Source organism: Tribolium castaneum, chromosome 10, assembly GCF_031307605.1.
Source record: "Tribolium castaneum strain GA2 chromosome 10, icTriCast1.1, whole genome shotgun sequence".
In the NCBI taxonomy this organism is placed as follows: Eukaryota; Metazoa; Arthropoda; class Insecta; order Coleoptera; family Tenebrionidae; genus Tribolium; species Tribolium castaneum.
In genome coordinates this window covers 6,876,982-6,935,357 of record NC_087403.1, presented here as the reverse complement: position 1 = coordinate 6,935,357, position 58,376 = coordinate 6,876,982, and the positions used below count along the sequence as shown (strand labels likewise).

Genomic DNA, 58,376 nt, shown 5'->3' with positions numbered 1-58,376 from the left:
CGCGAGATACCAGAGTTTTGAGATACTTACAATAGAAGAGACTTATTTTCGTTTTCATCCTGCATTTTTATGGCTATTCAACCACTTGCCAGTTTGTTTTTCATTTACGTGGGCACGGATTAATCTCAGAATGTCAGAATATGTTCATGTTCAGTTTCTGGGCAATAAGTTATTGTTATCTTTGTGAACTAAGGAGTGTTTGTGCACCCGGCCCGACAGTTTCTTATCTATTTCAAGTAGGTACCTAGTTGAATAAATACAAACAAGACGTTGATTTCTAAAGAGTGTTTCTAATCTGCGCTTATCAGATTCAATCACTCGACTAATTTTTAATAAATCACCTATAAAATATACCCATTAATCCACCTAGACAGTGATTTCTAATTGGTAATCGTTGTTGCATTAACTGTTTTTTTTCTCCAGAAACCAGAAATAATTATATATGATATAAATCAAGAGACGGATTGAAAATCATTTAGATATATCTATTTCCAATCACTATCAAACTGAGAATTATTAATTACTAGATATTAAGGGTCTTACGACCCTTAAATGAATATTTGAAAATTACATATAGTAGTATAAATTTAGTGACATCTCTTAGAAGCATCTAAGACTAAAATAACTTATATTATAAAGAAAACTGTAATGCTATACGTAGAGGCGGGAATTCATCTTTTTTCAACTCAAGTTTTACTTTCGCTTTGTACATATTTATGGTATGACATTTTTATATGAGTGGACGTGTTTTGTCAATAAATTAGTAAACCAAAAAAACAAGTGATTCAAGTTTCTGATATACTGGGGCATTTTGTCGTGAAAGAATAAACTCTGCACGTTTACAAAACAAAAAACCCGTTTTTTTCTATAAAAATTTGACCAGATAAAGTCTTTTTTTTAATAATAATAATAAAATACCAAAAATAATCACTGAAAAAGTCCAAGTTATCCAACTTATTGAAAATAAAGAATTCAATGTTTTTCTTAATTATGGCAAAATTATTGGACAAAGTGGAACTATTTTAGCCTAAACCTATGTAAAATGACCCGGGGAATCGATTGGCATTAAAAAGATCGCCAAATTTTGAATAGTTTTTTAGTTATGAAGCTTTTTTTTAAACTATGAACTGCAGAATAAAGATAGATAAACTTATAGGGTTTTCTCTAACAGTTCCGGAGTTATTTCAACCTAAATGTTCCGAGTACCAAAAATCAACAAAAATCTCGACGAAAATTAGAAAAATCACCGTTTATAATATTGTAAAAAACTAGTATAATTACGTAAAAGGAACGGTAGAGGAACACAATTAAAAAAAAAACAGTCGTGATTATTTCTTGTGTTTATTGCATATCTTTGTTTAAATAAATTACTTCAACAGTACGTTTCAATAATTCAAGTGAGAAATGTTCAATAATTGATTAAATAATTTGTTGTTTCCATGACGATGAGGTAAACAAACCTTCACATCCAGTCTACAGGTGATTGTGTCAAAAATGCGAGCTATGCATGAAGCAAAGCTTCATGGTGCTTTCTGTACTAAATTATGTGGCAATTTTTTCTTTTCTCTTGTTTTTGGCTCTGACGGCCTACGTTTTGGTGAAATATTTAAAGCTTCGCGCCGGTTCTTTGAACCGTCACCGTCTTTACATCAATACACCAGTGGTCTTCACGAGTAGCACGGGAGTATACTTGAGGAAAGTGAAATTCCGGCAAAACACTCGAACTAATGTTATTAAATTACGCCAAAAGAACTTAAAAAACGCTGCGGAGATTTACAGTATGAGTGTCTGTGACGTCCCGCTTCAAACTTACAACATTTTTTGAATATTTGGGGATATTTCTCTCTCACGGGCAGCCGTTTTAGTGACTTGAGTGAAATGTCAAATAAAAGTGTAAAGTAGTGTAGCTTAGACTCAAGTTTTTTCTGTTGTGTGTAATTGTTTACGAATTTTTTTATTTAAATAATGATGATGGTTAAGTGGGTGGTTTTTGCGTTGTCTAGGCTGTTGTAAAAAGGTTTAACGAAAGATCAACCAGGAAAAGGCTAAATGTCATGGGATTTTGCTCAAGAAGATACTTTTTTTTATCAGTTTGTCTCTTACAAATGGTAAGGCTCGTTTCATTGTTCTTTTGATATTGTAATTGGCAAACTTCCATTTAGTTATCAGTTATCGAGAGGCAGGTGTTTGATTTTCTGGGATTTTTGTGGATACCAATTCTTGTGAACTTCTTTGAAATTATTTTCATAATACTGGGATTTTTTGGTGCATATCAATATCGGCCTAAATATATCATATCGGTGAGTATTTGCTGGTTTTCCTTCAACAATTGTACGACTTTGTTTATTTTAGTACATTTTGTGGCACCTTTTCTGGTTGGGTTGGAACGTTTTCATCATTTGTTTATATTTAGATGTAGCCAACTTGGACCATAAGGTATAACAGTCATGCGCCATAACTTTAAAAAATGACTGCAGGAAAGTTAAACAATCACGATTTTTTATTTGCAAAATTTTGGTCAGATTGTGTAATTACATTTTTCGTAATCTAAAATATTTAATAGTGCTTTTAGTCTATAGTCTCTGTTGTAAGAAGTGTTCATTTTCTTTTTACTTTTGTTTCATATTTTCGAGCCAAATTTCCCGTTGTTCGAATGAATTGAAATTTTGCATACTTACGTAATCTAGGTGACAATGCAATTTTATGTAGTTACTTACTCCCTAAAGAGAATAAGTAAAAACTTAAAAGCAAAAAAATAAAAAAATATATAAAATGTTTTTTAACTTTTATTAAAAAAATGCAAAAACGAGTTCTGTTTAAATCCTAATATCTTTGGCAGCAATAAATAAGGAGTGAGGCCTTAAACAGGGTTCACTTTTTTCTAGCCACCCGATACAGTTTTCTAATTTTGTAGACTAATAAAGTGCTCAAATTGGACCCAAAGAGTGAGAGCTGGTGGAGTAACGAGGGACCAGGATGTAAGCGCATTTTGAGTGAATCCTATCAGACTGCTAGTGAGAATTGTCTTGTAAATTACGTACACGTTGAAATATTCCAGGCAGGGTTACAATGTGTGGCTTCTGTATGTTTGTTCTTTACTGTTTGTTACAAACACTGATCTATTGTATTTTTCAGTTAATCGGAATTGTGATTGGAATTTGTTTAAGTCGCATATTTTTAGAGGAAGATGATACTTGTAAGTTGCCCTTGTGCGTGTATTATTTGTAGATTGTAGGTATTTTACTAACTCACATTGTGTATAATAAAGCTTCACTTTTAATTGGCTGGTTATGTCATTATAATCAGCCAATAATTTTATGATTAATCTGCTTGCAGTTGATTTCATTGGTGGATTTGATCCTCAAACTGTGTGGTAAGTGGTAAATGGGATGCAATGGTAAACTCTTCTTAGTGTTTTGTAATTTAAATTATTCTTTCCTGTAGTGTAGTAGTTGCTATTTGATACTCTATTTTCAGTTAATTATGAAGATGGTAAAGGTCCTGAATATTTTTCTTTACATCCGATGTACGTGAGCACCAGTGATGGCCTTAATCAGCATTTTTCCAAACCTAACACTAAATTAAATGTAAAGTCGAACGCTTCTGTTTCACAGACTTGCCCGCAGTGCCGTAAGCATGCGGGCAAAAACAAAAATCCTTTACGTGCTGACACTATAAGATACATACAACGCAGTACTTCCTTTAACGCCTTAAATGCACCAAAACGCAAACGCTCACCTAGGCCCAAGTCAATCGCCGCCAGACCTTATTTCGATTCAGATCTCAACTTTTAAGACTTTGCATTTAATAACAACCCAGCAAACACAACTGCTATTGATTTTCTGGAAGAGCACAATTTATTTTTACATAAGATGGTAGCGTTGTCTCTGCTGGAACGTTTTGTTTCTAGTCATTATTGTTTTTGTTTTGTTTAAATGGTAATAACTGGCGTTAATATATTTGGATTGGATTATGACTAACGAAAAGTTGGCATTAACATGACTGTTTAGCTTGTGGTAGCTAGTGCATGTTTGTTGATTAACAAATAAATTATAATTTTTGTTTTGACGTTGAATTGTATTATTGTGCCTCGGCATTTCTCGAAACTAAGAATCGGCTTTTTTGGCAGCATCACGTAAATCGTCACGAAAAAACACAAAACGAATGTCTCTCTACTCAATCGAATTTAGCTCTCAGCTGGAGAACCGTCATGACAGTGATAACGAGTTCGATAACGAGCATTTGCCGCAACCAGTTTCCCCAAAGCCGATGACACCTCGAAGAGTAAAGCGCCGTAGTGTCATGACAAGGGGTTCCTCCGGCAGACACAGCACCATCAGCAGCAGTAGCAGAAGACATTCGACCGCACGCTCGTCCACAAGAAGCTCCCGTAGGATGACGCAAAACCCAGTTACGCGTTTGTTGGAGCAGCAGCAAAAAACGCATGCTTACGATAGCCCAGCTAGTCCCTCTCCCCCCATTGATTCCCCACTCCCCAACTACTACAACAGTGTGTCTAACAACAACCTGGCGATTCACCAGAATTGGCAACATAATGGCCATTCAAACCCCACATACCAACAATCTTCCACGCAATCACTCAACGATACCGAAGATTTTGACGACTTGTATAACAATAGACCGGCTTCGGTCAGGTCAAGTTACTCGAACTTTCACGGAACGAGGACTATTAACTACAACGCGCCTAAACACTACCACAGTCACGCTACGCCTCAAGTGCCACAAAAGCGCAACAATCCGGGCAGGAATAGTATGAGATCGATGGCCTTTCTCAATAATGGCCCTCCTGCATACACTTCACAACGGCAAGCTTCTATTGATTCAGAGACCACGATTTAGTAGTTTAGTATTTATTTTTGAGACCCCTTGTGATAATTAGTTAAGGTTAATATACAAAAGTACAGATCTTGCCCGCTGTTTTAAAAGACTGCCACAGGGATGTCAATGTAAATATTTTTTAATTTTATGGTGATCAACGTTAGAATTATTTATTGATTCATTTCAGATACAATGTTTTTGTTTCAATTCAGCTTTCGGAATGTACTTAAATTTTGCAATTGTACACACGTCGTAAAGGCAATAATTTCGTGTAATATTTTTGTGTTCATATGTATTGTACATATACTGCTTATAGTAGGCGTATAATTAGCGATGTTTTTTACCAAAGTATTATGTGCATAAACATATTTTTATCATTATACAATTCGTAGGATTTTTTTTAATAATAAAAAATACTTAATGCGTATTTGTTTTATTCACGACCACTTCCTGGTTTAAATTGGGTGGTAATAAAGCCAGTAATCAATCCGATCATGATCAGTATTTAGTTAATTTTAGCACAGTAAAAAACTTGTATCATACGGACTGTTTATAAAATCAGGTGAATTTGCCAAATTTAATTATTTTATTTCTATGAAATTTCCGAAAGGACCACTTTTATATACCTAGGCAACCAGTAAAACAAAATTTTTCATATTCTAACATTGTTTTTTCTGGAAAGAAGCGGCAAACTTTTAATACCTGCTAGACTGTATATTTTGCGTAGTAGAAAATTTAAATGGTAAGTAAAGCACGCACGGTATTTTGTTAATTTGTTCGTATAAAGTGCCCAATAAAAAATCCTATATGCGCATTTATTATTACTTTGCATTTATTTTTTTTACTGTGCATTTATTATTTTACTGTGTATTTAATTTGTACCCGTTTAAATTTGTCAGATTTGCAGTACATATTTGGCGTTTTATTGATATTACAATAAAATCAGTAGCAACAGAAGCAAGAATTGTACACCGAATTACTTTACACACAGTTGGGCCCCAAATGAAACTGCTGATGTATTATTTTAAAAGTTTTACCGTTCTTATTATTATAGCAGAGATAATTAATAGTTTGTGTGAATTTTGAGAGCAGTCAGTGCTGATATCCTGATAGCACATTTCCCGAAAAATGACGCAACGCTCTTGTGAGTTTATAAAGTCATGCGCTTTATTTCAGCGCGGTTTTACTGTTCGACCAGATTGCGACGCCGCATTACGAAATAGTCACATATCGATCACTTACAAAATGAAAAGTTTAATACCAAAATCGTTGCTATTTAATTTAAATAAAAAACTGATCGTAAGCTCGGGCAATGCCCTAATAAAACGGCTCTCAACAGTGAAACAATCAGGAAAAAACGTAAGTAATATTCTAATTTATTCGTCTTGCACTTACCATCTTGAGACAATTTTAGGATCGTGTCCAACAACCGAATTCTGCATCTAAAGTGCATAGGTACTGCTTTTTTATTTATTTTTAGCGCGTTTTTATTTTGTGGTTTATTTTTACAGAAGAAAATTTTCCCTTATCCATGACTTTAATTATATGCGTTAGTAAGTGTTTTTTTTGTTTTATTTTCCGATATTTATATTATTTAGTAAAAAATATGTACATTGTTGTAGTGGTGAGAACAGGAACGAGGATGCGTTATTCGAAATGTTCAAAAGCGAGGAGACGGGGTTACTCTCCATCGGGAAATTTCTTTCAGTAATAATCGATGTTACAATAACTGTAGTTTTAGTCGCATTATTCCAGGCTTTGAGGACTACCGGTTTGCGCAAAAGTGATCCGCGACTGAAAGAAATGATGGAAGCTATAAAGCGCACGCAAAAACAGACCGACACTCAACGACTAAATTTGGAAACTTTTCGGAGGTACACAAATTTAATACTCGGTCAAGGTCTTGACAATTATTGCAACAATCTGTAATAAAACAGTTGTGTATTCTAGTATCGTATCACCTTGTATCGGTCTGATCTCTCGCGCGTTCCGCCACCAGTTCATAATCCCCGAGTTCCAAGACTTTTGCAAAGAACTGGAGGATATCTACTGGAAGTGCAAGGAGAACACGAACGGCAAAGTAATGGATTACGCGATTCATCACTTTGGGACACATTTTTTTAGGTGGCGTCTTATATTCCGCAATTGAAACGGATGAATCCGAACTATTGGGGTGTGAGTGTGTGCACAATCGACGGGCAGCGGTTTTCGATCGGAGACGTCGGTATCCCGTTCACGATCCAATCCTGCAGTAAGCCCCTGACTTACGGGATCGCGCTGGATCTGCTAGGGGAGGAGATGGTTCATAAATACGTGGGACAGGAACCGAGCGGCCGGAATTTCAACGAGCTGGTCTTAGACCACAATAGTAAAATTAGCGCCGGCGTGTGTTAACGTTTATGTATTGTAGTACCTTGCAGAGAAACCCCATAATCCCATGATCAACGCTGGGGCGATTCTGGTCTGTGCTCTCCTCAAAACCGTCGCCGGCCCGGAAATGACCCTCGCGGAGAAGTTTGACTACACGCTGAACTATTTCGTGGTAATGTTGCAATTGCGGTAAAAATCACTCTGTGTCTGGTTCGATTTAGCGATTAGCAGGAGGGGAGGATCTGGGGTTCAATAACGCCGTATTTTTGTCGGAGAGAGAGGCGGCTGATCGGAATTACGCTTTAGGTTTCTACATGAGAGAGCACAAATGTTTTCCCGAGAAAACCAATTTCAAGGAATGCATGGATTTTTACTTTCAGGTGATTATACAAAAAAATTGTACGTGGAACAAACTTTTCTCCTTCAGTGCTGTTCTTTGGAGATGAGCAGCGATACGCTTTCTGTAATGGGGGCCACGTTGGCCAACGGCGGAATTTGCCCGTTAACCGAGGAAAAAGTCCTTAAATCGGAGAGCGTCCGCGACGTGCTATCACTGATGCACAGCTGCGGAATGTACGACTATTCCGGCCAATTTGCATTCAAGGTTGTTAATTGATTTTTTTGTTGATCGTTTCTCTAAAAAATTCGCCGTGTCTGAGTTAAAAAAATTAAAAATTACGTGTTGGCGGTCAACGAAAAAATCCCAATTTCGCATATTAATAGCCCAATTAGCAAATTAGTTTATTAAATGCTATTATTAGGTCGGTCTGCCCGCGAAGTCGGGCGTGAGTGGGGCTTTGCTGGTGGTGATCCCAAATGTCATGGGGATATCCCTGTGGTCCCCACCTCTGGATCCATTAGGTAATAGCTGCCGGGGCGTGCAGTTCTGCGAGGTTTGCGATTAATTACGTAATGGCATCAATTTTACAAAAACTTTACAGGAGTTAGTAAAAAAATTCAATTTCCACCGATACGACAATCTCTTACACTCGACCAACAAATCTGATCCTCGAAAACACAAATTCGAGACGAAAGGCATGAATGTGGTTAATTTGTTGTTTTCGGCGGCTTCTGGCGATTTGCCTGGACTTAGAAGGTAACTAGCTGGGCTTCAAGACCCAAGTTTAGGGGTTTTCTAGGCATAAACTTTCGGGTATGGACATGACGCTGGCCGACTATGACGGCCGCACGGCTCTGCATTTGGCAGCGGCAGAGGGGCATATCCACTGCGTTAATTTCCTCTTGCAACAATGCAACGTACAACATGATATTAGAGATAGATGGGGACGGTCTCCCTTAGATGAAGCACTGACGTTTGGACACACGGCAGTTGCGGAGTTTTTACAAGACTGGGACCAGCGATATCAAAGATCTTCGGAAAATATGATGAAGGCCGGTGGAACTCTTCCGGGGCTTAGCTAAATGATTTAGGAAATTTTAGTCATGTTTTTGTCAGTATTGTATTTTTCTCCTAAGTTTGCAATAATTTTTTAATGTTTGTGTGAGTACGACAATAAACCTTCTATTCGTTGATGTGGCTTTCATTTCTTAAAAAAACCTTGATTTTAAACGAGATATTGCATTCTGGCGTTATTTACGCACGGAAGATCGGTCTGTGTACAAAGACCGCAACGTTTGCACTTTGCACCTCTAAACTATTGATGCAGAAATTAATCCATTCAATTTGTGTGGTCTATCATCTCTAAAAATTTGAATAATTTTTCTCTCACTTGAAAATAAATGAATTAAAAGATTTTTGACATGTTATCAACTGCATATTGGACTTAAAATACTTGTTTAAAAAAATGAAATGGCTTCGGTTCAAGGTTTCAGTAATCTCTTACACAGACTGACTGAATAAAGGTTATACTCCTAGATGATAAAATTTTTAGTTTGAAGTACAGATTTTTAGATAAAATTGTTATTTTATCAATGTAACAAGTCACGATTTATAACAACTAATAATAACGTAAACTCGTTTTAACTAGTCTTAAACTTTTTTCGACAATGTTTAATAACAGCTTTGTTATCACAGCTAAACGAATAGTTAAAAAAATCGACAATGCTCCATAATGTCATTCAAATGTATATCTTTTATAATATGGAAGATATAAATTTGTTAGATTTATTTATTATATAAAAAATTTATTCATATTTTATCTATTTATATTTATAATTGTATTTATTTTAAATTATTTTATAAATTAACAGCGGTTTTGACCAAAATTATTTTCTCAAAACCTCGGACAGACGAAAATTATTCTTAATAAATGTTTAAAATTTAGTTTTGAAATGATTTGTTTTTTGACGATGAGTCTCATAAAAAATATTTTTCACTCTATCCTTAAATAAATAAATAACAATTATTAATCACACAGAAATCAGCGTTTGTTAAAAAACACTTTATTTTTGTCTCTTATTTATTATAATAAATACTAATTAATTGAAAATATTAATAAAATTAAAAAAATATAATGATGTTTTGTAAAAGACCTGTAAAAAAATTGTTGTCAATTGTTAGGTTTATTTAAATATTTAACATTTTTTGGGGCAAATTGATTATTGTAAGGAGAAAAAATCTGAAAAAATTATGATTAAATTAACATTTCCTACATAACTTATTTGTTGTTGTGCTCAGCAGGACTGGTACATTTCGTACCGATACATGCGTCACAGATGAAAATGGAAATTGAAAAGCAAATAGAAAATATTGATTTTATTCATTTAGACAGAGTTACAACAAGAAGGAGTGTGTACATACTGGTCCTAATTAATTGATTTGTATGTTACTCAAAATCGCAAATGTTAATATCATTATTAGCATTAAGCGACTAATGAATGACTCGTATCACAAAAGCTCTGTACCATTTCCGACCTGACACAAGGACGCGAAGATCTCGATTTCTCAGTACCTAGTAATAAACAGTCGGACCCATATTGTAGCAGTAAATTTTGTTTAGTGTCTACCGGGAGATGGATTGCTCGGACAAAATCAATGTGTGATTGGGTATCGAACTAAATTTTAGCTAATTCAAATATCTCAGATAGATGAAACTAATAAAAAAGTAATTTTCTGTTCAACATTAAAAAACCAACATAATGCAAATACTTTGACCGAAGTTACAGCTTTTCCGCGGCAATTGTTTCTGTAATTAATTATAAAATTTAATCGTTATTTTCCCCATTATTACCAACATAAATCAGCTGTCCTCTAACATGTAACCTCGTCATCGCTCGATAAATTTTATTGCAGAATATGTTTGTTATTAATTATTATTAATAAAACCAAATTTTTTCAACAAAACGATTTATTCGACCAATAACATTTCTGTATTTAAAATACAAAAAATAGGCTCTTTATTGTAATTGTCTTGTATCTTACTTTTAACTTACACTTTATAAGTGAATTAAGACTTTGTAACACATGAAATTGAAGCGAAAACAATTGTGAAAGAAGCTATTGTGTTAAAAAAATCGAAACAAAGTGGATATGAAGTGGCATATTAATCTGAATCGAGGTATTTGTGCATGTTTAGGAAATTATTAAATGAAAACGAACCGTAGAAGCGAATAAAATGAATAAGAAGTGATAACGAAAGCGTTGGATCTGAACGTAATTGCTCGACTGAAACCCCAAGCTGGAATTTACTTTTTACCAGTTAATATTATATTGATTAATCGTTTCCGGCATTCCACTGTAATCTCAATTTATTTCCCCACTGGTCTGAAAAACGATTACTTGTTGGACCTAACATAGTTTTCACTACACCTTTCCCTGGTTTTTAGTTTTTGAATGGTCACTTTCCTTGTTCCTTTTGTTTTGTATATTTTTAATTGCTCTCACTCAAAAAATTAAAAAAATAGCAACAATTAAGTGCACTTTTTCACTTTCAGTAAATCCATGACCAAAATTAAGTTTTTTCAAATATTCAATCGTCGCTATAAATATCCGTCGAATTGAAATTTGCAAACAAACTTTGATGTAGTAAAATATACAGCACATTTGCATTCGTTTATTTAACGTGACCTATTTCCGCAACTATAGTCAATCGCCGTCACCGGGAGACACTACGATATTTTACCACCCTTTCGGCACCTTGTAAAATGTTTAGATTCTTGAAGGAACAGTGTCCCTACTGGATATTAACATTGCAAGTGGCATCGCTTCCTGTTTCCGGTTCTTAACATTTTTTACTTTTTGTGGGTGAAAAGAAAAGCCATCAAAAGCTGGTTATTTTTGGTTATTTTGTCGTCTTAACGGCAAGTAATATATAATTTTGTTGACTTCAACAGTAACAATTACTTATATTTAAAATTCTATATTTTATTTAAAATTATTTATCGGACACTAGAACTAAGCAAAGTGTCTGATAAATAAAAATGTAATTTCGTAGCATTTTGTGTACATGTCGTTTGTGTACATTTTTTTGTAAAAGGGATATTGTTTGTATATTCAAATGAATCCTATTGTGAGTGAATATAATCGTTTATTTATATGGCACCAAAATTTATTAGCCATGACGGACATTCCAACTTCCGCTATAAAAGTGAGCAGAGTAGGAGAGAAAAGTGCGCTTCATGTATTTAAACCATGCATTTGTCACAATAACAACATGCAGCTTTGTATAGTGGTTGACATCGTAACTGCCTAACGAATACATGGGAAATTTACTCTGGATAAAAAATAAGAAAACAAAAGCATAAATTAAACAGTAATTGTGTTAATCTCTGTGCCATTTTCCCAACCCGATCTAAAAATTGAATTGATTTCGTCGATAACGAACCACCTTTTACAAATAATGTTCATTAAAATTTTATTTTAGCCGAGAGTCTTACATTAATCAGTTCAACAAACAAAATACGTGCCGTTCGTTATAGCAAATCCAGACTGAAAGAACATGAGTACAAGAGGATAACTTACCTTAATTAAAAATAGTCTCTTATGACGCGGTCCAGTAATCAAGAGAATTACTTATTAGGTGGCTACCGACGTGGTGGTTCAAATTTTATGTAGTTATATGGAGTAGAAAAACTGTTTATGTGGTCTAGTATCATCCTGACACAAGCGCAACGCTGGATAGAAGATCAGACATCCTGAACAGGATGCGCCTTGCTGATGTTTCAGTAGCAACTCGAGCGTCGCGGGTGAAACACATTGTGTGCAGACACTTTAGTACGTGTCCCACGTGGTAAGTTTTCTCCAAGTCTTGTTAAAGGAAATTCGGAAAAATTCCACTTTTCCTGGAGGTCATAGTTTTTGGCTCCCACACGTTTTTCAGTATAAATTAAAATTGGTACGAAAACCTGTTTGGTGGAGCAATAACGATGTTTTCTTTCTGCTAATCGTTGCTTTATTAGGCGTAGTTGCAGTTTAATCAACATTAATATTATCTAGCACTCCGACCTTTGCGCTTTAATTGTCGTTTGTACGGAAAGTGAACGCAAACTAATATACTAATGAATTACATTGGTGTTAATTTAATTCCGCGATATGAGAACAATAACGTACAAAGCACGAGTGGCCTGTACATTGTGAAAAGATTTTTTTGTTTAGAATCGAAAATTGTCTCATATCATACATCAGCCGGCATTACGTTGATGTATGACTGTACCAAATAATATTTCAAGCTTACGATTTCGTATTGCTGACAACACTGCGTTAAAGTCAAATAAACGATATAATACACGAATTGTGATACGAGTGTAGTATAGCGATTCTATGTTTTTGTTTGTCCTGAATACATGATTAAATCTGAGGTGCTCTAGGCTATAAGCTTCTACAACAGTCTAAAGTAATATATTTTTCAGTTGCCGTCTGTGATAAACTATAAAGATTTTGCAATAAACAGTCTTAATTAACTTCGGACTTTTTTATTTTTATATCAGTTTTATGTTGAAAGGGTTGACAATTATCCAATTTTTCAAAATTTCAAACAGAGTTCGGATCGAAATACGTATTGTTGATTGCATTTCACAGGCGCAGGCTTTGTGAAATTCGTGAAACACCTATATTATGACATTAAAATATCACACAACAAACTTTTGTCTGCAACACTAACCGAAAATGGTGGATGCGCCGGGTTAGAAACTGTTCAGCATCAGATAATATTGAATTATCACAACTTAAGTGGGCATAAAACCGACAAAAAATTGACCAAATTTAAAAAACATAGTTTTAGAGTGTAGTATTAAACAATTAATAAATAAAACTATTTTATTAAAATTTGTTGATTTCTGCTTTTTAGATATTAGAATTTAAAGTGGATGTTTATCTGACTTCATAACGATCGATAGCAGAATATATTTCCCTAACTCAAGCACAATTTAAAAGTTTCAAAGTTTTTTATCCTTTTATATGGAATTTGTCAATTTCGACTATTATCAGTAAAAGGAGTTTTAGACACCGCCGTATCAGCGTCGACACTAAGCTTTATTTAATTATTTAATGTGAGCAACTTGCCGTTAATTACGAAATGCGAAACATTATTTAAAAGTTTTCGGTCTAATTTTATCATAATAAAATAATAACGTTCTGATATTTACAAGATAAATGGTCAAATATTAAATTTAGAAGACAGGGCTAATTTAACCAATTATCATGTATTCACTAAAAATGTTTTAACTTAAAACTAAATAAAAAAAGTTCGAACATTTCTAAAATCCATTAGATACGTATATTATGCATATTATGTATACAGTTTTTTTAATTTGTTGTAAAACAATTGTACATTTGGAAAAACGTAGTCATTTGAAACAGTTTTATCCTCGGCGATACAAACAAAACCCACTGACACAGAATTGCCAAACCGTTTTTGTTTCTTGTTTCTGAGAAGATAATAATTAGCAATTTTGTCATAACGACAAAACGTTCAAACCCAGTCGTTTCTTTAATCTAGTGTGGAGCAAGAAAATTTGATGCTAACGCAATTGAGGCTCTAGCTTCGTACGAGCACGAGGCTGACAATTTACTTGAATGACTTTGATAAAACAATCTTAAGTTCTTTCACGAAACAGGGTGATAAAACGATAAAAAACTCTTAATATGCACCGAAACGTTTTGATGTACTAAACTATACCTACGATGCTGCAATTATCTGATAACATTACATTCAATATAAAATAAAAACCGAACAGGACCACAAATACAAATTAATTTCAACTGATCGGTTGTGCGTTTTGGCGTTTCCGTAGATTTGTCGCCTCAAAAACATTCGGACCACCTGTAGTCAATGTTAATTAATTAAAACAGATTCAGATAATTGCACAGGAAGGAAACATTTCATTAGCCGAATTAAGAAAAGTATTCTTAAAAATCAATATTGGGGATTTGTACTTATCATGTATTTCCTCTTGTTCGATGGCTAAAACACTTAAAATAAAGGAAGGGAGTTGTGAAACTTGAGGTCATATATGTGTATTTACAAATTTTTTGAAGAAAATGAAAATAACTTTTGTTGTAACGTTGAAATCTGAGACTAGCGTTTTTTTACGCATTATTTCGTTATTAGCGTCAATTTTTTGTATGTGAGGCTATAACAATAGGGAACGTATACAATAACAACGTATTCTATTTGTGACCACATTGGATCTTCGGACAAAAAACAAATTCTCAAATGCTCAAACACGTCTCTTTGTAATTGTTGCTAGTAATTATAAATTAATTTAAAAAGACTTATATGTCTGAAATAACCTTTTCATTTGTTGATAATATCCCCAGTCTCGTTCTTAAATTAAATGTTACTAAGGTCAGATCAAGCTTAATGTTTTAAGGTTTCTCAGTCCCACTTATCGGGATTCATCGCAATTAATTTTAGCACTTAACGGTTTGTTTGCACTGTAATACGATCTATTTTAATTTTCTCAAAGGGGACGTTATTTATGATTACGACACTAATTACCACTATCGCACTGGCAATATTGGCATACTGAGTTACCAATTAATATAATACTCACACACTTTGCTCAAACGGCGACGGATTTCTCGAGTTCAACGCGATCTACTGAAGGCAGGAGATAATTACGTGACGGACTTTTATCAAGAATCAATAAATAAAATGATTCAGAATAAGAACTACCAGAAATGTTGTACTGTAATTCTAACAATGAGAGAAAAAATATTGTCAAAAGTAAAATGAGACTTTTGATGAGTTCTCGCAGTGGTTGACGAGGAAAACTTTTAAATTCTAATCCTAAATAAAAATTAACAGAGATATTCTACTTTACACACTGGGTTAGAGTGTTGCTTCGAATCTGAAAGTTAAATATGCATGTAGCTCATTTCGGTTGGGTAATTCTGAGCGGTTTACCAGTGATGAAACTGCTTTCAGTTAAAATATCTTCGTAATTAAGAATTAACTTATTTATAAGCAAACTAATTATATCTCTCTAATTTCAAGTTCTGTTCGCTCTCTGTTACTTTAATTTCGTTTTTTGCAACGCAACTAGGTATTTAGTTATATCACTTATTACAATCATTAATAATCCCGAGATGTCTATTACATCCGTGTTGGCAACTGTACCTCATAACGTGTTAAGGATCAAACAGTTCTGGCAATTTGACAAATTCCTTCCCACGACTGTTTGAAGTAAAAATCAAATGCGCTATTAAACCTGCTAGCTACTTCTTTGTTTGCTTTTATTGGCCTGCATGTTTTAAGAAGCCGTATTTTAGAAAATAGTTTTAATTTTTTTTGTAATGTTGTTGGTTGGTCGCGATATTGTAATTCCGTTCGATGCACATAAATAAAGTAAAGACTCGAACATAAAACACGTAAATAACGATGCTTTTCTACTATTGAAGGGTACGCGGACTAGAGTGGGAGGCGAATTAATAGTGACGTCTTTGCTTATCCTTTTTTATTCCGGTCTATACTGATGCACTTCACTTTACTTTGACATTAACGCAGCCTTTATGAACTTCGAAAAATGGAAACTTTTTTATAACTCAGGTTTTTGCTAAAGAAGTCATTACACCACAGAACGTCAAACGAAAATCCGAAAGTAACAAGCATTATATTTGTTTATAAGTAATATCCAGCGACCTTTAAAATTCAAAAGATCGCGCATTCATTAATAGCAGCTCTATTGACAGGGCGATGATTTACAGCTTCAGTTCGACTGCTAACGAATCCATTATTGGAAAATAGTAAGACCGTAATCCTGAATGACGAAGAAGACAACCAAGGGAAAATGAAATGATTGCATGCTACCCTCACTTCACATTGTTTTATAATGGTTATAAGGCTCAATAAAGTATCGCTAACGACCCGCACAATTAAGTTAATTAAAAAATGCTACTTAGTTTTCACTGAGACTTTAATTATTAAAACAAATATTGGCCAATTTAGTGCGCCAGTTTCTAAGACGGACAGCTGTCCTGAAATGGCTTTATTCGAAATGTGTTAGTTATTTTTAAATGTGCCCAGAATAGAGAGCTTTAGCGAACGAATTTGGATGTGTAATGTCAGATAAGCCCGGTAAAGCTTTCTGCTTTAATGAAATTCTGCATGTACATGTTTTAAAACTGCATTCAGTAACTGAGACTGCCTTCGTCTCAGGGCTGATAAAAGGCATACTTTTATGGAGCAGAAACGATATAATTATAAGTTAATGCAATCGGCACGTATTCACAAACAACTACACAATGTGGCATCAAAAAATTTGAGTGGGCTACACTCTTATTAAAACACTTTCGAACAGTCATTCCAGACCAGACGCAAGTGGTTCATAATAAATGTAACGTTGAAATCAATTCTATTAGTTTCCTATTCTGACCTGTACGCCCAAATCAATTTGCAAATTTGGTGGATGCGCCGGGCTAAAAATAACCAACTTATTTTTGCCACTAAATGAATAAAATTAAATGTTTTCTAACGGTTTTGCGTACTTATTTATCGTAAATCTTGTTTATAAAAGTAATTTGATTCTCTTCCACAAGTACGTAGCTATTGTAATATTGAATAATAATAATTTAGAACACGATAAACGTAATGACAGAGTGGTGACGAACGTAACGTCCTGATGTTTAGGTATGTAATAAGTTTGAGGTTGGACGAGATGTTTGATTTTGCGAATAGTTTGAAAGCGGAGGTAGATCGCTGGAATATTGACTATTTAAAGGAGCGTGGTTTGGTCTTATCGCTTGATAATGCCAGCTTTGGTAGATGTATAAGCCGTACATCTATCGTCAAGTTCCATTTTCTTGGTCGGTGGTTTTTTATGCGGACTCGGTTTGTTGTAGACCAACTAAATTATTCGAAAGCATCAATCAATGTCTAGAGATCTGTGCTAATAGGATTCAGACTGTTAGTTGGTTCAACTCTCCATCGATCAAAGAACGTTGTAATTAGTTTATAAACTACTCTCATCTTCTTGATCATACATTGACAAGACTATAAATGCGTCTTATGACGTAATTATTCATAAGGCGATTACAAACGCCTCGAAAGACTCAAGTTTGAGAGAGAGATGAAAAGCGTCGAGAATACTCGCCCCTACAAACACTGTTTGAGGCTGAAAGCAACAAGTGCTGTCTTATTATTATTATATACGAGTAGAAGTGAATATAAGACTCACTAAATCAGTCACTGGAAATGAGCCCAAAGTTTTCTCCAATTTTCCTCAAAATATCCCAATCGCAAAATTAAATCTCATTTGCAGGTTTCGAACGAACTAGCTGAAATTAAAAATCTGGTTATTTCCGCTACAAAAATTTTTAATTTTTCAACATAATTCAATATACATATTGCAGGTTTATCAAATTTCTGCATCACTGCTCTTTGATTTCTCTTTGTACTACACTCGCAAGGATAACAATTTACATCCGCTTTTTCAACTGAACTTTGTTTGCTGTATTTACGCTTCCACCGTCGTTGTTTCTGAGTGCCAATTCCGATTTTCAAAAACAATGCAATTAAAATTAATCTTTCTTTGTGTATTTACATCTCCAATTTTCCCTGTAAAAATATTCGCAATAAAAAATGCAAGCACTATTGGTTCTAATGGTTAACTAATGGTGTTTTTAAACGACTTATTTGTAGCAGAAAGCAACAAACGTTGTAGTTTTCGAATGCTGAAATTAATAGGGGCGGCTAATTACAAAATAGTGCTGCCTATTGTTGAACAACTGGGCGCTTATTTTAAATCAGTCCGACAAAGATGAGTCGCGTTTTTATTGTTGTACATATTTCACTATAAATTTTAAATACATTTTTCTTACTATACGCGACAGCTCGACATTAATATCCCGCGCGCTGCTTTCAACAGACAACAATGTAGCTAACACACTTGACAACATTTAGAGCCATGAAACTGCAGTAATATTTAATATTTAATCCTTAGTTATATTTCCCAATCATAGAGTCCAGACAAATGAAGCATTCGCCGGTCAGATATTAGTTTGTAGAGTTGGAAAACCGCTAAAAACATGTGTAGTATAGCCTGTAGCTAAGAACAGGCCAGGTCGAAGAGAGCCAAATAAATACGAAAAAACTTTAAATTTCGGCCTCATTCTGAGAGTAACTTGACTACTTTACGCCGATCAATCGATACCTTCATCTAATAGAGTGCAAGGAAACAGCTACGTACTACATATATTCGGATGTATTATCCATCCATAGGCGAGTTTTAACATTATATTGAAACGTTCTATATTTAGTCGCAGCTAGAATTGATTAAAAAACTAGGAGTTTTTTAATTGGGCAAAATACGCGTAATAATTCAGAGAATATCATTGATTCAACAGTCTGACCCGCTCCAACATTACCCCGAACTGTATATTAATTGACTGTAGCTCTATGCTGAAAGTTCAATAGTTGAACTAAACTGTAACGGTCCATTTTTTCACCATGATTGCTTGTTTTATCTTCCTGCACAATGCGAGTTAAACGGAAACTTTATTCTGCGAGTATAATGCAACATTTTATTAGATGTTGCCTTTTAAACAACGTTGGATTTTTTTATTTATGCGGATTGCTGATTTATCGCTTAGTATTATTAAAAAGGAACTAAAAGTAGCAACATTTTATTGTTTGATGAAGCTAGCGGTAATGGAATTGTCTCTGGGGCAAGTCGGTGAAAAATACACGCTTTGAATTTTAGTTGATATAAAAGTCCGATAATGAAAAGTAAATACAACAAAATGGATGAATCCTAAACACGAATCAATAGCATAAACGTATGATCAAGTTTTACAGAGACCGTTGACCTGTGTTTATTGGTTTAATAAACGAAAATAAAACACATAATTATAGATGTAAAATGAAATCGAACAAACAACAAAATATTTTATGGTGGCTTCCGCTAAAAGTGAGGAATGAATTTTCTGACCTGAACTCGCACACCGGACAGTTTCCATTCTGAACTGAACCTTTAACAAAGTCCGGTAGAACGGATTAAAATAGATAATGTAATTTACCAGAATCGACAAACTGCGGCTGCTCTCATCCATTTCATTCGCTCCTGTGTAAGTTACACAACAGCCTTCAAAGCGATATTCCTCTAATTGCAATTTTTACATAGCGAAGAACCAACCGGACTGTTGAATGAAGCTTTTAGCTTGATTTCAAAAACTAATTTATTTTGTGCCAAACTCCAAGCTAGGAGAGCTATCAATTTGTTAGTTTTGATAGTAATAGTGTCGTTCAGCTTATTTTGTTTAATTGTTGTAGGGGTTTGAAGTAGAAGTGGAAAAAATTAGGGGTGAGAGGAGGGTATTGATGGGTCTGTTGTTTGCAGGTTCCGGTGATGCTAAAGTGAACGGCGCTAAATGTATGTGCAGATGCTGTTGTTCGTCTTTGCCTTTATTTTGGGTAAGTGCTTCCGTAATCTAGTTCTTTTCTTGCTTATTGGTAATCTCGATATGTATAAGGATTTTGTTGAGCAAATTGGATATCGGAATGTTTTAAAAGCGGCTTTAATTTCTCGACTGAATGCATAATAAGAGGTGATGGCGTTATTGACAGGAAGGCATAAGCGGTGGCAAACGGAGACCACACAGCATCCCGTCTAATAATATTGATGATGAGCCAACAGTAGAAACCATGAATAAAATATTGGCTGATGTCGACTGTTTGCTCTCTGCGCAATGTTCTTCTAGATAAAGAGAACCGAATGAAACTTTTGCAGACTCATCCTTTGCTTCACTTAAATTGGATACCGAACAGCCACCGCGTGGAAATGTGCCGAATCTAAATGCACATTTATAACGTGTTGATTGGAGCACAAAAGAGGCCACCACATCCTTCCATCCCTATTCCGGGCTGTCTTGCGCTGCCCTTTCATTCCAGGCATTCACACTTATCCGTTACTGCATTAATCGACCTTATGCCTTATTATTGGGTCATTATATGCGTTTATGTATGTACCGACACACTCACTGTCTATAGCTCTCTAACTCATCAGTCACTAATTTGCATGTGGTAATCCGGTTAGGTTATGCCTGTGTTACGAAGCGAGAGAGGCTACGCTGGATTAAACATGTTAATATGAAATTTACACGTCGATATGGCAGTTGCAACCCATAATGGACCGACTCAGTTTCCATATCCTGCAGGATGAACACAGGACGTACCATTTCCATATAACAATACCCGACTATATGACGTCCTCCAAGAAACACCTACCTGAGGGGAAATATTTTTATATAATTTTTGCACATTAATCATTTCATTACTAATAATTTTCCGAGCGGCCTCGGTGCTTCATAATTTTTTATGATTTTAAAATCACAAACCTTACTGATGGCATAAAAATCAATAACTGTTGTTTCCATTATTCAAACAGAAACGTCAAAATTCTAAATGCATTTCTGCAGCCGATGCTCAGTTTTTAGACGTAATTAGCAAACAAAAATAGATGGAGAACTAAAAGCTCGAATGAAAAATTAAAAATAAAAGCGTCCTAAATTATCAAAATAAATTTTTCCGTCCGCTTCGATTTTTTAACAAAATATTTTTTTGGTTGTTAGCAACCACCATGTGGAATAAAATTGATCAATTGAATTGTACGTACCTGCATCAAAAACACTTTCAAGGGTAGCAACAACGAGAATAGAGGAAGCAGCAACGATAATAATAATTGACATGTTCGTTAAAATTATATTCATCTAGTGGGTACAGTACAACTGTGAAAAACAAGCTTTGAAAGAAATTAGAAGCAAAACAAGAAGCACACGCAGAGTGAATAATTGAAGGCAAACAAGTTATAACTACTTTGATTTTGAACGCATTGTAGAAAAAAGTAGAAAATTGGACCAACAGTTTGTTTGAGTGGCACTGATGCAGACAACATCAAGCGAATGATATGATGGCTATATGTCTAATTCCTGTATTCTCGCTCCTTTGAAAATATTTGAAAGTGTTAGCCTAATTTAGTTTGCTCTTGCCTACAAGTTGTTTACTTTGTCTTTGTGCCCGAAGTGGAGCGTTATTTATGTTGACGTCTCATCTTTAATACCATAGATTAGGTGGCCAGAGTGGCAACCGCACATTATAAAATGTTATTAGGTAGGAAAGCAACTATGACGCTAGACAATTTCATGAGCTAACAGGGGCGGGATGGTTGTGTCGCCTTGGACGTAACATGACGATAACATGATCCACTCCCCTAATTGCTACCGCCGTGGGGTTTAATATCTCGTAGTACCCTCTTCTCTTTAGACAAATACAGGCCGCAACTTACTCTTTGAAATTACGATTTGTTTGACCAACTATTTATTAGAAAATCGATCAGACCTACAGCTTTAATCGTTTTGTAAATTAGGCATTTGTTTAGCACGGATTTCCAAAGTAGCCAGCTTACATAAGTTGGTTAAGACCTGTTACTTTTGTAGCAATGTGCTCTCCGGCCAACCTTTAATAAAGGATTTGACGGCCGGCCCTAATTACCAGCAGAGAATCCGAAATTAATGAATTTGTGACTGGGAATTGAAGGTGACAGTTGGCCCAAAGTGCTAACCCCACTGTGCTTGTCCAGTGGGTCAATAACCAGGTTTTTCTCTAGTCCGCGTAAAATAATGGGAAACACCGATAAGACTCTTCTATTTTTATTGTTAATTTGCGCATAATGCACAGTTTGCACCTTTGTAATTATTGTTCTCCTCACAGTAACTTTGTGCAGTAATATTCTGCATTTATCTCGTTTAAATTTCGTATCTCGGACACAAGACTATTTTGTATTATGAAACTTTTGTAAACAATGTTACGGAACAACAAAAATAGGACTAGTTTTGCATTAGCTTCGTTAAAAATGCATTGGCGTATTAGATATCAGTAGTTATAAAATTTGCTACATTCAAAAAATATTGTATATTGTAACTTTATACGTGTTAAGCGGAAAATAAAACAGTAAATTGCATTCTAATCATATTAAACAGTGACAGCGAAACCGTTCCTAACCCTCTTATACACTTTTTATTTTTTTAATATATTCAAATGAAATTTTGTAGCGACTACGCATGCATAAAATTACATTATGTCAGACCTAATTTAATTTTACTAAATTGAAGCTTTCTCCTAATCAGCTTTTCTGCATTAAATACCTATCAAATAAAAAATAATGGAGGTAACAGTATACCCCTGTAAATTTGGCTTCCTGGTTGGCTCATTTGAAATTAGATATTTTTAAAACTATTTTTTACAATTCAGTTACAGGCTCAATTACGTGTGTTAATGTTTTAAATATGAGAAAAGAACCAACTGATGTTCCCTGTTGCTGGAAGTCTGCTATAGTAATTCGGTGAAACTTTTTCAAAATAATTTGGTAGAAAATTTGTCTATCGATGTTTCAATTTAATAACGGCATTGTCTGCAATGCACTGCGAGCTGATGACCAAGCACACAGCCGTGATCTACCCAATTCAATAGAATAACAATCGAGAAGATTCGTTTATCAATGACATGGAAAAACTAAATAAAAGAGGAGGGAATCCATACGAAAGCATCGCATCTGAATTTAACGCGGCCGAAGGGAAATCGCATTCCTGACTTCATTTCGCCGGTTTTATGTACCTAAGGCTTTTCTAATCGCCATAAACATGTAATTAATCTAATTTTTATTTCATTGTTCTGTTAATACCAAAGTCCCTTCGAAAAGAGTCAATAGTCTGAAATTTGCATTTTCGATTTCCGTTAATCCCGTGCGTTGTTAAATCACGTACTAGAGAAGTGAAGCAAGCAATCGTGTCTGATGCAAACGAAAGGATCCTTCCTGACTCTATTTGAATGTGCTTGATTCTGTCTCTTCCAGAGAGGACGGAATAAAAAAGTGTCAACTCTGTACACAAAGAAATATTGTTAAAGAATGATCGGTTTGAGATCATGCTTGCTGAAGCTTTCAGCAATGAGGTCAAGTGTGATTTTCTGGACTCCAGAGGGAAGATCTGGCATTGTGCAGGATGTGTTAGGGGATATTTTTGCAGTAGTGGAGTTAATTGTGATTGGTCTGTCGTGCGGATAGAGTTGAATGTTGCTGGCTTAATAAGCGGTGGTTACCAGCCATTGTGATAACTGGATAATAGTGATAACAAATAACAGAGCGCACGCATTTGCGATAGCGATAGAGGGCTTGAAACTATTCATCTTCCGCACACGAGTATCACCATGAATCACGTTTCAAAGATCATTCTGTGTTATTTTTCAATTTCGGGAACTGATTTTTAAAACACACTGAAGGGAATTTTGGCTGCAAACAGGCTAAAAATTCTATGAATTTTAAGCATGACTTAACGGGTAGGCTTATTCCTTTGAAACTGAAGTATAGAAATAAATCACTGATTAGGTGAATAGAGCAGATTGGACGTTTTAAATGCTCTCGAAAAACTCTACACAACACGCATGTGTGTGTGTTTAAGTTAATGAAAGTGCATGATAACGACACATTTGACCAATCGAATTGATTTCAGCACGAATTTAATTTCCTAGCGTAAATATTATTACTTTAAAATTGATTCCAAATGTAACTTAGTTCTCAAACAGATGTTTGTTTCGTGGAATTTTGAATTTAATGTGATTGCAGAACACCGAGCCAATGTTTGTATATAACTCCAGAAGTTAATGAGATTAGCATCAGTTTAATAGAAAAGGATAGAGCAAGATTGAGCTGTGATCATTCCCGGTCGCAAATATTCGTTCAATCTATCGTTTCTCATCTCATCTCCTAAAATTAGTTTTGAATGAATAGGGGAAATGAGCCTACATTTTTCCACGTTTTGTTTTTTCCAAAAATATGAAAAAAATACCTTCCATAAATATTTGAACTTATAGACTGAATACACTCGATAATCGCGGTATTGGCGAAAACATGCACACATTAGGCTTTGCTTTATTATTGATACTAAATTTTTAAACTGAGACAATTTTATGCCAAGTAATAAAACTCAATACTGAACTTTAGAAACAGTAAAATTTTCATTTGTCTGATGTTGGCCTTATTACCAGTTTGTGTATTTGTCGTTAAATTTTATTTTCACAATTTTTTTATTATTTTGGCAAATAAAGCAATGGCTTATTACATTTTTTGTGAGTTATTTTTAAGTGCAGGCATAAACTTTACAAAAATCCGTGGCTATTCGCACATTAACATACAATTTTACATGTGCCAGTTTAATTTGGAAGATTCGAGGCCTAGAAATGTAGCATGGAAAAAATATATGTTTGTTGACGGAACTTTTGTGATAGGCACTTTCTTGAGCGAGAAAAGGGGTGCGAAAATGTGTCAGATATTCGATAGTTGCAAAAATTAAAACGTCTGAACGTTGAGCTGACTGAAGTATAGTGTGGACCCCACTTTATCATTGAGTAGATCACGTACTAAATGAGATAAAACTGTTATCGATTTCCTGTTCGTTACAATACATTGCAAGAGAGTTCCCAATATTCGCTGGAGGTGATAAACCGCCGGAAGCGTGCGGCCTCACCTTCCACATTCATTGACTTGCGCAAGCAGATATCTTTTCTTCAAGTTGGAGCCTGCAACGAGAATTTAACCGTCAACTTTTTCTCACTTATCCAGTCAACACTTAAGCACACCTTTAAAGTTTAAATTAAATGGGGATGTAAACTGAGGATGTCGTTAAATTCGTCGCTCCTGCAACCCCGTTTCTCGTTCGCACCGGACACACGTAATAATATCTAGATACAAAGATGTTTGTTCAATACATTTGAAAGGCTTCCGTCCGCACTTGACGTCTCGATATGTTTGCTCCACTCACCTCCACACTCCAAACTCTCTCTCCCACCTCACACAAAATTTGTTTAAATAAATAAGCCAACATTATTTAAGGGACTTTTGAAAGCATTAAAGGATTAAAAACTGCATAAGGCTAGATTTGATGTTTTAGTTTTCAAAAGAATCAAATCAAATCAAACAGCCCAAAGAATGTGATTCTGTAAAGTCAGGGTTTTATGAAATGTGCAAACAGAAATATTTGGAAAGATACGTTTATATTCTCTTGGGTGTAAACTACGAGAATAACAAGTGAAAAAATCAAATAAATAAATCCGGAATTCATACAGTGTGTCTGTTCAAATCCCACCTAAAGACAATAAATAAAAATAAACACACCGTAAATAAATTTCAGGCTTTCGGAAGAATTTCAACTGTGGGAGTTTCTATTTTGCGGAGCCAGTAACAGTTTGCAGAATAGCTACAGACTGGGGCCTTAAAGTATGCATATTTTCAAAGATTAGAAGTTCAGACACTGATAATGATGAGAAACTAAAAACAAAAACTAAAAACTATTGAGACTGAAATTCTGGAAGAAGTAAGAAACTCAAATAACTGAGAAACTGGAAAAACTAAAGAAGCATAAAATTAAAGTTCTGTAGATCGAAGTGATTAAAAAAGTGATAATAAAAAAACTATGAAACTGCAAAGTAAGAATACATTAATAAGATAGTATAGTAAAACCACAAAAAAAACGAATTGAGGAAATGAATAATATGAAATACTATGGGGAGGAAAATTAAGAAATTAAAAAGGTAAAGTATTGAAAGCCTGAGAAACAAAAAATCTGTAGATGTAAAATAAAAAAAATTAAAAAACATTCTATTTTAAATTAGGAAGAGTAAACACAACTGTTGGATGTTTAAAACTTTATTTAGAAATTCGGGAAAAATAAAAAAGGTGTCAAATAATCCAATTTTAACCGCTAAAAATTGCGTTTAAGGAAAATTTTCAAAATGTGGTTTTTACAGCTGTAATACCAAATGATTTGCTAATTTTGGCGGCTGTGGCGTTGGTGCGAGGTGACGAGAGAATGATGTGCAATCGTGCAACATTTTCGTATGAAATATGGCTTATGATATATTGCGATCACGTTTCAGAGGCTGTATGCGAAAGCCACGGGCCGGTCTTCTTACTGGAGCCTCCTGCTCACCTCACCTTTTCAAATACCACAGGCTCGCAGGTGAGTTGTTCCGCACATGGGTCCCCAACACCCCAGGTGGACTGGTTGCTACAGGATGGCCAAACTGTCACCGCTGTGCCTGGGCTTAGGTAAGTCACTCCTTCCAGCAGTATATTTAAAGAGGTGCCCTTGCAATGGAAACTATGCACGTGTAATTTTCACGCCACTGTTTAGGAAGATGTGATAAATAAATTTCTATTTGAGACAATGCGTAATTGATGAAGGTGAACGCGTCGACAGTGTACAACTTTAGTCGAGCGAAAAGGGTGTCCCAAGCCCCAAGAGGCCTGGAAGTAAATCGAGCCTTGCTAGAATATCCAAGTTGGGAGGCCGCCTCATCGCCTTAGCGAATTAAGGTTTTATGTTAATTGGTGTCGAAGGGTAAAGAGACTAGGTTCTTAGTTTTCAGCGGCTATCATGTCACTCTTCATGTTGTATAATCAGTTCGTGTCTTGCAAAAGGGATTTGTATCGTGTCACACCATATCTTTATTATCCATTGCTGGATTCATTCGTTATTCTATTTTCTAAATAAAAAAGGCTCATCCAACGGCGAAAATGTGATTAAAGCTGTAGGATCGCAAACAAGACATAATTAACACAAATTCCAGCCACATCCAACTAAAATTCTTTAAAAATTTTACACTCGACGTCTCGTCATTGCATCCTCATTGAGGAGATCATTAGGGTGAAAACAGCGTCTTTGAAAGAATTTCTATTTTCCGCCGTCAACTCCCATAATTCATGTTATTAGACGGTGTAACTAAATTAGTGTATGTATAGCGTATATGAAGTGGGTCAGCTGTATCAACCCTTCAGTTACTTGAACCAGCCACTACGAATTTGCGTGACCTGCCTGAATGCAAATGTCAACTCTGTGGGTGAATTCGTTTCTATCTTTGCAATGATCGATATTGGGATACATGTGACACAACGAGCCGTATAAATAATGGACTCTGGCAGGTCTATTATAAATGTATGGGACCGACCCGGAAACCGGAATAAGCTCCAGTAGACAGATCGAGAATTCAAAGATTGATGCTGCTAACGGATCCACTAAAACTAGTTTTATTTACTTTTTTCGTTAACTTAAACAAACTTATTCAGTTACACATAAATTAGATCTTCTCAAACAGAGGAAAATTGTATTTTGTTCGTCAACTTGTACTGCTCATACATAATATATTATAAAAAGGCGGTACACTGATAATTGGCTCATTATCCAAAACTATGGTGTATGGAAATGATGAACAAAAACACGGTTTTAGTCCAACACACCAAACCACAAAGTGGTTAAACACAGGTGAAAATATATCAAGTTTGTACAGTGGAACTCGGTTATAACGAATCCGGCTTCGGATATAACGAAGAGAAGTGAAAGTTATATTATAATAAGAAATAGGTTTAGTGCACTTTTGTTAGGTTCTAGGAACATTCATTTCGGATTCACTGCAGCAAGATTCACACAAAGTCATCAGGAATCTTTTTTAGCCACAAAAGTAAAAAATATTGAATTGTTGGAAAACTGTTAAACATAGGCATACTTAAATGTATCATTCTTAATAAATTATATTAATACTTTATTTTGTGTATTTATTCGAAGCTTTAGAGTCCTTTAATTGAAAAATTACTCTATACAGAGGAGTTCCACTGTATTTATGGCAACTCCAATATTATGCATAATAACAATTATTGAACAGCGTGCTCAAAAACTGGCGCACCAACTCAATGGTGTGTGGTAGAGAACTGGTTACACATAAAAATAGTAAAAAAATTCTTTGTATTAAAATTATTGATAAATAACGTATTTTAGATAAATGATATGTGGCAACGTTGTTTAACAGTCATGATCGCAATAGAATTTGAGCAACAATAAAAATAAATTATTTTTGAAACGGTTTCCTAGGAAATTCCCTGTGTTGTCACATCTACACATTGTGATTTTTTGGATGAATTTTAATTTTTTAAATTAAAAAAACTGTTAAAGTCTGAGAGTAAATTTAAAAATAATTATTCATCGTTTTGTTACGGAACGATTACCAGGTATGAAACATAAAAAAATAATGAAAACTAAAGAAGTTAACACAATAAGTTTGTAACTCCAGATTTTTTTAAATATGACTTTAGGAATTTTTTCAACATTTTTCCCGTAATTGCTTTTGCTTCTCAATAACGTATGTAATGTACCACTGAGTTGGTGCGCCAGTTTTTGAGCACCCTGTATTAAAAAATCATTAGGTCATCCTTTAGAATGGCCAAACACTTTCGTTAAGCGAATTAAAAATTATTCGAAAATATATCAACCATCAGTTTGCCCCGCGACATAAATATTTATGTTATTTATGTGTCTACTGTTGGACGTGTGAGTGACATTCGCCACTCCCAGATACACGTATTAGTCTGCCCGATCATGCATTTATACCATAGAATAGAATATAGATAGAAAAGGACACATTGTAACTGGATCGATTCTTTGTTCCTCTGTGATAATTCGATTTTCCCAATTTTATCTGTTTTCGGTACTGTCACATACGAGTATATATAGTGTCATTTGTTACTTATGGCATGCGGGTTAGTTTGATAATATTAATTTAATGTTGTTTCAAGAAATTATTTCAGGTGATAAACTAGCATACTAATGGAAACTAAGTCAAATATTAATTTATAAGACGAAATAGGCTATTATTGAGGTATGTGGCATCAATTACATGCCAACAATGCTTCTATTTCCGCCTCCCATAAATTCTAAATAAAAAAGAACCCATAGATCAATGTCGGATCTGTTAACTCGGTCTAGACTGAAAAGAACGTTTTCCGTTCCGTTATTCAAATTGGTTTGCAAACGACCACTATGTTAGGCTATGCGAGCTGCAAAATGAATGCAGAAGCTTATCATCAGGGTGATCCTGATTCCACGTCTATTGTGTCTCCACATATAATATATCATCGTTATCAAATTACTGAACCTCTTTATGCATCAAGTCTAAAAAGCGATCGTGCAAGTACATATGTATACTTACGTTGCGTTCACCTTTGATCAAACTTTATTCGTTAAAAATAGTAGTTTTAGTATTTTGTAAAAATTGTGAAGGGTAAATCCATTTTACTAAGTTCCGAGTCGTGACGGCTGATGAGTGCTTTAAGGTTTATGCATGTTTTTATTTTTCAGACAATCACTGGGTAATGGAACTTTATACTTTCCACCTTTTAGAGCCGAAGATTATCGAAAGGACGTCCACTCCACCGTTTACCGTTGCAGAGCATCTAATTTAGCTGGCACTATCCTCAGCAGAGACGTCAATGTAAGAGCCGGTAAGAGCACCTTATTTTGATGCCACGGCAGCTGTTCATAACTTTCGCCAAATACTTAATCTTAGCCAATAAAATATTTCTCGGTTTTGGAGAAAATGAGCATGATTTTTCAAAAAATGCGAAATGTGAGCCGACAGCATTCTCTAATTATTCCGACACGTGGACGGCAACCTTTCGATCGGCGTAGGTCGTAGCTCGCATCCTCCATTTCTGCTGAATAATAGAACGTGTGGCGGTTGTGATTTCCCTAGACGGTAGTACATAGCACGAGACACATTTATGAGGAAATAAAACGGAAACATCGAAGCTTAATAACTAACTATTCAAAGTGTTGTTAAGTGTTAAGCGCCGTTATTAAATATGCCGGTTTTGTATTTGTTGTAATTACATCACGCAAATTGTTGTTTATCTAGCATCTGAAATTGTACGATGCAAATTGACACACGAAACATGTTTTGACGGTTTACGTAAACATTTTCCTTCCGATCGCTGCGCTAGTTTCTGCTTTAAACCAATCTCGGCATCTACAAAGTGCGTTTGCACGTTATTATAGCCACCTCGGTTTCAAGTCAAGCCGTGTGGACAGTCTTACAATCATTTGACTTTAATTTCAACTTTCAGCTCCGGTGCACATCTTTGCCCAATTTGATAATCGGGGTGAAAAACATTCAACCTCATCACTACTCATCAGTGACATTCGTAAACAATGCTCGTTTCTAAATACGTTTTACCCCAAATCCCAACCAAACACATTTTTTAATTAAATTAAAACTTGCTCCAAAATACCACCGGCAGCACACGATTTTTACTGATAATAATGATAATGGTTCCGAACCATCTAGTTCGGAGAGGAGTAAAAACAAAAAAACATTTTTTATGTTGATTTAGTTCACTATACAATAATGCATAATCGAGAAATTCTAAATTAACTCAAGAGTGATCCTGCGACAGTTTACAGTCTGAATGACTTACTAGTTGCTGATTGATTACTTTATTGTTAAAAATGTGTTAGCGTTTTGGCGGCTGTTTGGAACAGAAAAATTAAACTGTTCCTTGACAATAACAAGTGACTCTTTGAAATTGGCTTATAAACCGATTCTTGGCATTGGTTTGCCGACATGCAGGAGTTAATGAATATTAAAATGATGAGCGTTTAGATCAATCAGGAAGAATCTCAACTGGTGTTATTATGGAGTGAAAGGCGTCTTTGAATGCCCAACAATTTTTCATTCTCTCAGCTTTTTAAGTGTGCATTCAAGCATTTATCCACACTATCCAGACACACACCCTTCGCTCGTTCGCTGTTTACGTAATGCAAATTTAAATAGCAAACAAATTCTTAAATCTACCCCTACAGCTTAATATTTGAATATTCTCTGTGGAAATTCGATGCAGCCAATATAAACGTAACGTTCGATTGCATATCAAATTGTCGCAATTCTGTTAAAACTCAATTTAGCTAGTTTTCAAGCATCCCCCAATTGATGTTTAATAGTTTGCATGATTACGAAGTGTCCCTCGGGGTGCGTTCTATATACGATTTTCAGAAAACGTTATCGAAAATTCCATTTAAATAACGCCGTGTCACATTTCCGAACTCTTCTTCATAAATCTTTAATGGAAGCAGTAACTTATAGATCACCCCGTGAGACCTTGGACTCGGGTATAAGTTTAATACTACTATATATTAAAGATATACGACGAAGACAGTATTCTTTGGAATTAAGGCGATTTCTATCCTCTTACCGTGTGAGAGCTTTCGTATAGTTTTGTATGATCCAGAGGACCACGTTACAGGCATTCGGAATAGCTTCGAGAAGCGCTTTGAATAACGACATCACAGGTATTTTTTTCCCGTCCGATAGACAAAGTTTCCTCTCTGAAGTCACGGAAATTGAATTTTTGAATCACAGGACAAATACAAAAATGTCCATTCAACTATTGTGAAATGTGAACCATTGCCACGACCACTATGAACAATAAACTAATTTTTATGGCTTTCACCTCCGTACATATTTTAGCCACGACGTCATCATAGTATTTTTCATTTTTTCAAGAATAATCAAATTTAGATTACTTGCTTAGTAACTCGTTTAGCATAATAATTGTGAATTAGAATGCAAACGAGTTAAAACTTGACTTTTAACTCATTTTTGCTAATAGTGCTGGAAGAAATGCTACACTAACTAGGTGAAATTCATTAACAAGAAAAGATAAATGCATTGAAAGAAAAGTGAAAAAAATATTTGCTCAAGTCTAAAATCCGATGATAATGCTCTTTTAAGAAGAATTCATAAGTTGGGAGTGAACACTGAACAGTGAGCTTATCTATAACAAACTTGAACGCGCACACAGAAAAAGGCGATAATATTGATTAAACTAGAAAGTTGCGAATACTCAACGCAAGCACAGATCAAGATTTTTCACTCTAAATCAAACATTTTATTTTTTAATTTTGTGGTTAAATATTTAAGACAGTGACACATTCTCTCCACACGTAGAACTTCCACAGTTTGTTCTCACAAAGTTCGTGTAGAAAACATCTAAAGTTACGAAACCTGTAAAACTGTAAACAAATTCAGTGGACATATGCATACGGTAACAGAATTAACTGAATAATGCAGGTGTGTTTTGTGTAAAAATAAAAATAATTTGGTGAATTAACGCTTTTCCATCTGTGGCACCTGACTGAACTATTATTACTTATAAATAATAGGATCGCACATTCTGAGCTTGATCAAGAATTTTTGTTCTTTCTCAACGTTTTAGGTCACTGATTGATAGAAACCAGATTTTAGGAAACTTTTCTTAAAACTTGAATATTTTTTTAATGGAGATATTTGACACCGTTTTATTTTTTCTATCTCCAGGATTTCAGAATTTTAGTTTCTCAATTTTCCCATAGTATTTTATATTATTCATTGTCGCATTTGTTCGTGGTTTTATTAGTGTTCTTCTTTGTAGTTTCACAGTTTTCAATCACTTAAATCTACAGAATTTTAATATTATTGTAGCTTTTCGTCAAAAAAAACCAAATTATTTTAAAAACTAAGCAGAATCGATCATTTTAATAATAATAATAATAATAATAATAATAATAATAATAATAATAATTTATTCGTCAAAAATGTTACATAAGATCTTACAGACACGTCAGTATAACAAAAAACATACGTACACAAGTCAACAGCTCAACATACAAAGTTGTAAATAATAAGACAATACAGACAATATTTAAATGTTAAAAACAGCGACCTACAATTTAAATTTTAACAAATATATCTACTGGTTTCAATGAATACTTAGTTATATAGTAATATTTGACGTAAGAAATTCAGTGATGGAATAAAATACATTATCTTTAAGGTAGTTTTTGACTGTTTGCTTAAATTGTTTGTGTTGCAAGAGTTTGGTCTCGCGTTTGAGTTTATTAAATATATTTAGATTTAAACAATTTTTATCTGTTGTTACATGGTTGTGTTTCGTCGTAACCAAGAGATGAGCTCCTCTTGTATTGTAACCATGCAGTTCACCATGAGTTTGAAATTTATTTGAATGATGGGTTTCAATTAAAGTAGAATAAATAAACATTGAGGGTAACGACATTATTTGAAATTTGTGAAACCAAGGTCTACAGCTTTCGCGTTGTGTTATCCCAGCTAAAATTTTCACTGCTTTTTTCTGAAGTTTAAATACTCTTATTGAGTGACATGAATTTCCCCAAAGAAGGATTCCGTAACTGAGAATACTGTCTGTGTATTAGTGAAAAATAGGTGGTAACTAGATTGTTAAAGTTGAGTATCTTTTTAAGTTGTCGAAGTACAAACAGTTGGCTCGAGATCTTTCTGCACAAATAGTCAATATGATAATTCCATTTTAAACCATCATCAACTATTAAACCTAAAAGTTTCACTTGGACAGCCCTTATATGATTGTTGTTAAACGAAAAGATAATTTTTTGAGTTTTATCTTTGTTCAATTTAAGACAATTATTGTTGAACCACTGTTCTACTTTACGCAATCCATCTTCAAATTGAAGATTGATTTCATTACGATTTGTTGAAGCAAAGAGTAGCGTTGCGTCATCAGCATAGAAAATATTTTTAATAGGTGATAAGTGAGCAGACAAATTATTTATATAAATGATAAACAATAGCGGTCTAAGTACGGATCCTTGGGGTACGCCATGTTCAATTTTCCCTATATTGGAGTATTTGTTGTTTGAGAGTACCATTTGTTTTCGATTCTGAAGATAAGATTCAAAGAATTTTAATGGCGTACCCCTTATACCGTAATGCTCTAGCTTTTGTAAAAGAATAGAGTGAGACACGCAGTCAAAAGTCCTACTAAGGTCACACAAAACTGCACCTATTGCATGTCCCCCATCCAAACATTCAACTACGTGTTCCACCATATCTCGAAGAGCAGTGATTGTGCAACGGCCTTTTCTGAAACCGAATTGACTGTTACTTAGTAGATTATATTTTTCAAAAAATCGAATTAATCTTTCTTTCACTAAGATTTCAATAATTTTGCCTAAAATGGGAATGATTGCAATGGGCCTATAGTTTTCAACGTTCATTTTATTACCTTTTTTAAAAATTGGGATGATTTTGCTACATTTTAGTTTATTGGGAAAAACTCCTGAAACAAAACATTTGTTTATAAGCTTCGTTAAAAAGGGAGTTACTATAAACTCGGAAGATTTAAGTATTGAGGAATCTAGGTCATATATATCACAGCATTTCGAATTATTTAGTTTATTAATAACATTGCTGACTTCCTTTTGTGACACCGGTTCTAAAAAAAAATGATTGTGTATTTATAGTACGATTGAAGGATTGACTAGTATTTGGAAATGAATTTGGTTGTATTGAGTTTACAATTTTTTCTGCTATAGAACAAAAAAATTATTCGCATCTAAAGCGAGACCCCGTTCTGTGAGCCCTTAAACCGGTTCACTAGTGTATCATTTGTCCGAGGAATGAGTAATTGACCAATAAAAATATAAAAATCACCTCCTACTTGTTTATCTGGTACACAAAAAATTGCAAGACGACTGAAGCGTTTATCATTGGATATGGGAGGGATATCGCACTCCCAACTGTAAAGCAGACCAATCATAAGGCGATTAAAAGTGAGCAAAAAACTGGTGTTGGATTATTTTGAAATGTCGGCGAAACCACCTGGAATTCCGCTGTTTTTGAAAAAAATTCAAGTTTTCTGTTACACTGGGGTTCAAAAATCGTGAATAAATAAACATTTAGGTTCAACAGTTGATAAACTTCTTTATCTTCTCTACTGTACGAACTGGACGTGTTTGAAGTAATGTTTATAAAAATATTTTGGTCAAAATCTTTGCCTATAGTAATACAAAACAATGAATACTCGTTCCGACATCTACGTGTGCGTCAGCATGCATAAAATATTGAGTTAGGAGTGTTTATAGCCGCAGCGACGCGAGACATCCTTTCATAAGCAATTGTCTACCCTACATAACATCCATTTATAATTTACGTTCTTAAGGTGAATCAAAAGTGTGCATTTATTTAAATTATTCGGGGTGTTGGGGTTGTTTGTCAAAGCTCGGACAACTGGGCAGAGAGAATCCCCGAATATAGCTGGTTTTGATTTACACTTACGAACGGCCATTATTTGAAAATGGATTGTTATCGATTTACAGAGGCAATGCCATCACTGGAGGGTGGAATAGGTACACAAAGCTGGAAGCAGTAATTGTTGGCCAATACACACGCATACATGCTTTTGTGCCGTCCGAGCAAAGACACAAACACTTTAATATTTGTCAGATCGAACCGACAAAACTTGAAAATATTTGCGAGTGGATGTTTCCGCCGGAGCGGTAATCGATCAATAAGAAAATTGCAGCAACTAAACTCAAAGGCCTTTGGCAAAAACGAACGGTGCATCCCGATTTTTTTATCATAATCAGGCGGTATTGGTGTATGGTTAGGCCTTTGATCTTGCGCGACCCAGCTGTGGTTGGGTGGTTCCTGGGAGGATCAACCAACACTGCAGCGAAACAAATGTGCGAAATTCATGTTTGAATGGTTTCGAATGAATGCCCTTCCCGGCTCCCACTTCCCGGGCGCTAGATCGCCAAAGAGATTGATGAAGCTCCGATTGAAACAGACGGCTCGTGTGTATGTATGTATTCCTCTATGCCATCGATCCGGTAATTTGACGGGAGAATGCTAGGAGGTACCGCTGTCGATTTTACGGGACCGGAGCAGTCCGAGTGTTTCGCCAGCAAAAATCCGCGCCATCAAGTATTTATTTATTTAAATAAACCAGCAATTGTGAGAGAAATTGCAGGAATTTAAAATTTTTCATTCCCACCGAGATATAAGAAAATGAAACATCCACTGAAATTATGAAGGCATTGTTGCCTTAAACGGCGATACTGATTGCGAGGCGAGATACATAATCAAGAAAGAACTCATTAAAGTGTGGTGAATTATGTCCCTCACCTCGTAATCATTCCCGACTAAGTTCGGTAAACAACAGCAAAACCGCTGAAGAGAATTTAAATGCGGCAATTTCAACATTATCAATTTAGCAATCGTCAATATTGGCAGCAACGAACCAAGTCCTCATAAAAAGGGGTCTTGTAGTTCGACAAAACAACTAAAAAACCTGCTTGGAGCCATATAAAAATCATTCGGATTAAATTCTGATTGAAAATGGGGAGATTTTTATTCATTTATTTATTTTTGCGCTTAAAATTTACATATACTGCGGATAAAGTTAGTTCTTGTTTTCATTGCGTTCAAGTACTTTCAAATTGAAAAATTAACATACTGTCAAATACAATATTTCAGTATGCATTTTGAAGTCGAACACCCAATTTGGTATTTTTCGATTTTTCCTAAAGATGCAATGATAAAGTTAAAAAGTGGCACAATGGTAAACTTAATTTAGCAAGTTTTGTGCCAAATGCTTGACAAACGGCGCATATTTGACGATAGTTTGAATGATTTTGTAATTTTTCAAATACACCAAGGTGATTTTTTTGAAGATGAAATTCGGAAAAATTGCGAGGTTTTGGGTACAAAAATGGCATTTGACTTACTTTTTAAGAAATTTTGCACAATAATTAAATTTTTGCTGAATGAATAATGCTTAGAAAAGGTACATTTTGTTCATTTTTGACCAAATTTGGTAATTTTTTTGTTGTAGTTTAATAAAAACTGGATTTTTGAACGAAAACTGTGTTTAAATCCTCAGAGCTTACAAAAATAATGTCATTTTATTTTTGACATAGTTCTGCAATTTATTGGCTTACTTTTTAAGAAATTTTTGCTGAATAAACGCTTAGAAAATGTAAATATTTGGTTATTCTCGACCAAATTTGGTAACTCTTTCGATCTAGTTTAATAAAAACTAAGAAAAAAACTTGATTTTTGGTTTAAAAACTAATTTAAGTCCTTGAAAATTGCAAAAATAATGTCATTTTTTGACATAATTTGTGATTTATTGGCTTATTTGTTAAGAAATTGAGCGCAATAATTGCATTTTTGCTGAATAAATGTAAATTTTTGGTAATTTTCTATTAAATTTGGTGATTTTTTTGTTCTAGTTTAATAAAAACTGAAAAAAAACCTGATTTTTGGTCTAAAAACGTGTTTAAATCTTCAAAACTTGCAAAAATAATGTCATTTTTGACATATTTCTGTAATTTATTGGCTTACTTTTTAAGAAATTTTGCGCTAATTGAGTTTTTGCTGAATGAACGCTTAGAAAAAGACGATTTTTGGTCATTTTTAAGCATGTTTTTTAATTTTTTTGTTCTAATTTAATAAAAACTGGAAAAAAATTCAGAACTTGAAAAAATAATGTAATTTTTGACATAATTTTGTGATTTATTAGCTTATTTTTTAAGAAATTGAGCATAATAATTGAATTTTTATTGAATAAACGCTTAAAAAAGGTAAATTTTTGGTCATTCTCGACCAAATTTGGTAACTTTTTCGTTGTAGTATAATAAAAACTGGAAAAACACTTGATTTTTGGTCTAAAAACGAGTTTAAATCTATAGAACTTGCAAAATTAATGCGATTTGTGACATAATTTGGTGATTTATTAGCTTATTTTTTTTAAAATTGGGCGCAATAATTAAGTTTTTGTTTAATAAACGTTTCGAAAAGGTAAATTTTTGGTAATTTTCGACCTAACTCAGTAATTTTTTGGTTCTAATTTAATAAAAACTGGAGAAAAAACTTGATTTTTGGTCTAAAAACGTGTTTAAATCTTCAAAACTTGCAAAAATAATGTCATTTTTGACATATTTTCGTGATTTATTGGCATACTTTTTAAGAAACTTTGCGCTATAATAATGTTTTTGCTGAATGAACACTTAGGAAAGGTATATTTTTGGTCATTTTTCAGCAGTTTTTTTAATTTTTTTGTTTTAGTTTAATAAAAATTGGGAAAAAAATTTGATTTTTGGTTTAAATCCTCAGAACTCGGAAAAATATTGTCATTTTTGACATAATTTTGAGATTTATTTACTTTTTTGCACAATAATTCAGCTTTTGCTGAATAAACGTTTAGAAAAGGTAAACTTTGGTCATTTTCGACCATTGGTAATTTTTTTGTTCTTGTTTAATAAATATTTAAAAAAAAACTTGATTTTTGAACTAAAAACTTGTTTAAATCCTCAGAACTTGCAAAAATAACGTCAGTTTTGATGTAATTCTATGATTTATTGATTTACTTTTTAAGAAATTTTGTCCAATAATTAAATTTTTGCTGAATAAACGCTTAGAAAATGTTAATTTTTGGTCATTTTCGACCAGATTTGGAAATTTTTTTGTTCCGGTTTCTAGACTCTTGTAATAAATGAGAGCATAGTAAATTTTAAATTCAATATTAATTTCATACAAAAGTGATAAAGGCTTTTGAGTTCATGACATTTAGCTTTTTTGAAAAAACTTTTTCAATAAAATCGCAATAAATAACTATTTATTTTACCATTTGGTGGCAATTTCTCTAGTCAAAATTTGGTTTGTTTCAGTGGTGAACCAGCATTACGAGGTGCAGGTGTACCACACTCACGTATCAGCCGGCAATACCGCAGTCTTAGGCTGTGTAATTCCCGCATTTGTTAAAGAGCACGTTAGTGTGACATCGTGGTCAAGAGACGAGTCAATCCTTCTGCCTGGATCAAACCTGGGTGAGTATGTAATTAGCTAATTAATGATTTTCGATAGGGTTTCCCATAGATTGGGTTTCCGGGTTCGTCCGGTGAGTTTATTGATGCGCGTAAATAGATCTGTTTCAGATCAGTGGACTTATCCTAAAGTGGTTTACTACCAATCGCTTTTGCAACTTCTTTTTGTATTATAATAAGATGTTTCGGTGTTTGGGCTGACGTTAATGCCCGGGGAAAACTCGTATAGTTGTGGCGCGCGGTGTCTGATGTGGAAATCGAAAAGAATAGAATTAAGACGCAATTGATAAATGTTCGTGCCAAGGCTCGGATAAAGCAAGCGTATCCCAGCACAATGCTCGCTAGATTTGACTTGGGAGCCGCGATCTGTAAATTGATTATTTCCCTCGCACAATAGTCCCATGTCCCAACTATCATTTTTATTCCAGAGGAAGATTCGGGCTTTTAACACCGAATTCCAGAGCCAGATCAGCAATTTTGCAATGTGGTGCTCATAAATAACAGATGGTTTAGCAGATTATGACACTGTTTAGGACTTCATCTTTGACTTGGATTCTCACTTTCTCCTTTGACAATATCCCAAGAAAACTTTGTTATATTGTGTTGCCACTCTAGAGAAAGCCTTGGCTTCGACTTTCGAGAAAGAAACTTAAATTGAATACAAAGTCGTGGCGGTCTCGGCGTTATGCAATAAAACAAAAAGAATCGGATGATGGGATGTGCTAAAATGACTTAAATTTCTCAGCGGGATACTGTAACTTACATTTTTGCTCAATAATGAAGTTCTCCCCACATACGAGTCGGTTTTTTCTCCTGTTTACGCCGTTTGACGCCAACAAACACCAGCCACACCATTTTTCAGCCTCGGAACAACCGACAATTTTCACGCCATTGCTACGCATACTTATATTACATACCTCGAAATTGATACAATTTAATAAACTGCAACCATTTTCCTACTACTACATTTTTATAGTGTAGTTATATCGTTTTTGGAAGCACTTTTTTATTTCAGGTGGTCGAATCGTCGTTACTTATGGAACCGGTGAACTTCATATACGTTCCGCAAGGGCCGAAGATGGCCAAGCAAGATATTCGTGCCTGACACTTCATATATTGACACAAGAACGAAAAAGAAGTGCCCCTGCCATTTTAACGGTTACAGGTTATACTTTTATATAAATTTGTGTTTGCCTGTCCAATTACATTTAGGTGTACATTTCTGTTTCTGCACGTAGATGCTTATTTTCGAAGAAATAATATACTACTGTAACCAATATCCCCATGTGTATATTATACATCTATACAAATTGAAACTAAAACACCTCAGTCGATATCTTTAGAAAACAGTTGCTTTAATCTATTTATGTTGTTATAATTTAATAACTAATAGTATATATATATATGTATATATATATACATATAATTATAATTATAATATAATTATAATATAAATATAAATAATATATATATAAAATAAAAAAAGGAAAAGTGAAATTCTGTAAATCTAAGTGAATAAAAAACTATAGAACTGCAAATTAAGAATATTAAGAAATTAACTAAAATTATAAGACACAAAAACAACAAAAAACTGAAAAATTTAAGAAATGAATATGAAATATGGAAAACTAAAAAGCTGAAATACTGAGAATATGCTTATAATTGATTAAAACACTAAAAAACTATGAGACTGAAAAACTTGAGAACATAAAAAACAGCTTTGTTTCAAGTGGAATAACTTAAAAAAGGTAAATGAAACACTCAATTTTTTACTTCTGCTTTTCGAAATAAAACCGTAACTCATAAATTTAAAATGCCCAAGATAATAACTAAAAAACATAAAGATTTTTGACCTAGTTTGAAACATTCTTGAGTTTTGTGAGGGAATTTTGCAAAACAATTGCGTGAGGGGTGATTTTTATATTTTTATTGGTTAATTACTCATTCCTGGAACAAATGAGACACCATAACCGGTTTAGGGCAGGATTACGCCTTAGATGCGAATAAAATGGTCGACTCTGCTTAGTTGAAAAAAAAAATTAAAAAAAACACTTTTTTTTATTTATTACACAAAAACTAAGAGTGCTAGAAAAGTAGAACTTTCACACAACTAATCTATACAGTCGGTTTGGAGAAATTTATAATTGCAACTATAATAATTAAAATAAATAAATTTATTTGCAGGTTTGACCTTTTCGTAAATAATTTATTTATTCTAAAATCAAGACTGGTACAAAAAATATTTAAAATCAAAAAATAATTTAATGTAGAATTAGAGTATCCATATTTTCAAAAATTAAAAGTTCAAACACTGACAAAGGAACTTTAACGCCGAGAAACTAACAACACAAAAACTAAAAAATATTGAGACTGAAATTCTGAAGAACGAAGCGACTGAAAAACTGAGAAACTGAAAAACTATAGAACTGGAAAAAATAAACACTAATAAATTGGGATATTATAGATTCTGAAAAAAAACAACACAATAAGAGACTGAAAAGGTAAAAAACTTAAATACTGAAACATGGGGAAGTTGAAATACTGAAAGCCTGAGAAACAGTAAGTGAACAATAGTAGTTCTTGACAATTATTTCCCTTAAGTTTAAGGATGTCCTTGTTTAAGTTTGGTTTAAAGCTTAAGCTCGGAACTTAAGTGCACTAGACTTGCCTCTATTAGAATATTTAGGGGCCGGTTTACAGAACGCGATTAAAATTTAATTCGCGATTAGCTGACGTTTGCCAATGGAAAATAAATGGCGACTTAGTTCGAACTAGTTCACTCTCGAATTGAATTTTAATTTCGCTTTCTGTGAACTGTTCTTGGTGGCGACGGATAAAATTCAGCAAAAATCTTTTCAGAACCCACTCGAACTATGTCCCCCCGACTGGCCCCTACCGTGCAAACAGTAGTTTCAGCGGATCGTGAGACTGATATTCATTTAACATGTTCAGCGCAGGGAAATCCACCGCCAACATTCAAGTAAGATTCTCGTGTAAACATTCTATTAAGCTCCTAAATCAATTTCATTATGGATGTGTTGTTAAGTAAACACGTGTAGGATTCATCTCGTAGGTATTCAATTACTAGAGGTTTACTGAGTGTGCAAACCGTATTAATGGTGTGAGTCTCGCATTAATGTCAATAACCTGTCAAAAATATGTCATAAATCCCATCCCTTTAGCTGGTTTCGGGAAATCGAAGGCCACCTACAACCCGTACATTCATCAGCGCGCTTCGAACCCTCGCAAGACATCCTTCACATTAGACGTCTAAAATCCGAAGACGCTGGCAGATGGACGTGTAAAGTATCTAATAACTTCGGGGAACAAAGATTAGATATCCATCTTACCGTCACTGCGCATTTAAGCGTCCATGTCCTGCCGCAGCTACAGGTATTTTTATTTGGTGGAATTCATTTTTGTGCGATATGAGCATAACGAAATTCTTAGGTGATAAACTCCGGGGAGAGCGCTATTTTCAATTGTACTGTTTCGGGATCGCCCGTGGGACGCATTCTGTGGTTCAGGAACGGAGAACCGCTACTAACCGATGGAAATAGAAAAGTTAAGCTATTAAGTCCACTGGTTTTAGCTGTGTACGGGGTAACACGACATGACAGGGGAATGTATCAATGTGTTGTCAGGAATGATCGAGAGAGTGCTCAAGGCAGCGCCGAACTTCGGCTAGGAGGTAGACATTAAATAATGTACATTAGACTTAAAACGTTTATCGCACTTTATTTAACAGCCAACAAATTACCCTCACATGCGTCATAAATTCTAATCTTTGGCGATGCAAACCAAATAACACTGCAATTAATTTGTGTCAGAGATGCCGCAAAAATGTACTTATTGGATTGGCATAGACAGTTTCCAACCAACGTGCGTTAAGTTGGCCCCACCACTTTCAAACTTTGAAAATGCACATACGGCATTCAAATGTGCTCGGAAAGTGCTGAAGAATGCTGCTATTCATTTAAAAAATGCTACTTTAGTTTTATAGATTTTTTACAACTTAACGGTGGCCCTACATTTTATGTACTGGACGTTTTGTTTATGCCATTTAAAAGTCCTTTAAAAATGCTGGCAAACGCCGTATTTTAAATAAAAAGTGCTGGGAAAATAACGTAGTTTTTTAAATTTATATAATGGTTGGGCTAACTTAACGACAGCTCAACCATTCATGTGCTAAACGATTTCTTTATGTCAACTAAAAAATCTTGAAAAATGCTGGCGAATGCTGTACTTTAAATAAAAAATGCAGAGAAAAAAATGAAGTTTTTTATTTAAATAATGATTGGGCTAACTTAACAACAGCCCAACCACACCGAGTGCCTTCGAGTTTTTTATGTCAACTAAAAGACTTTAAAAAATGCTGGCGAGTGCTGTACTTAATTCAAAAAGTGCTGAGAAAATAACATTGGTTTTTAATATCGAAAATTGGTGGGCTAACTTCTTAACGGTGGCCGGACAGTCCAATCTTACACCGAGTGCTCTACGATTTATTTATACATATGAACTAAAACTTTTTCAAAAAACTGGCAAAGGTTATACTGCAAATAAAAAGAGCTGGGAAAACAACAGTTACTTTTAATTCAAAATTTATTAGGTTTAGAAAAGTTTTGAAAATCCACATAGAAACTTTAGAAGGAGCTATACCTCTAGTAAATTAAAAAAACAAGGACAGCATGTTAGTATGGAAAAGCGAAGCAAATATTTTCTCTAAATATACTAACAAAAATGAAGATAAGTTATATTCAGCTGTAGCCAAAGAAGCAGACGACCCTCTTTCTTTGCTAGAGAAAACACATAAAAATTCCAAAGAAGTGGAAACAACAAACGATGACAACGACGAGATAATGAAAGATGAAGAAGATAGAGCAGTTGACAACTGGAAAGGGGAAGGTGCAACTAAACCTAAACGTCCACGGAGATCTTTTCTGGAAAATCAAATGAATGGGAATTTATGGAACTTTCGGCACGGCCAAAACAATTCCTATATTTTTAATTAAAAATGGAAACTGTTCTACATTAAGAACGATCACGATTAATAAAAAAAGTTTACGTTTACTAATACGTGTGGATTTGATGCACTTGTTCAAATATTGTCTTCATGTTACTGTGACTGCCCCGCATTTGGAGAGGGTGTTGTAGATGACAATTTTTTGGCCGAACTTTTACAGAATTTGGTCAAGGGAAAAATATCTAGACATTCTTACATACTAAGAGCTAAAATTTTGTCTCAAATTTTTGATGAAATCCTCAGGCCCGATGGTTTAATAGAAATTCCTTGCGTATGTACGCAGCAATTATTAATAGACAGATTACCTACTAATAATTTCTAAGAGTGGTCTAAGAAAGAAATCACGGTTTGCTCTAAGTGTAGTTACAATAAAACCAGAAATTACGCAACAATTATGTTAAGTGACAATAATTTAGTAGCTGAGCTTGTTACAAAGACAATGGAGAAAACTTGCTTTTGTCCAAAATGTGACGAAAAGTATCTGAACGTGAAATCAAATTTGAATGAAAACTACATATTTATTGACTGGACATCAGTTTAATTGACCAACACAAATAGAAGTGTTCAGTTATGCCAAATTCCTGCTAATATAGCATTAACCCATAAAAACCTAAACTACAAACTCCAGGGGGTAGTGGAAATTATCGGTGAAGGAATTCTTGCTAGTGATGTAGGCCATTTTATTGCCTATTGTAAAAGGCCAAATGAAAAATGGGAAATATATGACGATCTTCAAGACAAAGTGAACACAAACTGTCCTCCGGAAAAAGTTTTAACAGGTTGTGCCCTACTTGTTTATCGCTGTTTGTAAAAGTATAATATTTATATTTTTTTATTGTTTATTTTATGTTAAAATGAAATGTTTTTTTAAATACAGTACTAATTATTGCGTTTTTAATAAACAATTCCAATCCATGTAAATCTACTTAAAAAAAAATAAACGATATGTAATGTACCTAAGTAAGCACTGCATTTAAGGGGGAGAATTTTCGATATTAAAAACCAATGTTATTTTCTCAGCACTTTTTGAATTAAGTACAGCACTCGCCAGCATTTTTTAAGGTCTTTTAGTTGACATAAAAAACTCGAAGGCACTCGGTGTGGTTGGGCTGTCGTTAAGTTAGCCCAACCACTATTTAAATAAAAAACTTGTTTTTTTTCTCAGCACTTTTTATTTAAAGTACAGCACTCGCCAGCATTTTTCAAGATCTTTTAGTTGACATAAAGAAATCATTTAGCGCATGAATGGTTAGGCTGTCGTTAAGTTAGTCCAACCATTATTTAAATTTAAAAAACTCCGTTATTTTCCCAGCACTTTTTATTTAAAATACGGCATTTGCCAGCATTTTTAAATGGCATAAACAAAACGTTCAGCACATAAAATGGTTGGGCCACCGTTAAGTTAGCCCAACCAAAAAAACACAAAACATCTCTAAAACTAAAGTAGCGTTTTTTAAATAATTAGCAACATTCTTCATTACTTTCCGAGCACATTTGAATGCCGTATGTGCATTTTCAAAATTTGAAAGTGGTTGGGCCAACTTAACGCACGTTTCCAACCACACATAACAATATTTCTCTTAACGCCGATGAAAGGCCGCCGTAAAGAAACTACTGATAACAATCCAACTGCTTCCAGTCCCCTTTCACACATTCAACAAGCGTAAAGTACATTTGTCAGTGTCACAACAAAGACGATGAGGAGTAGTTTTGGTGCAAAAACGACGTTAAATGGGCCAAAAAGGAACAAAACATTAAGCAAAAGCCATTATCGATAATTAAAATAAAACATAACTGTTAAAAATTGGCAACTCCTTAATTGTTTGTTCTAATAGAGTAACACGAAACTTTTCATTATTATTATTAAAATTTAAAAATGAGAAATTCCGCAAAACCCACTCAGACTCAGACAACTGGAGCGCTGTTGTATATTATAATGATTATTAATTCGGTCCATTGAGCGATTTGCCGGCCCACCTGGTTGTGTAACCGAAACCGCAACCCTTTGAGCGAATTTAATTTGAACAGTACGGTTTATTTAACAAATAGTTTTTCGAATGATCGCTGCAGTTTTGACAAACCAAAGCTCACGTTGAAAAATATCAATAAGTCGCGGGCTCATAACAAGAAATGCGAAACACTTTAACTTAGGTAAAGTTAGCTTAATGAAGTGATTTATCATCTTCTGCTAACTTTTAATGATATTTTCTTTAATTTTGTAGGTAATAGCAAAAAAGTTGCTTGTGAACTGCTCTTAGTCAAGTATGAAATTATTTTACGAGTAAGAAGGGGAAGTATGTTTTTAAATGATATATTGTTGACGGAAGTTAAAACTCATTTCCGGTCGGTTTTTCATGAACTGAAAGCGCGGCTGGCGGCTGGAATCGCTGAGGCGGCGGAACTTTCTCAAACGCTTGTGCTATATTAATAACAATTATCGCCACAACACAAAACACCAAACGAAACGAATACTCGACGCGCATTCGCCCATTTGCTATTTTTTCAGGAAACGCGCAACTTCTATCGGAACTTTTTACTGTCTTGACTGACCATTAAGTTCTTAGCCATTTGGTTAGATTTATGGTAAATAATGGTAATCAATTTTCGTAGACACCATACCCGAATTACAATATACATTCATTGAACAAGCGATGAGACCCGGGCCGCAAGTATCACTTCGTTGCTCCGCTTCTGGGTCTCCACCTCCACAATTCCGGTGGCTTCTCGACGGCGAACCCCTTTCTGATATATCCTCAGGACATCGGTAAGCAATACCAGTTTCACCAAAAAATTAACTGTTGTTTTTATCCTAATTATCGGTCCTTTATTGTTAATATCACATTTTTATTTATAATCCATCAATCATGTACGATGTACAGTCACGATAAAAAAGAATGATACCCCTAAAACCGCAGCCAGAAATCTTCTCGATAGGATACGGTTAATGTGTACATTTACAAAAATTATTTACGGTTAATGTTAGAAAATATTTTTTTTGACGAAAGCCGTACATTCCCTGACTCACTAAAACTATTTACTATTATTAGAGATAACTCTATGAAGCTTATTATCGTTGGAAAGCTTTTTTAATTATCTATCTTTTTCAGAAAATATCATTGTTCTCAAACTAAAAGTTTTTTCGTATATTGTTCATAAAAGCAAAAATAGGTCAAATTTAAAAAACTATTGGGAATTTTGCGATTTCCTTGACACCAATCAAAATATTTTTTTTTAATTTATTATTAATTTTTTTAATAGTTTTGCCATAATTGAGAAAATAAAAAAATAAAAATTTGTTAACACCCCCGTGTCTTCGAAAAATTCAAAATTATTATTATTATTTAATGGAATTTGATCTGCTCTTTACAATGGAACAAACCGTTTCGCTCTCAGTCTTATAGTTTCGCCGCAATTGTTTTAGTTTTCGCCGAGAAGTTCTGTTACCACCAAGTGTTTTTTTTCTTTTTTTTCGCTTTTCTCGCTATTTTTAATGTGTTTTTTAAGTATTATAAAAGCGCAATTTGGCGAGTTATGGAGCTTTTTCGGATCGTTGGGACAGCTAGCTTGTGATGATCAATTCTTTTGCCCGCTGTTGCTAAAGAAAAAAAATGGCACCAAAATTCAAAAAAGACGTAAAATAAAATAAAAATCGTGGTCAAAGTAGAGGACAGAGATTGCGTTATTATTTTTATTAGGTGCATTTGGAATGGTGTTAATAGTTTGTTGGTTGCGTTAGGTATGCAATCAGTCAGTACGTTGATCAAAACGGGGATGTTATTAGCCACCTAAACATCTCAAACGTACGAGTGGAAGATGGTGGTCTTTACAGCTGCCGAGCTTTAAATTCGCTAGGATCAACAGAGCACTCAGCTCGGCTCAATATATACGGTATGTTTTATTCATCGTTGTAGGAGACTAGCATTTAATACATTTAGTGCAGGTCCTCCATTCATACGATCTATTGGACCTGTAAAAGCGGTGGCTGGAGCGGATATAACTTTACACTGTCCATATTCGGGCTATCCAATTGGATCAGTCCGTTGGGAACGTCACGGCCAAGAATTGCCTCTTGATTTGAGGCATCGGCTGGGCGAAGAGGGATCTCTAACGATATCGCGACTGGATCCAGCCACTGATTCGGGTTTTTACGCCTGTTTTGTCACCAGCAGGGACGGCGAGGTGGCTCGCAGGGAGATCCAACTTATTGTAAACAGTCCGCCGATCTTGGAACCCTTTCGCTTCCCGGCTAGTCTCCAGGAGGGCGGTCGTGCACAGGTCACCTGCTCTGTGACTTCCGGGGACATGCCAATACACTTTGCCTGGTATAAGGACGGGGAGCACATATCAGCCGCTCTTCAGGTAACTAACAAATTGCGCTAATAAATCAAGATCGATGAACACATCCACTGCAGGTGGAGGAACGTGCGGCCGAATTCTATAGCATACTAATATTCAAAGAAATTTCCTCCAAACACAGTGGGTCTTACACTTGCGTCGCAAGCAATTCCGCCGCGAGAGCCAACTATACCGCTCAGTTGATGGTTAAAGGTAGAATTATACATCGTATCCTGTATTATTATTTATTAAACTATTGACCAATAGTCACTCCTCAGTGGGTCACTGAACCCCAAGACGTTTCAGTCCTCCTTGGAAACCCAGTCCTGGTGGGTTGTTCGGCAAAGGGGTTCCCCGAGCCCCAAATAACATGGCTCAAAGGGCAAGGTAATTAACACTAAATAAATCAACAACACGTTGCACCGTGTTTTAATGTTGGGCAGGAAAGACATCGACGGATTATCAGCCTCTGCTCAACATACACAGTCGTGCGACATTGCTGGCAAATGGTTCGATGTGGATTGAATCTGTGAGCCCCCAGGACGAAGGATATTATTTATGTAGAGCCACTAACGGCATAGGCTCGGGGCTCACAAAAGTTATTTACATCGGAGTTAACGGTAAAATATTTTTTCGCCGACAAATAACGAATGTTTTTTTCCTGGTCAATTGCAGAACCAGCAAGATTCGACGTGCCCGCTAAAAATGTGTCGGTGAAGAGAGGCAATGCGGCGAACTTGCTGTGTCATGTTTATGGCGACATTCCGATTGAAGTTCTCTGGACCTTCAACGGAAATCGGTTAGACGTAAACACTTACAGGTAATGTTTTCAAAATTTCTTGTTCATAACTTGGTGTCTTAATCAAACACGATTCGGTTTTTACGTCGAAATGAATGTTTATGTAAGCCCATCAAGCTCTTCGAGGGTACAATTATATCTCGGAATATTGTTTAAGTAATCAGTCAAAAGTAACGAGTGTTTTTTGTCGTTTCTCGTATTTTTATATTTCTTTGGAAACCGATTACCAGATATACGGCAAGCAGCACAAATACGGAAAATGGGGTGAAATCGCAAGTCACTATAGGACGCACGGATCGGGAAGATTCAGGGGTTTATAAATGCTTGGCTGAAAACACCTTCGGCCGCAGTGAGCACATCATTAATCTTGCCGTTCAGGAAAGACCAGATCCACCTAGTATGTTAGAAGTAATAGAAGTAGCTAGCCGTTCCGTGCGTTTATCGTGGCGACGTCCATTCGACGGCAATAGTCCAGTTATCGGCTACTTGGTCCAATACCAGATCTTGGGACCCAACCAGGACTGGGAGCAGCCAAACGCCCTAAACCTAACACTGCCAGCGAACACCCTTCCAGAGTAATGCGAGAAACGCCCGATCGCGTCAGTGGTCGATTAAATCATCAGTTTTAGCTCCGACATCAACCCCCAAGAAACGGCCGTGATCGGGGGCCTCCTCCCCGCTCGCGTGTACACAATGCGCTTGCTTGCAGTAAACAGCATAGATCAGAGCGCGTTCACGGAAGCCGTGATTGTGAAAACGCAAGAAGAGGAGCCGTCCGAGGCGCCGAAAGACGTCCGAGTGGAGTCGGTCGGACCTGGAGAACTGTTCTTGACTTGGGCCGTTCCGGCTAGGGAGAGCTGGAACGGGGAACTATTAGGATACATTGTGTCCTGGAACGAGCACGGGGGCCTCCCGAACCAAACTAAAAGCTTGACGGTTAAGGGCTGGGCTACCACAAAGTTGCAATTAACAGGATTGAGAAAGTTTACTCGTTACGACATTAACGTCCGCGCCTTTAACAGTATTTCAACAGGACCGGCCTCCCCAACAGTCATTGGGACCACCAAAGAAGGGGTCCCTGAAGCGCCACCGCAAAACATCGCTTGCTCGCAGATATCCTCACAGAGCATGAAAATATCCTGGACACCGCCCCCGCAAACGCTGCACGGGGGGCTCATCCAAGGGTATAAAGTTTATTACAGGCCGCTGCCGAACGAAAACGGTAAGCGTTTATCGGCACTCAATAAAAAATATTATTGGTGTCCCATTACTTCAGTCGACATTCCCACGACCGGGGAAGTTAAAAGGACCTCCAGCACGGAGACATATTTACATACGCTCTTCAAGTATACTAATTATTCTATCAAGGTACTAGCGTACACCGGCGCTGGAGACGGCCTAATGAGCACCCCGTTATACTGCGTCACAGAGGAAGACCGTAAGTAATCCACATCCGTTCGGCGATTTTTGAACTTTATTATGCGTGTTATAAAGCCTATGCCGGCATCTAGTGGAAAGTAGAACAAGTATGCTAGGTTTTTTCACGCGTTACAGAGACTAACAACTTCAAGAAAATTTAAACATTTCGATATAGAGAGGGACAGTGGATTAGAAAAATACGTCAACCATTTACTATGTCCTACTATCAAAAATAACTAATTAATTAATATATAATTTAAACAAGTTTTCACTCAAATATCCACAAAAAGTCCAGCAGTGTTGTTCCGGATCTCCATTCGAGGTCTTGAAATGAAATTTAAAAATTTATAAAGCTTTCATTAGCGACGCATCAGCGGAGTGACAATTAGTGAATTTGCCGGTTATATTTAGCCATATAGATGCATTTTAATGTAATAATTTTAAATTTAAACAAGTTCGTATGCAGATTCATTTAGGATTCATTAACTTATACGGCGGCCCGTTTTCATTTTTAATAGGAAGAAATTAATGTCGAATGAAAAAATAAATGTGTGAGAAAAAGTGTGGAATTTTTTTAATTGCAATTGATAGAAAATATGGGTTCTAAAACACTGCCAGTAATGAGATTAATCAACCGTGATATTTGGTGCCTCAGGTGGGCGCCTATTACATAAAACCTCTAATTATTATGTATTGTGTGGTGAGTCAAGCCGTAGACATTCTATTTTACTGTTAACAAGAATAAATCGCCTAGAATCAATATTTGTAGATTTTTAAGTACCAAGCGATCATTTGAATTTATAATTAGACTAGACGTTTTTTTTCTTTCTAATTAATAAACTGGAGCAAACTAAGGGGAAAAAATGTTATCTAATTAAATAATACCGCTCGAAACACATGATACCTAGTTTCTTACCTAGGTGGTAGTCCCTTGATAAATAATTATTGGGTCATTATTTTTCTCTAATTTGAATTTGTGGCAACTTAAGACCGCGGATGAAAAGTGTATGTCGTTGACACTTTTGATACCGACGTTCTCCTGAACAATATGCTAAACAGCGCGCCTACTATGAAAATCGCGACTGTTTTATGGTCCGTACGCACGAGCAGCCTCTGGTATTCAATCAAGATAATTTTGTGATTTATTGTGCACTGAAAACGGCCATAAAGGAGTCCATCGTTGATTAGATATATCTAAATAATAAGTAATGGGTACGGCCTGCAAATTGAACGTATGGCCATATTTGAATAATGCTGCCGACTGTGTGAAAATTTAATCATCACTTCGGGGTTGATTGATGTTATATAAATTAGTAAATAGAGGAAGGGTTGTTTTTCTGTGTACATTTCACTCCTCCGACCGTCCCTCTATTTTCCATTAATAAATCTCTACCTGTCATGCGGTTGAGATTTACCCCTCCGGTCGTCCCGACCTCCTTTATTTACGCAACGGTCAATTTGCGTCTGCAGACAATAACAGAAATGGACTGACAATGTGTAATTGGAAAGAGATAGTTCCAGTTACTTTACGACGGATTTATACATTATGTATAAGTTTGGCCGAAAATGAACAAATAAGATGGAACCAATACAAATTTAATTCGATTTTACATTAAACAGGCAAACAACGGTAATGCAACAATTGTTGGGACAAAACCTGCTGACACTTTTTCTTACTGGTTACAGTCGAGGTTTCGTTAAATAACGAACACAAGTAAACGAAAGTAAGCGTGTTCTAGTTTTAAACATTACGTGAACTTGATATGAATTAGTAAAATTTCAGTTAAGTAGGTACACCTAGTTCACAGTATGGTTGGCTGGATAGAATGAGAATAGTCGCAATGGCGCATTCTCACTATGCTCATCTTGCGACTTTTTCACCGTTTCAACACATCTGAGTGTTGCAATGCTGGAAAAATTGATTTGTTTGGTTCATGACCTTACCCAAAGAATTATATTTTATTATGCCACATTTAGCTCACCGAGACCTCACGCCAACACAGGAATTAAACCAATTATTGATTAATTAAGTAATTACTTGTTACACCATTGAGCACAGGTGAAAGAAAGCAATTTACTTACGAAAAAAAATCATTTTAAATACTTTAAATTACAACTACAGGGTTGCTCGCACAAGACTTTGCGCTTGCAAAATTGTTGATTGGAAATTACCTTGCGCGAAAATTGGTCTAATATTTAATATTGCAATTTAAAGAAAAAACGTTACTGGCTATAGTTAACACTAAAATACTACACTAATTATTTTTTTAATACAAAATTCGGAAATTGCCAAGGCCCATAATATAAAATGAGAGGCTAGTTTTGCCATGGATAATATTTTTTTCAGATAGTCTACATTTCAAAAATGCAAATTTCTCTTCATTAGTTTCATAATTACTAAATTCGTAAATTAATAGCTTAGGCAAACACGTATTTCGCAATCATTTAAAAGGTACGTACCGCACATGATTAAATTAACTTCATGTATGGTCTCAAAGTATTAAAACAATTTTAAATCACCAATAGAATAGTCGTTTGTAAAAATAAAGTAATGAGGCATTATTCTCGATTTTTATGCGTAACTTAATTTAAATCAATACTAGGGCCTTGCTGAAGTTTTTAGTGCGTACTGGGACGCCACTGCTCGGAGTGTCGGTACTCCGTATATTGTAATGAAATCCGTTGCAGTTCCAGGTCCTCCTGCAGACATAAAAGCTGCAGCACTGACAGGCGAATCAATTCTTGTCTCTTGGTTACCACCTAGTAAACCAAACGGTCGCATAAGTCATTACACAGTTTATGGGCGTGAAGCTGGCCGCGTAGGAAAACACACGAGTTATAATGTTCGAATGGAAAACATGGTTTACATAAATGGATTAATGTACGAAGTCAGGAATTTGGTCGAGCACCAACTTTACGAATTTTGGATCTCGGCCACTACGAGTATTGGCGAGGGTGAACCAACTGCCATTGTAGCCCAAGCTACAAATTCGAGAGCTCCTTCTAGAATTGCTTCCTTTAGTCAGACAATCAAAAAGCCCATCAAATCGAAGATTTTGCTGCCTTGCTTGGCCGTCGGAAATCCCACCCCTAGAACTAGGTGGATTCACAGAGAGAAACCCATAACTTTTAGTTCCTTCTATGAAATCACGTCCGAGGGACATTTGAATATTCACAGTAAGTTTATAGGTGTTTTGCGAAATAAATTTTTCGCTTTATAGCAACATGGGCTATAAAGCGTTTTATCATTGTAAATCTATCGATTTTTACGGCTGCTGAAATGGACGTGGTGATGAAAGATATGCAAAATATAGGTAACACGGGCGTTTGACAAAATTTGCTTAATTAATTTGATTACATACGCTTATAGACTATAATAACCATCGTTTAAAATTATTACGTTGAACTACTCAATTTAGATAATTACGAAGAATTATTATTATTACTTTTAAACGTTTTGCCTTTTAAACTCGCGTTTATTTGCGTCAAACAATTGTCTATGTAAAAATCAGATAAAATGTATTACATTCGTGGATTAAAAATAATTTTTGATAATAAAATGCTTTTATTGCGTGAATAATTTATGTAGTTTTAATGTACAATCAAAAAGAATAATTTCACTCGAGTTTTGCTTTTAACTCACTAAACAGCGCATATAAAAATTAAACAAATTGTGTTTTGCTAAAGGTGCGGACCAGTCCCTGTCAGGCAATTATACCTGTTCGGCGAAAAATCTTTTTGGCGATGATAACATTACTTATACTTTAATGGTATTAATGCCTCCAAGCGCCCCGATTTTAGAGGTGCAGTTTAGCACTTCTCGAAGTATTCGGTTACATTGGACACAACCCGAAGATGGGGGTTCTATTATCCAAGGTTTGTTGGCGGTAAAATGATATTATAAGTTCGAGCCAATTTTAGGCTATACTTTGAATACAAAACACGAAACGGACGATTGGACTTCTTTGGAACTTTCTCCGGAACACAGTGTATATAATTTAGATAACCTTCGATGCGGTTCAATCTACCACATATATTTACTAGCACACAATAGAGTCGGAAACGGAAGTCCGAGTCCAATTCTTACAGTCAACACTAAGGGCGGCGCTCCACTTCTCCCGAAAGAGGAGGAGCTGATTTCAACAAACGCAACAACTTTGCAGCTGAATTTGTACAATTGGCCCGATGGTGGGTGCCCTATTTTGCAGTTTTCGATAGAATACCGCATATATGGGACGAAAAAGTGGAACCTAATTTCAAATTCCATACTGGACGAGAAAATCCTCATTCAGAACCTCTCACCGGCCACTTGGTACCAACTGAAGATCACCGCAAAAAACGATGCCGGAAAAATGACCGGACATTTCAATTGCGCAACCACCACCTTAGGCGGAGGTAAATAATTTTAATTGATCGGAAATAAAATGGATTGGTTACACAAACAGCCATTGCACCCATTGACGCAATTAACAATAACACCAGTGCGGCGAAAGGATACCATAGGAAAAAAGTACTTTGTAATTACAATATCTCTATGTAAAATAACACCTAAAGCAACAGCAACTGAATAATTTACGATGCAGTGGCGTCGGCAAAACTAGCGCACACCGCAGTTTTAATCCTGAAAACTAAAAATTACTACTGAACAATTACGCATAGTTTGCGAAAGCAAGCACGCCGCTGCACCGCCCAGTCTATTAACATAAATATATGAGAGTTACTGTTAAGGTCAATTCCACGCAGGCAAGGACGTTATTTGGACTGACTTGGACCAATGCAAACAACTTCGGAACCACCCACATTTTTTCACTTAATGACTAATTAAAAACTTCGTTGCCTTTAGGTAAAATACCGCTACCGCCAAATTTTTCCGACGGAACAATATCGAACAATGACGAATTCAACTACAAAGAAGCTTATATCATCGGGCCGAGCATTTGTGTCGTGATTCTAATAATTTGCGGAGGCTTAGTTTGGCTAGTCTTGACCAAAATCAAGAAACAAACGGCTGAAAATATCCAAGAAGAGGAAGAAATCACCGATGAAAAGGCGGCCGAGCGGGAGAATAAACGAAACTGCCAACAAGTTTACACCTCATCGCCTATTAAATCGGCTGAAAAAATACAAGACAATGTCTCTGGTGCGTGCTTAAGGCCATTTGGCGGCTGTTTAATTGTCAATTTCAGGGATGTATGAAATAAGTCCTTATGCCACCTTCAGTGTGCCTGGCAACAACAGCAGATCAGTCACCACGTCAACGCTAGACTACACAATGCAGTTCAAAACTTTCGGGCACATTGAAGATGAAGACCACAATGCCATCATTTATCCAAAAAATCCAAGCTCGAAGCACAGCTGGCACAAACACCGTTTTTACAGCAATGAAGGCAAGTACCCACTACTAGAAAAGTCACTTATCTTAATTTTGAATAATTCCACGTACGGCCGGGTGATTTGAAAATGTCATGCCAATAAACCCCAGCACTTGGGATCGGTAGGTACTCCAACCGCAACCATCGGTGGCAATAAACTATATTTAGTCGTAAACTTGAGGACACGAAATAATTTTAGTTTTCAACTTAAATACAATTACTTAAAATAAGATTTCATTTGATGTTTTTAGTAAATTTCAAAGTCATTATGTTGACGAAATCCGTAATCAATGCAACTAATAATAAAGCTGATTTCAATTACAATTGTCATATAATTCGTATTGAGAATAAAATTAATCAAAAGTGGAAATTTTATTATTTGTTGATTCCAACAGTTGACTCGAATACAATTGCTTAAAGATCTGATGTTTCTAGTAAATTTAACCGTCGAAACCTTTGGCCGATGAAACCAATTTCAATAAAGATGTTGTTTAATGCGCGTTGCTAAATAAATTTGTTCTCCCTATGATATTCAGCGAAAACGAATTGCATCCCTTTTTGTAACAAAAATCTAAACACGATTACCAAAGTGACAAACTGTAAACAAATTTCTGATAAATAAAAATAAATTAAATTAAAAAAACATAGTTTTGTTTTTAACTGGAGCCATCTTTTCTTTTAATATATTCTATTACTTGTTAAAGAAATAGTAATAATCATTGAACAAGTATCAAAATAGGTAGAATTCTTAAAACGCATAATTTACAAAGAGGCCTTTAGAGGCAATCAATTTTTTTTTAATTCATTAATTAATTTTTTTTATTGCAAAATCAATTTTATTTCACATTGAGAATTAAACGACACCTTCATTAGAATCGGAAAAGGGAATAGAATTATTGGATTAACGGGTTTATTAACATAGTGATTTTTAAAATTATTAAGAACATTATAAAACTCAATCTTATTTTAAGCAGTTGGATTCAAATTAAAAAGTAAAATTATTTCGTGTACCCAAGTTTAGTTTATTGCCACAGATGTTTGCGGTCCGAGTACCTACCGATCCCAAACCGGGGTTTATTGGCATGACATTTTCAAATCACCCTACTGTACCTAAATAAAAAATCGACATTGAGTTAAGTCGTTAGAATGAAAGAATCTGCTCCAAATTCAAGTAATTAGGTGCTTTCGAAGTTAAAAAGTTTCGTCTAACAGGCGAGGTGCCGAAATCCCGCCTGCGGTCCAGCCGGGCCCCAGCCCGCGGCGACTCAGAGTCGGACGACACCAGTGGAAGTCCTTGCGGCGACTGTCCTAGCAGTGGTCCAAATTACAGAGTTCCGGTGAAGCAGTCGTCACGAGGTGAGCGACAGCCCGCTGGATCAGTTTTGAAACTTTGCCGGTTGCAGATTTGTTTCGTCCCGATTCTAGTACCGAATCTAACGACGTTTCTCCCTTAGCTGAACGTCGTCAGACGCCTCGGCACGTTGTAGGGGTTCAGCGGCGACAGCACCGTCCTTCAAGTTCCAGCAGGTAGCCAAGGTACCTTAACCTTTCACTGCTTATGTCGCTGAACGAAAAAACGCTTCATGTGTGCATTGCATATAATTATCTGTGCTAGTTTTGCGTCTGGTGAAAGGGGGTTGTCAGGTAGCGTTGTCACAGATTGGGGTAACTTTTCAGTGAAGAATGCGAAGATGCATCGCCGGAAGACATGAGATTGCATCCCCCGACTGGATTTTCCGACAGCAGAGAACTGAGCGAGGCTGAATGCGACAGAGACATTAGCATGACCACTAGGAAACTCCCCAACGATTTAGCAATTTTATTAGCTAGGTATTTTCGGTTAATAGTGTGGCATTTTTAAATTCATTTATTTTGTCGGTAGGTATCAAGAGAGAAAAGAACAAGAGCGAAGAGAATTTACCATACATGTGTAACAGCAACACTGTTTTGTTTTTCGTTAGATATTTATTGTACCGGTGGAGATCATTTTGTAACACGGAATTAATATATTAATGTAAATATGAAGAGAAGTGAATAAAGTTAATTCTAACCTGCTCTTTCACTTTCCAAGTTTTCCCTCTAAAAGCTTTGTGCTAATTTATTTAAGGTGAACGAAAAACTTGATTGTAAATACGTATTTATATCACATTGCGAAAACTCGTCGATGGGCGTTATTATAGTCACTTACAGTGTTGGGAAATTTCTCCAATAAGCAAATTAAGGCGCCAATTGCCTTACTTTGATTAAAAAACTACTTTTGGGGACAGTTTCATTGCGTCCAACCACGCAAGCAACTTTCTTTGGGGATTT

At 35.3% G+C, this 58,376-nt stretch overlaps 4 protein-coding genes across 11 annotated transcripts in view; 3 read left to right on the top strand and 1 right to left on the bottom strand.

The window, feature by feature from the left end:
• Positions 1-255, bottom strand: part of LOC655654 (proton-coupled zinc antiporter SLC30A2) — a 1,832-nt gene extending 1,577 nt beyond the window's left edge. Inside the window, exon 1 of one of the 2 annotated variants that reach the window (XM_064359533.1) lies at positions 31-255. In XM_064359533.1, coding sequence (XP_064215603.1) covers positions 31-65 — 35 coding nt within the window. In that variant the 5' untranslated portion in view covers positions 66-255. The remainder of the gene's footprint in view (positions 1-30) is intronic. The other variant, XM_015983965.2, reaches the window with a different exon arrangement.
• Positions 256-1,477: 1,222 nt separating this feature from the next.
• Positions 1,478-5,262, top strand: NKAIN (Na,K-ATPase Interacting). 4 transcript variants are annotated; one of them, XM_015980082.2, is made up of 7 exons: positions 1,482-2,108; positions 2,163-2,300; positions 2,353-2,436; positions 2,915-3,082; positions 3,136-3,196; positions 3,478-3,526; positions 4,130-4,271. In XM_015980082.2, exons 1-7 carry the CDS (start codon positions 2,055-2,057, stop codon positions 4,137-4,139), a joined length of 564 nt encoding a protein of 187 aa, XP_015835568.1. In that variant the 5' UTR covers positions 1,482-2,054; the 3' UTR covers positions 4,140-4,271. The 4 variants fall into 4 exon arrangements, with proteins under 4 accessions (XP_008200663.1, XP_015835568.1, XP_008200665.1 ...); XM_008202443.3 differs by lacking the exon at positions 3,478-3,526 and adding an exon at positions 3,337-3,373 and having other exon boundaries at positions 4,130-4,269; XM_008202444.3 differs by lacking the exon at positions 4,130-4,271 and adding an exon at positions 3,337-3,373 and having other exon boundaries at positions 1,483-2,108; positions 3,478-3,680.
• Positions 5,263-6,014: 752 nt separating this feature from the next.
• GLS (Glutaminase) lies at positions 6,015-8,740 on the top strand. 3 transcript variants are annotated; one of them, XM_008202439.3, is made up of 13 exons: positions 6,015-6,198; positions 6,254-6,294; positions 6,351-6,392; positions 6,438-6,546; positions 6,595-6,713; positions 6,790-6,919; positions 6,964-7,207; positions 7,260-7,381; positions 7,431-7,589; positions 7,637-7,813; positions 7,971-8,102; positions 8,151-8,305; positions 8,349-8,740. In XM_008202439.3, exons 1-13 carry the CDS (start codon positions 6,085-6,087, stop codon positions 8,629-8,631), a joined length of 1,827 nt encoding a protein of 608 aa, XP_008200661.1. In that variant the 5' UTR covers positions 6,015-6,084; the 3' UTR covers positions 8,632-8,740. The 3 variants fall into 3 exon arrangements, with proteins under 3 accessions (XP_008200661.1, XP_967231.3, XP_008200662.1); XM_962138.5 differs by having other exon boundaries at positions 6,016-6,198; positions 6,462-6,546; XM_008202440.3 differs by lacking the exon at positions 6,351-6,392 and having other exon boundaries at positions 6,016-6,198; positions 6,462-6,546.
• A 3,501-nt stretch (positions 8,741-12,241) lies between these two features.
• Dscam3 (Down syndrome cell adhesion molecule 3) lies at positions 12,242-58,116 on the top strand. 2 transcript variants are annotated; one of them, XM_064359532.1, is made up of 28 exons: positions 12,242-12,398; positions 19,945-20,018; positions 26,532-26,703; positions 29,783-29,925; positions 38,963-39,121; positions 40,134-40,283; positions 41,978-42,098; positions 42,301-42,511; positions 42,569-42,809; positions 46,752-46,905; positions 47,878-48,029; positions 48,082-48,500; positions 48,554-48,689; positions 48,744-48,863; positions 48,920-49,096; positions 49,152-49,296; positions 49,506-49,850; positions 49,905-50,497; positions 50,552-50,713; positions 53,383-53,871; positions 54,382-54,570; positions 54,616-55,089; positions 55,538-55,834; positions 55,881-56,081; positions 57,279-57,422; positions 57,470-57,593; positions 57,744-57,896; positions 57,949-58,116. In XM_064359532.1, exons 2-28 carry the CDS (start codon positions 19,976-19,978, stop codon positions 57,998-58,000), a joined length of 5,766 nt encoding a protein of 1,921 aa, XP_064215602.1. In that variant the 5' UTR covers positions 12,242-12,398; positions 19,945-19,975; the 3' UTR covers positions 58,001-58,116. The 2 variants fall into 2 exon arrangements, with proteins under 2 accessions (XP_064215602.1, XP_064215601.1); XM_064359531.1 differs by having other exon boundaries at positions 12,243-12,398; positions 49,899-50,497.
• The last annotated feature ends 260 nt before the right edge of the window (positions 58,117-58,376 follow it).

Coding starts and splice junctions, on each gene's coding strand:
- NKAIN (XM_008202441.3), top strand. CDS start 2,055: ATGGGATTTTGCTCAAGAAGATACTTTTTTTTATCAGTTTGTCTCTTA. Junction 2,109..2,162: donor CAGTTTGTCTCTTACAAATG/GTAAGGCTCGTT, acceptor ACTTCCATTTAG/TTATCAGTTATCGAGAGGCA. Junction 2,437..2,914: donor TAGCCAACTTGGACCATAAG/GTATAACAGTCA, acceptor CTAATTTTGTAG/ACTAATAAAGTGCTCAAATT.
- GLS (XM_008202439.3), top strand. CDS start 6,085: ATGAAAAGTTTAATACCAAAATCGTTGCTATTTAATTTAAATAAAAAA. Junction 7,208..7,259: donor GCTGGTCTTAGACCACAATA/GTAAAATTAGCG, acceptor AGTACCTTGCAG/AGAAACCCCATAATCCCATG. Junction 8,103..8,150: donor GGGGCGTGCAGTTCTGCGAG/GTTTGCGATTAA, acceptor AAAACTTTACAG/GAGTTAGTAAAAAAATTCAA.
- Dscam3 (XM_064359531.1), top strand. CDS start 19,976: ATGTATGTGCAGATGCTGTTGTTCGTCTTTGCCTTTATTTTGG. Junction 48,690..48,743: donor CGCTCAGTTGATGGTTAAAG/GTAGAATTATAC, acceptor ATTGACCAATAG/TCACTCCTCAGTGGGTCACT. Junction 48,864..48,919: donor AACATGGCTCAAAGGGCAAG/GTAATTAACACT, acceptor AATGTTGGGCAG/GAAAGACATCGACGGATTAT.